General features: G+C 53.8%; 2 protein-coding genes across 2 annotated transcripts in view; one reads left to right on the top strand and one right to left on the bottom strand.

The window, feature by feature from the left end:
- Window positions 1-766: 766 nt before the first annotated feature.
- ZC3H4 (zinc finger CCCH-type containing 4) lies at window positions 767-30865 on the bottom strand. The gene is given in 15 exon segments (XM_074937920.1): window positions 767-5707; window positions 6731-6982; window positions 7287-7678; window positions 8598-8959; window positions 9371-9480; window positions 10688-10799; window positions 11236-11349; window positions 12494-12639; window positions 12786-12882; window positions 13037-13179; window positions 14630-14852; window positions 15686-15796; window positions 16961-17186; window positions 30709-30754; window positions 30757-30865. Coding segments are annotated over 15 exon segments (3948 nt in total). The 3' UTR covers window positions 767-4202.
- A 1778-nt stretch (window positions 30866-32643) lies between these two features.
- SAE1 (SUMO1 activating enzyme subunit 1) overlaps window positions 32644-55978 on the top strand; it is a 26378-nt gene continuing 3043 nt past the window's right edge. The window contains 8 exon segments of the mRNA XM_074937003.1: window positions 32644-32781; window positions 39698-39761; window positions 39763-39810; window positions 46274-46449; window positions 47805-47945; window positions 48595-48694; window positions 52156-52261; window positions 55384-55528. Of these exon segments, the coding sequence (XP_074793104.1) occupies window positions 32675-32781; window positions 39698-39761; window positions 39763-39810; window positions 46274-46449; window positions 47805-47945; window positions 48595-48694; window positions 52156-52261; window positions 55384-55528 (887 nt within the window). The 5' untranslated portion in view covers window positions 32644-32674.

The raw sequence follows: 55978 nt of genomic DNA, 5'->3' as shown, positions 1-55978 counted from the left end.
AACTGCCACCATCCCTTAAGTACTACCGGGGCTTGCCCTCATGTGGTCTCAGCATCTATTGGTGCTAGACAGCCACGCTTAAGGAAGAGGAAGGACAGGCTAGGGTGCTGGACTGGGGCTCAGGACACCTGGGTTCAATTCTTGACTCTGCCACAGATGTCAAGTCACTGAATCCAACTGGTGTGGCAATTCCCCGATAATGGGGAGATGATACCTCAGAGGGGGAGTGTGAAGATAAAGTGCCCGGCTGTGAGGTGCTCAGGGCAGAGAGACACATAAGTGCTTGGACAGACAGCAAAGCCACCTTCTCTTAGCACCTCTTTCCTGAGAACACAATCAACCCCTTTAACCCTGCCATTATTTCTCTACCGTCAGCACTCCGATATTCACAGCCAGGATTATTGCTGTTCTCCAAACAATGTTACATGCCTGAATAGGATTGGATTAAAAATGAACTGGAAACATGCCTGCAAAGTGCGTGTCCTCCCACCCCATCTGTTAAACACAGAAACAGTGAGCGGGTTTAAACTCTCTCCCCCATTCTTCAGACCGTAGAACAGTTCTGCCCAAAAGAGTGCTGCAACGAGAAGAGACGGGATTTTTTAACTCCCCTATGAAAATGAAGGGTTACAACTACTTTGTTGCTATAATTTGTAAAGAGCTATCAGGAAACACGTATGTAGTTAACTCACGCGTGAACCAAATGAACCAGAAACCTTTAAAATAACTGCATCCTTTAATGGCAGTAATACAATTACAGAGGATTAAAGAGCTCACAGGAGAAATATAGATGACATTTTTGGAAGACAAATGTGCAATAAAAAAAGGGAAAAAAAACACAAAGCCATGCAACGAAACAGTCATTGTAAAAACCCCAAGACAGTATATACATATTTGCATCAACAGCTTCAATTCTGAAATAGTATTTACAGCTTATTACAATCTCAGTTAGAGCATTATTTTTTTTTCTCGTAAAGCTCTGGCAGATGGAAAAATACGAATGGATTAACAACGGGTGACTATATTCCACAAGAGCTTCACTCCTCTTCATATTCTGGATTGGGTTTAATAGGTTTTTTTTTATGTACGTTACAAATGTTTAGGGTTATGGTACAAACGCCACTGAATTCACATCTCTCTCACTAAAAGCAATCTCACATGGAGGAACAGGACACAAATGATTGATTTCACTTCTCTCTCTTTTGTTATAGTGATACCAGCCAAACTCCAAAGCCATAAGTCCATGTCACACTTCACTGCAGGTTAAGAGCTGAGGCTATACCAAGAGAAGGCATGAGGTAAACCACTTCAACAGTGCGCTAACTACTACACACACAGATGCCACACTGATTCATTGAAAACCAGTAAACAATTTCAGGGAGAGATGCAAGCAGAAATTTTAATAGATTAGATCTCCATTGGACATCCACATATCAAACAGATGGGCACAATCCATCGGCATCTGAGTTTCCTGGAATCCAGCTGGTTTGAGAGACATTGTTTAGAGTAAGTTTGATATAACCTTTTGCCTCAAATTAAAGTGGGGTGCAGGAAGAAGTAAAACACATAGCATCCAAAGGGAAGAAGACAAGTAAATTAACACCAAACATAAACACAACAAAACTTCAGAGTCCAGACTGGGTTTTGTTAATTGAAGAGAGTTAATTTTGGCATTATTAATGTTAATCTCACATGCACCAAAACCAAAGAACACCCATTATCTGTAGAACTGTTTCAAAACAAATTATATGCTTACAGCAAAACTGAGTGGGTTTTTAAGCAGCTGTTCCACTGTTGGACAATTCATCCTAAACCAGATTCAATGACGGTAGCCAGCGTACTGAGAAATGTTTTTCCTCTCACACTACTCCTTATGCAAACACCAGCCCGATGACAAGCCACTGTGACATGATGCAGTGGATGAATTCTCAAACCAGACAGGTACAGCCACTTGGGAAATATTCTGCAATAAAACAGGAACCTCTCTTGGTGAAGGTGGGTCAGCTGGGATAGCCTGGCACCAGATCCCCATCTAAGCTGGTGTAGCACTCCCTGGTGCGAGGCTCTGGGGAGGGAGAGTTACGACACGCACACTGTGCCTTTAAAACACTCACCAGCACCAAGTATTTGGTCTCTCTGATAAAAGTTCTGGCTTGTGCCTCCACCAGAAGAAAGCGCTGTACTCAGTTCACACGCCACAGACATTTTTCTAATCGTACCACAGACATTGAGCTGGCTGGAAGCGTCAAGAAGAATACACCTGGCTCAGCCATGGTCATAAAACTGTGTTTAAAATTTAACTTAGTCTCCATTATTTCACAGGAGTTGATACTGCGTGTTGGTCATGTACATTGTACAGATCCATGTCTTAACATATGGCTAAAAAGGTGCGAGCATTTTAGCTTTTCCTTGCTGCAGTTTATGCTGTAAAGACACTTTGCATAAAATGTCTTTATCTTCCAATACTTGCGAGCATGTTTGCTACAGGCTTTGCCAGCCAAATACTTCTGAGTGTGGGGTACTATCAATATTCCTGTGACAAATGGTGGAATCCAGTTAGCTCCACAGTGATACCGCTATCAAAAAACCAAGAAGTCGGGAGTAGGGGACACCGTGACATCGAGTAACCACAGAGGCTACCAAGGGGAACGTGGGAAGGAGAAAAAAAAAGGTTTAACACATTTTCATCGTCAGAGGCAAAAGGAATTTTGCCTTTCTGTGCGCAGCGTATTCTAGATTGAGAACAATCTGGGCCTGTGAGATCAGCGGTTTTGACCTATACAAAGAGGCAGCCTCACAAAGATCTAGCACGTCTACGACAAGTGCGGGGCTGAGGGATGATCAGGAAAACGTAAGCTACAGACTCGTCTGTTGGAAAGGTTTATAAACCTGTTACCCCCTTTACTCACTGAAACAGCCTGTAGCAAGAACACTGAGCCACAGAAAGGAGTCACCCCAGATCTTCCTTCCCTCAACAACCATCTTCATAATCACAGATTCTACAGTATCCCGTTCATCTTTTGAAAAACTTGATTATCTGCCACTCATGTCCCTTCCCCTGTAGCTGCTTTTCCCTGCACACACTGAAAGCACAGTTCATTGTACTCAACACTTCCATCTACACATTTGTTTCTAAACACACAATGAATCAGAAAAAGTACTCAGCACCTAACATCACTTTGCTATCTTTTCTGAAGAACAGCCTCTCTTTCTTAGGGTGGCACTATAGGACAAAACTCGGCCTCCTGAAACGCACGGCATGCAGAGTTCACCCGTCCCATCTGGATGGAGATGGGTTTTACCCCTGGTGGGGTGGGGTGGGGTGGGGATTGTCTACTGAAAATCTTAGAACACAGATTTGTGTTTATGGAAAAACCATCCATATGCAAAATGCATACAAGTGAAATCTGATTGAGATTAATAATTTAATTTCAATAATACACCCTGTTTTTGGTAGACTGCACAACTTTTTGGGATGCAAATACTCCATGGCCATCCACGGACGGCCTTGAGAACGCGAGTCCTGTTACAACCCAGCTGGGTCTTACAATCAAACCACCTCCAGAAAATGGCATAAAATATTTACTTAAAACAAAAGCAAACAAACCCCCCACAATTACAAAAATAATCCCACATGGTTATGTTTCCATGGTAATTCTGTTCATTGTACTAGAATTTTAAAAAAGACTATGATACAAATACTTTAGTTAGTTACAGTTCAGAAGTGAACACATTCTACTCATCTGCATGGTTTACAGCTTTAATCTGCTAAGCAACACGTATGAACCACGTTTCTCTGCCATCCAGTCTGTCACTACCCTTGTCCTGAATGTAGTACAGGGGACTTGCTCAGCTACTGCAAAGAGAGAGGACAAAAGGGTGGGGTGACAGATCGGCCACAGCTTCCCAAGGAGATTTCAGACAATTCATTATTTTCCAAGAATGATTTCAACTGCATTTTGAAAGAAAGCTCTAAAACAAACGATTGGGGTAGTCAAAGAAAATGCTGGTTATTACTGCACAAGGATACTTTGATTATTAATTTAAAATGCACCTTTGAGACTATATGTTACAGCACTGACCAGAACCAAAACGATTTATATACATGTCATATGGCTAAAGTGAGCACTAATGGAATAAAAAACGCTACCAACACTGTGCGCTGCAATTCAATCCACGGACGCAAGGTCAGTCCTTTAATACTACTGGCAGAATGGTGAAGCTGTGGGATCAAAGCCCTTAAAAACATCTTTCAGAGACCCAGCATCCTGCTGCTCACTGTCCTGGGCAGGGCTGTTGCCTGCAAAGGGGCTGCCTGACCCAGGCTTTGTGGTCTGCTTAACCATGCCATAGACGGAGGGCACAGGGAGGTTATGAACCCCTGGCTGAGGTGCAGTCTCCTGGGTGGGCGTGGAGGAGGCGGCGGGGGCGGTGGAGGAGGCGGCGGCCTTGGGACGCGGCCTGTTATAGCTATTGTATCTGTCTGTTGCAAGATCAGCGCCTGCCTTCTCGGCCTCGGGCTGATCCAACGCAGACCTGCGCACAAACAGAGGCTCCTTGGCCTTGTTAGTGCTCTTGCTGGCCTCTGGGCCTTTCAGCGATGCATTCCCTTCGCTGGGAGACTCTGCGGCTTTGCCACCTGAACTCGGAGTCCTGGGGTCATACAGGCTAATCCCACTGAGCACGCTGCTTTGGCTACTCCCTTTGCTTAGTCCTCCAGCTGTCAGCAGCCTGGGGTCGTAGGGAGCAATGGTGGGAGCTGTCTCGCTGCTGGGCGTGGTAGCAGCTGTTGGCTGAGCTGGCTCTGCAGGTTTAGTGGCTCTGGCAGCTGCTGGCTCTGCTGGTTTCTGTAACCTGGGATCAGCTGGTGCTTTGCGCATCCGAGGGTCACTCGGTTTATCGCTCTGCCCGGGCCCTGGACTGCCAGACGCATTCACAGTCTTTAATATTCTTGACAACAGCTCGAAGTCAGGGATGTTGGTGCCAGAACTGGTGGCAGGCTCTGCTTGGGCTGCTGCTCCTCGCTGTCTGGGGTCAGAAAGGCCTGTATTTTGGGGCCTGTTGAGTCGCGGGTCAAGGGCAGGTAATGACTGGAGAGCAGCTGGGACAGGAACAAATTCTTGCTTTGGGACAGGCAGTGGAATCAGATCCTCTGGGCTCCACAGGACCATTCGGGCAAAGTTTGGCTTGTTTAGGATCACATCTTTCTTTATGTGGCTGAACTGCTGCAGCTGAGACCTGGGGTCTCGCAGAGCGTGGGCTGGCAGTGCGTCTAAGGGGATACTGACCGGTTTGTCCCTTAGTGCTCTTTCCCCTTCTTCCTCCTCAGGAACCAAGGCAGCCTTCTGACTGGCAGCAGTGTTGGAATGAGGAGCATCCGGTTTCAGGGCAGGCGTGGGAATGTGTCTTGCTAGTCTTGGGTCAGTGGGCCCTGCGTCCCCAATGCTAGATGGACCACAAGTATCGGCATTTCGAGACAACCTGGGATCCCGCAGCACACGTGGATCCGCAGGCCGACTGCTCCCTGCTGGCTGGGCCTTCTGCAGGCGAGGGTCACTCACACCTGGGCCGATGCTGCCACTGATTTCTCCATGGGATGCCTGGGCATGAGGCCTGCTTGAACTTTGCTGCCTTAGGGTTTTCAGTATGGAAGTGACGCTACTTCCACCGTCATCCTCGTCACTGGAATACCAGTTGCCAGGATCACCTGGGAATGAGGAGAAGAGAGTAAGCAAATACCACAGTGTGCACAGCTACAGCTAACCGCAGGGTAACTGGTTCTGTTAGGGTCTGCAGCAACCGGTCTCACACGAACAAGCAGCTCCCTCAACCCCTTGGCAGGTCACGATGCTGCAATGCTAGAAAGGGGGATCCACAAACATTTAGCAGGCACCCAACCTCACCAAACTACATTAGCTTTGCTGGATCTTTCAGCCAGCTGCTCTTATTTCTGTATCATACTCTTGCCATTCTTCCTCTCACCTATTTCATCCTTCCTGAGCACCTTCATCCTCGGTGCTCACCCCAGGCCCTCCTTACGAAGGGAGTTTCTGAATCAGTGCTTGGAAGATTTTTTGGCAAAAGACCCGAGTGCACATTCTTCAGAAACCTCCAGTGCCCTTCACTACAAAACCAAGATGGCCATCTGCAGAGAATATCTCCCCAGCTCCAACGCGGAGGCCCACGCTGGCACCAGGCACTGTCTGTTGAGATCACAATCTCTATAGCTCCTCTTTTTGTTTTAAGATTTGTCATTTGTAAAATAAAAGCACAAACCCCACCGCCAGCCTGAGCTGTCAGGTATGTTCAAAGAGGAGCTGGGGATGGAAGGGTTGGAATGCAGAATGACATTCCCACAGGGCTGCTAATTTGGAAAACAGGGAGGATGTCTGCCCCCCAAGACATCTTAGCCCTGACAGGGAGGGGCTGGGCAAAGACAGATCTGGGATAGCATTCTCATCCCTGTCACTGACAGACCTGCAAGCGTAGGAATGTTGCAAACACAGCATGGAAATGCAGATGTGCCAGTGCTCACAGCCCACATGGAGGGGGAAGGCAGCAACCAACTCCAGACAACCAGAAATGGTGCCACTGGACTCTGGGAGGAAACAGGCCAAGGCCTCCTAAGCCAGGACAGCATGTTAGTCTGGTGTGGGACCCCTGGTGGGTAGGGTGCAGGGGCATCCTTCACAGACATATCTTTGAACAAGTCTGGTACTCTGCCACTTGCCTTCCTCATTCTCCCGCTCCTGCTTACTGCTCTCGGCCAGTCTTCGAGCCCTCTCCTCCTCTTCCTGCTGCTTCTGCTGGATCCTCAGGTACAGGGCTCTCTGGGCAGATGGCAGGAAGTCAGGGATGTTGGCTGATGGTTTGTGTAACCCTGGAGCCCCTCCTTCACACAAGGAATCGGGTTCCAAGGATTGGTCAGGGAAAAGGTGCTCTGCCAGAGGCTCGTCCATATCCTCGTAATTCCCATAGTCCTCTGCATAGAAGGAACAGGGCAAACATTCACAATCACAGGACACTGAAGTTATTTCTCATACAGCTGAATATAGCAGCTGATTCTCAAGAAAGTAGTAAAGAGAGACTTATGCCCATGAAACCAGCCAATGTTTGAGTCTCGTCTGGTGCAAGTTCTGCCCAGCCACCCAGAGCAGCACGTTAAGTGCTCACAGGCAGCTAAAAGAGACCAGGCCAACATGGCATCTCCAGCCCTCCCTGCATCAGACCAACTCCTGTCATGGTAAACAGAGACAACCCAAGGACAGCTAGTAAGAGGAACATACCTGGGTCACCCATCAAGCCAGAGTCCATGTCCAGGCCCCCCTCTTGCTGTTGGTAGAAATTATCGTAGAAGCTTTGTGCAGGTGGGCCAGGGGGCATCATTCCGGAGTGTGGAGAATCGTCCGGGCCATATGGCATCATTGGGGGCCTGGGACCCATTGGAGGCCCAGGATTCATCCCTGGGCCCATAGGCATATCTGGGTGCATGTCGGGGTGCATATCTGGATGCATGTCTGGGTGCATGTCAGGGTGCATGTCGGGATGCATGTCGGGATGCATATCCGGGTGCATGTCAGGATGCATATCTGGGTGCATATCCGGGTGCATGGGTCCTGGCATAGGCCCAGGTGGTCCACCAGGCCCAGGGAAGCGGGGAGGTGGTGGAACTGGGTGCCTGGAAGAGAACAGAGGGAAATTTAACTTTTAAAATGCAAACTTGAGATAAGTCACATTTCCCTACAAAGAGCAGGGCTTGCAGCAGGGTCCCCATCAGAACTGGAAGGACAGGCACAGTGCTGCAGGGATGCCTGTTCAGGCTCCCTGCAGGAACGGACCATGTTGTTTTAATGCACCCACCACAAGAGCTGCCAGAAAAGCATCATTTCCACACAAAAGGTGCCTATTCCACATCTCTCCACTCCAGCAGCCAGCTCTTTACTGTCGAGTTTCAGGAGCAGCAGGACTGTGTCCTCAGCCCTTCTGTACACTGCTATGAAATGGCAGCAGGATGTTGAATTCACACAGTGCACCCCCCTCCTGCCTAGACCACCATGCCATGGCACAGAGGTCTCTCTGAGCAAGGAAGACAGGCTAACCTTGTAGCAAACCAGATGTCAGGAGCAGAACCTTGGCTGGCCTATTTCCGAGCCTACTCCATAGAGAGAGAACAGGAAATACAGAATGTTCTGATTACACTGTCTCCGTGACTGCTGTAAGGGGTCAGTAGCGTTCTGCGTGCAGTGAAGCAACACACAGGTTCCTATTCACCCTGTACTGTGTCTAAAGGATCCACAGAAATTCTGAGATGCATATAGGGAGAATTTTACTACTATGCCAATAACACAAAGAAATTCCATGTATTAACTACATTAAACAACAACTAGGCTACAAGTGGGAACATTCTGCTTGTGACTGAGAGAGGCTGTGGATGAATTTCATCCTGTAAAACTACTTTAAGATCCTCAGAGAGAAGGGTATGAATAATGACCTATCAATGGCATACATAACCCCCCCCTTCCTATTCCTGACTCTCCCACTGAGCGTTATTTCTCTTAACGCATCCATAAGTAGTTGGAAGGGAGGGTCATGCTTACCGCACGCCTAGTTTCTCTGCCAGCTGCCCAGTGGGCCGCACCACAATCTCAAACAGAGATGGGATTTTCTTATACATGTCCTGCTGCTGCTGAAGCTGCTGTGGTGAGAGAGGCTCGTGCGGCGGAGGTGGCAGCTGGGGTGGCCCTGGCGGTGGAAGGGGGGGCGGTGGAGGAGGTGGCGGTCCTCCAGGAATTGGCCTGCCGTTGGGAGATGTTGGAGCTGGCGGTCCAGGAGGACGAGGGGGTGTGGGCAGCAGGCCCACTCCGGGTGGAGGTTTCGGTAATGGATTGATGCCCTGTTTCTTTAGCTCTTCAACTTCCTTCTCATCTTCTGCACCTGCTTCTGCATCATCAGCCAGCATCTGAGGGAGAGAGAGAAATGAGAGGCAGTTAAAAGCAACGCCCTGAACAGCCCATGTTGGTATGAGTTTGCCACGTCTCAGCACGGCCGCTCAGACCATGGCCTGGGCCCGTGTTTCTCCAGCGCTGAGGCTGCATATGAGAGTCTGCCAGCACGGGCTTGTCTCCTACGGTACATTAAACAGTGTTCTAGCAAGCTGAAAGTGTCCCAAAGCATGGGGCTTCTGCTCTGCAGAGTCAGACCAGGCTCCCTGCACTTCCCTTTTCAGAATTCAATCTCAGGACTCCAAATGACACCCTTGTTACCCCATCTTACAAACTCCTCTCTCCTTGCTGTGAAAGTTTCGCATGGGCAGCAAAATCAGCCAAGGAAAGCCACTCCGAAAAGAACCCACATTACAATTCCCTTTTACCTTGTCCAGCAGCTCCCGCGTTTCGTCTGTGAGCGGCTCATGGGAAAACATACAGTCGTCCCCATTGATACAATTCCCAGTGGTGTGGAACAGTTTACAAGGAAAGTCTCGTACGAAGTGTTAAGGAAAATAAAACTCCTTTGAGTAATTAATAAAAAATCTGTCAGTGGGCAGACAGGTTATTTTTAACAGTGCTCCACCAATGGCTCTGATGTGGTACATTCTTACTAAGCATGTGAAATCTCTGTAGTCCCGACACAGAAAATAAAACACAACTGTCCCACACCCCACATTTTTCTTTTCTAAAACTCCTGCAAACCCACCTGCTCTGTGCAGCTCTGCGGCCTGAAGACCCCTTCCCTTGTGCTTACTCCATACTGTACTGTTCGCAAGCTGAGCCCACCTTCACCAACATGAAGCCACTCTTGTCCCTGCAGCTGTCATACACTGTTAAAAGCCTACACATCTTAAGGAAACAGCTAGTCCTAGCCTCCCTCCCCCCGGGGAAACATTAGTGCAGATCTTCATCATGAGACCCTTCCCTTCCTTTTTGACATGCTCTGGTGAGCAGTGAAATAATGAAGATGCCATCACTGGCCTCTGAGTCAGCACCCACTGAAATGAATGGGGCTGTTCACACCTCAGCATCCAGGCTCTCTGCTGGCTCAGGCAGGCATAAGTTACACTCAGGATAGTCTCTCCCCCAGTTCCTCCCCGTTTCAGGCTCTCTGCAAACTTAGGTAGACGTCTCTGCATCAGTTAACTCAGATCACAATTTCAGAGTAACAGCCGTGTTAGTCTGTATTTGTAAAAAGAAAAAAGAAAAGGAGTACTTGTGGCACCTTAGAGACTAACCAGTTTATTTGAGCATGAGCTTTCGTGAGCTACAGCTCACTTCATCCGATGAAGTGAGCTGTAGCTCACGAAAGCTCATGCTCAAATAAACTGGTTAGTCTCTAAGGTGCCACAAGTACTCCTTTTCTTTTTTCTTTTTTCAGATCACAATGTGAAGGGTTTGTCTGCAATTCTAACAGCTAGAGACCGACTTTTTTTAAACCGAAAGCTGAGACTGAAGAACAAATGAGAAGTATGTCTCTACCTTCAGCTAGCCCCTCACGGCCCCCTCCCATAGGCCGGTGCACTCCACATTCTGGGAATCGATATCATACAGGCACTTGTCTGTAGATCGTAAGCCACTTGGTGCAGGGTCCTACTCTTCTGGCCCATTTTCCCTGTTGCACAGGGCCGCACACGACTGACTTAAAGCCACTGATCTCCGTGGTGACTGGGAACACAGTGAACAAGAGGAAAGGATATCATGCATGTAAGGGCAATTCTCTGCCCTCGCACAGTAACCAGTGATGTAAAACTTGCACAGTTCCCGTTTCTTTGGTAGTTCGATGTCATGGCTGAAATTGCAATGCTCCCCCTGTATAGAAAAAGTACAACACCCCCACTGTTAATGAAACAATAAAAGCATACACAGTAACAGGGGGAAGCAAACACCTATAAGGCACTTGTTATGGAACTGATTCTCTGCGGGGGTTCTGGCCCTGAAATCCTTGAAAACTGGGCTCTGTGGCCCACGGTTATCCTGTGTTTTTAAAATCGGAGAATCAGGAAGTAGAAAGTAAAACAAGTGTTTGTTTCAGATTGGTGTTTGCACACTTGATTTTCCTTACAGTCGGTGTAACTCTCCTAGCACTCAGCACGTTATCACTTTCAACGTATATTCTAGACTCTATGTTCTTTAATGCAAGGACCACATATGTCTCAGTCCATATCTTGTACAGACCTGGATGCATTTTAGGTACTACTGAAATGCTTAACAGTAAAGTCAAGGCCACCATTAATTATCTCCTTACCCAGGTACACCTGCCTTCCACAAAGTATTTGCAGATAACTTTTCCTTTTTTATCCGACTGCTGATGGGGTTTATCATGGTCATTCCGCCTGTAATTTCCACCACTTCCTCCGTCCTGCAGGAATTGTAAGGGTGTAGTTAACAAGCACGAAGAGGCAAATCCTAGCCATGGAAAGAAATTAACCATCTTCCTACAATATGCATTTCAAAGTGCACATGAAGGTCTTGCAGGAAGGCAGCATAAGACTTGCAGCCTGACCAACTGTAGCTAGATGGAGGGACAGATTTCAACTTGGTTTTTCAGTCAACCCATCAGAATCCGAAAAATCCATCCTGCCTAGAAAAGGGATTATTGCCATGAAGCCTGGGCCAGTCCCACTTTTACACTGCTGGGAAATACACAAAGATGAAGTCTAGACTTTGGGTTCATTTCAAGGTATTTCAGAGATCATCTTTTTTGGTGGGTGGGGAATGGGGGTCATTTTCTGATTGTAAGGTCAGTGCATACACTTGGTGACATGAACTCCAATAAGGGCTCCCCTGAGATGCCTCCCTCCTTTTAGCATTACTTGGTGCCAGTCGAACAGTGCCTGAGAGCACTACTCATCCCAGACAAAAACAGGCAGAGGAGCCCCTTGAAAGAAGGGAGAAAATCAATGCCCGAGGTTCAAAAATTGGGCTGCTTGGAAGCTTGACTGCCAAGCTCAGGAGTACGTGACCGATCGCCAGTCTCCTGCCACTGAAGTGCAGCTAGGATGAGAAAAGTGGTTAGATAAAAGGAGCCCAGCCTCTTGGCAGATCCGCTCTCTGTGCCGGTCCAGTGTCACTTTACTGAGCAAGACCAATAGTTACTGGCTTTACCCCTGGAGGCCCTGCCGAGCCAAACCCGGTGGGAAAAGGAGCTGGGGTATGCTCTGCTCTGCATTATCAGAACTGTTAATTATTTCCCAAGTTCTGTACTCCAATGGGGTTGCAGAAGCCCGAGGTCTGAATCTTTACTCTCAGCGATGATGAATGAGATAGAAGGAGGTCAACTTGTGGCTCTGAGCCTAAGGCAGTATGCAGCACTGGCGGGCAGAGAGCCCTGGGCAGGCTCAGAAAGTCCAACTTCAGTCCCAAATTTCAGAGTTCAATACATGCAAGTGAAATTATTTCTGGGGAAGCCTGTCTGGTATGTTGAAGAGAAACCCCATGGGCACCTTTCCACAGATGACCCAAGTGCAGCAAGACCCCAACGGAGACAAGGCAGATCTGCTTACCCCCATGTCCTCATCATAGTAATCGTCATCCTCGTTCATTCCGCCACCTTTCCCCATTCCACTTCTGCTCCCGCCTCTTCCTCTTCCCCTGCCCATCCCCTTGCTTCCTCTCCCTCTGGGGCCACGGCCACGCCCCCGATTTAAACCTGCAATAGAGCAAAACAACATCATTATTTATACTCCCCCCAATCAAACCTGACCATTATGATACCACAGGCTGGCTCTACTCTTCGGACTGCGCAGAGCCCCCAAGCACCATCTAATTCACTCTGCTCTGGGCTCAGTCATGTACCTCGCCCTCTGCCCTCTTTGCTCCTCCGGTACTGGTTCAACTCTTTTGAATAGTCGTCGTACTCCTCGTCACCCATTGGCTCTTCATTGTCACCATACTGCAATTCAGAAAGAACAGAGCAGTCAGTGCACCGGACTCTTGGCCCAAAACTAATGCTCACCCCACCGCTTCTAATTCCAGAAAAGAATGTTCTCCCACTTAACGCTCCCCATCTCTGGGGGACTCAGATACAGCTCAGAAACGGGCCTTACTTCCATTTCTTCTTCATACATTTCCTCCTCCTCTTCCGGATGTTCACCTCTCCCTCTCCCACGGCCTCCTCGGCCCATGCCTCGCCCTCTCATTCCACCTCTGCCTCCACGCCCTCGGTATCCTCGGCCTCGGCCTCGACTGCCTGTAGAGCGAGCAAACAAGCGTCAGTCTGCTACCGCAGTACTCGAACACTCCGACAGCCGTGTGGCACCACGCCGGATGACCGGCTGTCTTTGGAGCAGGTATCAAGTCAGTTCACAGGAGTAACATGGTTGTCTCTCACTTACAGAGGACAATCAGATCAGATTATGACAGCAAACGATCTCTGAGTCACTGCTTGTGAGACCAATGAGTTTGCGAGGGTGTGCTGGGGCTCTTTAAGCCTATTAATACAACATAGTGTCATTTTCCTAAGGAACACAAACGTAAGTGCATACCTAACTGACAGGAAAGCCAATGGCATTCCAGTAAGGGTTATCCGTCACATTTAAATAGTGAAGAATATGGCAAAGACAATACATGCCGGGTACAATATCTGTACTATGGTTCTGTTTCAGGCTCTATGAACCTGTAACCAGAATCTATCCATTTGTGGTACTTACCTGCCCCCCATTACCACAATATCTGAGTGCATCACAATCTCTAATGTATTTATCCTCACCACACCACTATGAGGGAGGGCAGGGCCACTCTCCCCACTTTACAGACAGGAAAACAGAGCTACAGAGAGACACAGTAACCTGCCCCAGGTCCCACAAGAGGTCTATGGAAGAGCAGAGAAAAGAGCAGGGAACTGAACTCAGATCCTCCGAGACCCAGGTTATCACCTCTACCACTCAGCGATCCTTCTAACAGAATGTATATATACACATATATATTACACACCCGCTTAGTAAAGACATTAAAACACTGGCCTCCTCCTTGTAAGAGCAGGTTCTGTGTATTTTAGACTTTTCATAGAATAAGTCTTGGTGCTATTTGGTTTTAAGTGGGTTAATGCTTTTTAAAATTCTGAAGCAATTACTTTTAAAGTGGCTAAGATGTAAACATTTTAAAGTAGCCGTTGTGAATGCAGGGCAATTACCGCACATAAAGTTTCATCCTTCATGCAGGATTACCGACATGGTACGCTTCAGAGTTTACTCTGAATACACTTTAGCAGGATGAAATCTGACTTGCCACGTTATCCTGGCTTTGTTTTCTTTGCACATAAAGGACACACACTGTTTTTTAACCTCACCTGTATTTTTAAATCTATCTAGATATAAGAGAAAGAATGTGCCTTTAAATATAAAGCTACAAAACTGGGATCTGACCTTTGCCCTCGCAGAATAAAAGATGTAAAGAAATGGACGTCTCTGGGTCTCGCTGTGCAGCACTAATGAGTTATTCGGCCCTGCCACTGCAACTGCAGCAGACCTCTGTCGTACCAGGGGCTCAGAGCAGGCACAGCAGTCCATCTGCATGCCGCCAACTACAAGATCAGAGCCTTACGTGGTGACTGATCATCAGCCTTAATAAGCCAAGAGTTGTAACATGTTGATTAGAAAAGCTTGTTGGCCTCGGAAGCGTGTTGGCAAAGGCAGCCATACCTCGCCCCCGATGTGTCCCCTCCTTAGCTCTCCGGTACTGGTTCAGCTCTTTTGTGAAGTCGTCATACTCTTCTTTCCCCATGTCTTCATCTTCATCCCCCTCGTATTCGCCATAGGGCTCATTCTCGTAATCCTCATACATGCTGTAATTCTTGCTCTCCATTTTGGAGTAGCTCTTCTTTGGCAAGGGGGCACTGTGAGAGGACTGATACTGCTGGTGAGACTGAGAAAAGTAGACAGACAGGAAGGGGTAACAATGAAGCAATGATCAATTTGAAACAGTAGGGTGATGGCTGATGCACAGCAGGTCCCTGGAGCATGCCCTCTTTCCAGACTTGCCAAGGAACTGTGGAAGTAGAGCGGCCTTTATCCCCAAACCTGCAAAGCCACAGCCCCCTCATGGTTTCATTTAATACCTATCATTCATCCCTTCCCTGGCAGCTTTCTCCCAGGGACTCCAGAACTCTGTAGAGACAGACAAGCTCTTCATCAAGTTTGTATATACAGAGTGCGGTTAGAAAGGGTGTAACAGACCCATCATACAGAACTAGAAGGAGACACTGAAAGGTGCACTCAAGTCACCTTCCTTCTCCCAGCCACTACTCTACAGGATTAAAGCTGGGGAATAGGCAGCTCCTTGAAGAGGGAATCACCAGCATTCTTCAGGGTCCCCTCTGGAGTCAGAGGCCCATGGCCTCTGAAAGAAAACCACGCCTGCTTCAGGCCCAGTTCCCAGGGTAACTGCATGCGGCACCTGCAGTTATCTGCTCATTTCCCTCTGCTCTTCCCTGTCTCTTTGTTGGGAAGTGGCTGTTTCAGGTCGACAAGAGAAGGCCAAAGGGGACATCTGATGTAATGATTCAATTTTTAAAAGAAACGGAAAAAAATGAAAGATGGAAGGGGCTCAGCACCTGGAGCAAAGCCAGGAGCCCATAAGAGTGGCCTTCAGCCCCTGCGTGCAGCGAGACAGGTCTCTGTATGCAAAGCCTGCAACATTTCCAACACAGTGCTGGAGAGAGCAGCTTTCTCCACAACTGGTTGATCGCGGGTACTTACAAGAGGGTAAGGAGGGCTGTATTCCCGGTACTTTCTGTGCCCCTTCTCACTGGGGCTGAAATCGGAGTCCTCACTGTAGTCAGAGAAGTCTTCACTGGAAGATGCATGGCGCTGCAAGGAATGGCGAACATATTGTATGATTTTAGTACAGCGGCTCTTGCGCTCTAAGCTTGAATTGCAACTCTGTGGCCAGGCATCTGGACTGCCACACACAATATAAACGAGTCTTTCTTAAGGTAACTCAGATTCTGGCTTGCAAAAATCTTGACAGTGTTCCTTGAATTGACCATTTATGATGCAAAAGACTTCTAGTGTATTTCAAACGTCACTGTAGATTCTGTCCGAATTGGGAACGTTTCCAGTTTGTTTAATTGGTTTCCAATGAAAGCAATTCATATTACACCGTCTGTTAGCTTGAGGGTCTCATAAACATCTTTGACTTTACAAGCCAGACATTCTAATTTACCATATACTAGTCTTCTTGCAAGCACAGGTGTTCACAAAAAAGAGATTTAGTTTACCAAATGAAACTGTTTTTCCTTTCCATTCCACCCACAGATATATGCAAACACAGAAAAAGAAAAGAGATTCCTTACTAGGGTATCTTCTACCTCCCCACCGTTTCTTTACTTGTTACCTCCTGCTGGGTTACGTCTAATTTAAACAGTAAGCTCATATTTCCTTGTAGGTGAGGTACAAGGCACCACATGGTGCCATAATGATGGGCTACATCCATATGGCAAGGCCTAAGGCAGGGAGATTCTGCCTAGGACACTATAGCTAATATGTTCTCTACAACAGTGGTTCTCAACCAGGGGTCTGGGGCCCCCTGAGGGGCCACGAGCAGGTTTCAGGGGGTCTGTCAAGCAGGGCCAGCATCAGACTCACTGGGACCCTGGGCAGAAAGCCGAAGCCCCACTGCATGGGGCTGAAACCCGAGGCCCTGAGCCCCTGGGCTGAAGCCAAAGCCTGAGCAGCTTAGCTTAATGGGGCTCCCTGTGGCATGGGGCCCCAAGCAACAGCCCTGTTTGCAACCCCCTAACGCTGGCCCTGATGTTTATATGCAGATGGGCTGTGGAGGTTTTATAGTTTTCGGGGGGGGGGGGGGGGCTCAGAAAGAAAAAGGGTGAGAACCCCTGCTCTACAAGGTAGGTATGTAAAGGCAGCCATTGGAATCACTGACTCTGTATGTGAACCATGCTGTGGTCTTGGAGGAGTGGAGTTGGGATCCCTATTACCATACCTGGCAGGACTAAGATATGTTTGTTTACTCACTTTGTGCTTGGATTTCCTTTTCTTTTTTGCTCTTCTTTTCTCTTTTTCTCTCTCTCGCTCTTTCCTCCTCTTGCGCTTCATCCGCCGATGAGCCTTTTCCTCATCCGAGTCACTTTTGTGCTTCTCTCCCTTCTCTTTCCGGCCCCTCTCATGCGACTCAGAAGCATTTTGGGGCTCCTCTCCCCCATCGTCCTCCAGCTCGCCTTCTTCCAGCTCCCCATCCTCCCTGCAGAGCAAACATCCACACTGGCATTTTACTCCTCACAAAATCACTCAAGGCACTTAAGCCAGCTGGACATCTTGGGGCTTCCTAAATCTAAAGGTAACACTAGTCCCATATACCTTGGTTTGAGACATCTGTAACAGTTGACTTTGTTATCATCTGTGTCACTGGAACATACAAACAGAGCCTATTCAACTCTCTCTCACGCTCACACACACACACGCCTCAGACCAGAAGTTCCCATCTATGCACATTTTTAAAAAATGAAAGCCTATACAATAATTCTACTGAACAACATACGACAGCAGAGACTGCAAAATTACAGCTTCAAATCTTTGAGAACATTATCACAAATTCCACCAGCCTTTGAATTAAAGTCAACATACAACAAACCATGTGGTCCTACGAAGATAAAAATAAAACAAATCATCACAGAAACCCCATTATTCCTGTTGTCTATCCTAATTATTATATGAAATCCGGCAAATCATGTACTGAAGAAGCATCTAGCTCCTCTTCCAGGGGTTTTAAACAGGCAACTTCTTATCTAAAAAGCATCTCTGTGTGTAAATTTAAATAAATAAATAAAACATTGGTTTAATCTATAATTATCTGGACTTTTCCTTGGAAAGAATAGCTGTTTGAGCCCTCATTTCCAAGTGAGAATGCTGCCTTAAGAAAATTTAATTTGTCTCTTAATTTTGGATTGGTAAGACAAATCTGGAAACACATGCACTGCTGCTTCCTGATCTTTAGACCACATTAGGGTTCACACATAACTACGGTTATCATGAGATGAGATAAAACAAATCAAGATCGGAAATGTCCTCAGAGAATTTTCCAGTCACATTCAGTTTAAGAATTACTGGGGTTTGGTTAAGGGAAGCTTTCTCCAAGCTCAAAATAAATCAAATTTACAAATCAAGTAAGGGTGCAAGCAGTACTTGAATTCTTTTTTTATACTGCTCACTCCTTCCCGAATCCTACAAATTCTCATGTTCTTAATCTTGTTCTAATTTCCCATCTCTTCTATGCTCTGACCAAAGTAGTACATACTTATCACTGTTCAAGTCTTTATTTAAAATGATGATTTTGAGTATGATGAATGGATGAAATTTTATCCCTGAGTTTGGAGAACAGGATGTATATGGCACCAATTTAAGGGTAACCCTTTCCTCAATGCCTTAGTAGCAAGCAGTACCGCAGTGAAGGGAAACTTCAGAGGGAGTGTCCCCTTGTTGGCAATTCTATATGGGGTACAGGGCATAGGGGCAATGCTCTCCCTCAAGATGCAAACACCTTCAGACCTCAAATAGCTATCATCATGTCTGCTTTCACAGGGATCTTTCTACGTTGTCTTCATTATTTACTTGGCAGAAGTGCCCAAGATTAGCTCGGAGCTGTGCAGACATCTTGGAAGGCACTATCCCTACCCCAGCGAGCGTACAGTCTAAAACTCATTACAAGATCCCCCCCCTCCTTTTTTGTTAAAAGCAACGCACAACAATAATGGTGACGTGACTGCTATTCAGTAGCAAGAATTCAAACAGAAACAGCATTTAGGACATTAATCTTTGGCCCCGTTAAAAAACATCTCCTATTAATTTCACTGCTGTTGAAATATGCTAAAAGGGACAGCCCTAGAAACTGAAACCATGGCTTTAGCTGCAGGACAGATACAGCACCGATGGTGCAAAGTTCCACTCTCTACACTGCCCCCTGCTAATGTGTCTCACCCCTTCCACGGGGAGACACTGAGCTCTGGGAAAGAAGGGACTTCAGTCATTCAACCTCCCTGCTGAGACTGCAACCAAGGGGCCCAGTCTGTTTGTGGTTTTGGGGAATGATTTATCTGGATTTTACAAATGGTAAAAGGGCATCCCCCCAACCCCCTCCAGGACTCTGGATGACCTTGGCAATCTCTGCATTACATAAATGAACAGAGTAATCAATACCACCAAATTACATCAAACAACACACTGATCATGTAAATAGAAATTAATCGACCCCCATGCCAGAGTCCCATGTCAGCACAAGCCCTGCCCAACCCCAATCTCCCTGCAAGGCCAGGGAGGACAGACAATAGGGTGACCATACTTCCCAAAGGGAAAATGGGACACTGCACAGGACTGGCCTGAGCCCTCTCCCCACCCCAGCACCAGCTGGCCTGAGTGCTCCTCACTCACACAGGGATAGCCCAAGTCCCCTCCCTACCCCGCCCCCCCATGAGGCTGGGGTCGCTGGTACCCCTGTCTACCCTCCCTCCATCCCCCCACGCGAGGCTGGGGTTGCTGGAACCCTGCCTGCCCCCTGCACAAGCCGTACCCCCCTGCAAGGGGCTGATATCTCCACTCTTTCCCTCGCATGTTCCTCCGCACAGCACGCCGCTTGTTGGACAGAAGTGGGCATCTGTCCAGTTTGCTCTTGCCAACTGATCAAGTCGGCAAAAGCAAACGGGACAAATGCCCACTTTTGCCAAAAAACTCGGGACGGCCGGGACAAGGCTTAAAAAAGGGACTGTTCTGGCCAAACGGGACGTATGGTCACCCTAACAGACAGGCACTGTAATACACCGGTAGGTTAATAGGGACCTGGGGAGGATGTGAGTTTCAAAGGCCAAGGGCCTTAATAAAAAACATTCCACCAACAAATCCCTCTAGCCTATTCTGATGGGACTCCAGCTCAGGTGCCTCTGTTGACTGCAGCTATGATAGTGTCATGGGACAGAGGCATCTCTTAGACAGGGAGATCCCAGACTATCTACAGCCGTATAAGTCAAAACCAACATCTTAAAATCAATCCAGAATTCAACATGCAGCTAGGGCAGGTCATGCATCACAGGTCTAATGTTCTCAGTGGTAGCTGATGACAGAACAAGGAGTAATGGTCTCAAGTTGCAGTGGGGGAGGTTTAGGTTGGATATTAGGAAAAACTTTTTCACTAGGAGGGTGGTGAAGCACTGGAATGCGTTACTTAGGGAGGTGGTGCAATCTCCTTCCTTTGAGGTTTTTAAGATCAGGCGTGACAAAGCCCTGGCTGGGATGATTTAGTTGGGGATTGGGCCTGCTTTGAGCAGGGGGTTGGACTAGATGACCTCCTGAGGTCCCTTCCAACCCTGATGTTCTAGGATTCTATGATTCTATGAAATAAACACTGATTAACAAGCAAGCCGACAAATTCTGCACCATCTGCAGCTTCCACATAGATTTAAGAAGCATCCGCATGTAGAGCGCATGGAGGAATCTAATTTCAAAGGCAGAGATGACAGTGGCAGAGTCTGCATATGAAAGGAACGGGCACAACTTCCTAGCTGCCAGTAGATGGAAAAAGGCCAAAGCGGCTGTAGTAACTACCTGCTCTTCTAGCAGCAGGTAGGAATCTCATTAGACACTGCCGTCCCAGGTCAGGAACCAGGTCAACCACAGACAGGCGCACACCTTGAGTGAACAGAAATAATCCCTGCCATCTCCTCTGGTAAACTCACCAATCCAACCAACATCACCACAGTCTTATCTGGGTTGAGCCTCAGACAGCTAGCCCTCAGTCACACCCCAATATCTCCCAGACAGTGAGCAATGCAGTTAACACTTCTGAAGTTATTTTGAACGGACTAAAGTCCTGCAACTCATTACACAGACAGCTGAACAGACATTAGAAGACAACATTTGGTCATCATCCGCTTGGATTGGATGGAAACCAGCTCTAGCCCCTTAGAGATCAAAGGTTTCAGAGTAGCAGCCATGTTAGTCTGTATTCGCAAAAAGAAAAGGAGTACTTGTGGCACCTTTTAGAGATCAAACACTCTGGATCCCACCATTGCCAATTTCCCTGAGCCATCCATTCCCACTTTAATCCAAAATTCCAAACCTGTTTTGGTTTGTATTTGCAACATATTAATAACAGATTTGTTCAATCCAAGATCAGGCTTGCTGCAGGACTACCTGTTCCTGCAAGCATGTGGAATTTTGAAAGGCAAGCACCAGCTGAATAAACTTCAACTAGTCACTGAAGTACAGTGCCCATCCGGGGTTCATGTTCATGGTCCACACATCCAAATGGCACAAAGGTAGAAACCAACATGAGAGTGCTTGGAGCAATATCTGGTGAATTCAGACCCTATACACATTTCTGACAGAGAATCAAATAATAAATGTATAAAGCCAATGAGAAAAAAAATAGGTAAAACAACTCCAATTTCCCCTTCCAGCAGCCATCTCCCTTTGTCCCCACAACAATTACCTCAGATACTCCAGAATCTCAAAACAATGGCTCAGTACAATACCTGGTGCCTGACAACCCTTTCTCCATCCCCCAGCAAATTACGCTTTGCTACTAGTTAAAAACAAAAGCCCCTCTAAGATCACCAAATCTCAGCAAGTTATGATTTCCAAGGAAACACTTCCAAAGTCTAACGCACACATGACAAATCGAAAACACACGAGAAACTAGGAGTACACATAACATGAAAGATTTTCCTCCCTTTAGAGCAGCCAGAGAGAAGGCAAGAATCCCTGAGTTCTAACATTATATGTGCCTGGGGAGTGGCTAGTCGGCTTTCATCTTCCCGGGTAGCACTGAGAAGGCACTATAGGTTAGGATCAGGCAGGAGAATCCTCCATGACTGATCCCTGCAATCACAGGGCACCCAGGACACTGGTGCATCTGACTCCTTCTAGAAAATAGGAAAATCAACCCTGGATTAGATGAACCAACGGTTTTAATGGGATTGGAGCCGGTTTAAAATGGCAGCTTCACAAAGGAAAGAAATAGTGTTTAAACATTCATACCAGCCTCCCAGAAACAACAGAAACCGCATTATTTCAGACATTTACAAGCAGATGGAAGAACGATGTAGAAACAAAAGTACAATCAGGAATAATCGTGCAGTCTGGCCACAAAGGACTGGGCTTCAAGAGACTCAGGGTATAGCTACACTGGAAATGTTACAGTGGCACAGCTGCACCATTGTCGTGTAGACCCTTACTAAAGTGCCGCAGTGAATCCATCTTGTCAACAGGCGGTAGCTAGACTGACAGAATTCTTCCATCAACCTAGCAGTGTCCAGCGTGTAGCTGGGTACAGTACCGAGGAGAAAAGAAAAGCTCACACTATGCTGTGAGAGAAAACAAGCTGGGCAGGCTATTTACAGTATTCATATTCTCCTATGGCCACTGCTGATGAGCCAGTATTTTAAAGGACTGCTGTGGTATGGTAAATTCATTCAGCCATGTATGTTTCGGCATGCATGCTACCATCCAAGGGGAAAAAAGGCTACTCCCATTAGCATCGCTCTGCTTAAATCAGCATTACCTTCCCCGAAGCACCTGCCAATTGGGCATTGCAAGGTTGCTCTTAATTTCCTATCTTCCCTGTTGGCTTTAAACAGGAACAAGTGCTCTCATCAATATCATGTTGCAATCACCCTAATTGCAATTCCCAGCAGTAAGAACAATTGGCATTTTTGTTGAGTAAAGTACACAGTTCTTCAGCTCTGCTTTGAACTACTCTGGCCTATGTACATTTTGGAGAAAAGAATTTATCAGCCTGCTCCATCATGGCATATGTGAACAACAAACGTCATGAAGAACAAGAGGACAATCTGGAAGTAAGTGTAAAAGCCTGTGGCTACTGCGAGCCAATTTGTGAACCAGTTGCTAGGACTCCAAACAGAACTAATTCTGGTGATACAAGTTACTTCGTCATTGTACAAATCTTCAACAGAATAAGAGAAAGTCTAATAAAGCACTTTTATACAGATGTTTAGATATCAAGCAAAATCTTGGGCGAAATGGCACAGCGTAGCACCCACCATGGGGCAAGGAGCCATACATTCCTGAATTCCTTAACTCAGGTTCTGCCACTGACTCATTTTAGTAGCGTTGGTCCCATTATTTAATCTTTTAACCTCTATTTCCCAGTCTGTAAAATGGAGATTATAATACCTACCTCAGAGAGAGCATGTGAGGGTTAATTCATAAGTGTTTGGGAAAGTGCTTTGAGGTCTTTGGACAGAAGGACTCTAGAGGGCTTAACATTATTTCACCATTAACTTTGGTTTTGGGTTTTCACACAAACAAAATAGAAAGTAACACCAGAATATGAAATCTGGCAATTTATAGCGGCATCTGAAAGTTAGGATGAGTAAAACTATGAATTAAAAAGTGTGACTAAAAACGATTATAAAGTGACAAGGCTGTGCCAATTTCATAAGCTAGCTCACCATTTACATTCACTGTGGTTATACAGTAAAGAAGCCAAGTTGGTAAAGTGGTTAACGTATTTGTAGAGAAGAATGCTGACTGTGGGAAAATCCTTAGCTAAGTGTGTACCCATCTTGTGGCCTTCCTAAAGCCCCCTCACATTTTTTCTATCAAGGGCCGTCTCCAGTACAGAGCACGCTGCTACCTTAACAGAATGCTGAGCTTTATCTATAGCACTACATCTATGACATCACAATCCTAGTAATGACCTAAACACAGCCCTTATGAACCAGCTGCCACCTCAAGCAGACATGGTGTCATAAAGGTGAACTCTCTCATATGACAGCAGCAGAGAAAACAAAATTATTATTCACACCAGCATAAATCCGAAAAAAATTGGGAAAAGTGTCGCCTTTTGGAAAACAATTTCTAGTTTTCTGATTTCTTCTTTTTTAACCATTATATATTGTAATCAATTCTAAAATGGGACACCAGTTGTTTAGAAAGATTTTTTTAAATCACAGAAATAAGTAGCAAAAATAATACATGGTTTTTATGTAAAAATTGAAAATTTGGTGTATGCTCAAGGTCTTTCACTACCACATATTGTTAGAAATTACAGAAATTAGAATGTCACAGTTATCCAAACTATTTCAGAACTTTGAGTGACATTTTTTGTGATGAACTGAAGGTAAACAGGTGTTCAGCCACACAAGGTGTGTTTGTATATATGCACATATGGAATGTTAAATCATCCATTGGGATTATGGGGATTAAAGTGCAAAATGCAATATTATGCACAAAAGAGAGTTAAGAAAGAATTTTGCTCAGAATAATCTTGCACTTGTGAGTTACTAAATATTATTTTTTTGCTCTCTGTTTTCTTTTAACAATAACTTCTGTTTCATGTGAATACAGGAAACAACAACATGTTTTATGTAATAAGAGCATTTCTACTATGCAAATGTGTCTATTAAAACAATTCATGTACTTTTTAAAAATAATTCAAAATGGCTTAGAAAAATTAAGGGCTAAATATTTACAAAGTTCCATTTCATATAACTAAACAATACTTGGTTGAACTATGAAAAACTCATATGAAACTGACAAATTATGAAAACATTTTGCACATAACTGACAGCTGTAACTGAGATAATTTACTAGTTATGCTAAAGGTTTTATAATTATTTTCCTCATCACAGCTACAAAAGTTGGTCCAGAATAACATGCTCTCCCTCATCTGCCAATTTCATATGGAAACAAATGGTTTTACTATCTATGGAAGCTGGAAATGGAAGAGAAGGAAGTTTGTCTGACCCAAGGGAAAGAAAAATTTCCTCTATAAACCAACCTGTTACAAAACTTGGGAGTATCTTATTTACAGTTATAAAAAACAGCTTTATCCAAAGTGTTGATCACAGGGGAGGAGAGTTAGGATGGTGATTAATATCTGGGCTGCCAGACTACTGCAGAAAACCTTCCTTTTTACAACAGTTATTTGCACAACAGGTGCAGTTGAGCATGAAATCCCACGTACAGTGCGATCTGTTTTAGCGGAGTGGATCCACAGACTACAAAACCTGAACGTTAACATACAAAGAAAAATGGCTGCAAGGTAACTGAGGTCAGCATAGAAGAATGCAAAAAATGTGGCAAAAATGCATCTTTTCAAAGCAATAGAAGGGGTAGGCTCTATTAGAAAATGAACCACAAACACAGGTTAACAGGAAGTTTACTGGACTGAAAAGTCTGCAAGATCTAATCTCACAATCATGAAATATTAACTTCTAATCTTGCGTGAATTTAAGCCAAATATATGAAACCCTAGCTAGACTGTATAGCACATTTCCCTATCCTTGGGACAAATGTCTTTCTTCAACCTCAAGAAAGGTATGATCAGGAGGGTTTAAGATGAATTTTGTTTTCTATTAATAATCTGATATTTTTACAGCACATTCCATATGTGGAGGAAAAAAACTACACAACAAAATCAGCAAAAAGAAGAATGAACGCTGAAAACTAGTAAGAAAGCCATTAAACAAGCTGAACATGTAGGGAATGGAGAAAACTTCATGTGGGAGTGGGAAGAGACTATACTAGTTGAGAGCAAGTTTCCAGTCATGCCGTGGTGCACCCCTAGCATCCTTCTGAACAAGATTTAAACGGCTTTTTTCCAGTTTTGCGGTATGTACAGCAGGGTGGAGATCTTGTGTTGTTTTACGGTGCGTTGTGGCTCTTTTTAATGTAGGCAGTGGTACACTGTCTTAGGTTACTACCTGAGTTCTGTAAAGGCCGTCAAAGGCCTGGATGGACGGGAGATCTCTAAGTTAAAGATGGGATTTTCAAAGGAACCTTTCAAAGAGAATTACGTGCCTATCTCAATAGGATTTGGAGTCCTACCTCCCTTGATACAAATATTGCTTAATTCACTAAAACCCCGAGAGACTCGGTACAATCCTGAAGTAAAAACGGAACTGGCCAGAACTTGACTCTTCTCTGCTCCTTCAGAGTGTTGCCATCTTGGATTTTCACCTCAAGATGGTAACAGCGTGAATAAGGTCAACTGAGAAACCAGGAGAATATTCACTTTGCAAACTGGTGTGGCCTCAAGAATGCAGTGTACTTTGTTGCCTACAGAATCATTCAGGTTGGAGCAGAAATTCCATCCCAAGTTTCTCAGCCTTTCTGCACGCTACATTCCATTCAATGCCTTTCTTCAACTTGGGACATTAACTGTGGGTTCTCCACAGGGAGTTCTATGAGACATTCCTCTCAACCCAAGGTAAAACACTGATGTCATTCCTGCACTGGGGTCTCGCTCACTGCCTCTCAGTTTGTAACTAAGTTACAAACTGCTGCTTTTCTTTTCTATTTTGAAGGGACTTTTATACTGGGGGAAACTTTCACATATGGCTTTAAAACCATAATCCAGCTCTCACTTGGCATGTTTTTGCCCCAATTGCTAACTACTGAAGTCATTTGAGTTTAGACAGTTGGCTCCTTCCCACCCCTGTTACTAGATCCCGCAGTGAAGTAATAATGTTGTTTTGATATTCTAGACATTGCTACAGCACTAGACTGATGTCACAAACCCAGGAGTATAACAAGGCTATTGAAAAGGCTATTCTGGGGTTTGGGATTTGCTTTAATCACTTCTCAACCAGTGCCATAAAGTACTGCTAGACCAAAGGACCAACACTTTGTTTGCAAGGGCTGGTATCTTCTGAAGCAGCAGTTGAGAAATAAAATACCATATACCCAAGCTTTCAACTTTCCAAAGAGGTACACGCTTCACTTCTAGTCCCAGCAGGATTCCAGGTGAAAAGACTAAATCATTCCGAATACCATCTTGCTTCATCTATCTGCACTTCAATTCTCACCTGACATTATTAGTGGCTAATTCAAGAACTGCTAAAACTAGAAATCTTTGCCTTAAACTATCTGAAAGTAACCAAGTAATACAAAATATTAACAAACATTTAGGCATGTGTTGAATTTACTATGAAAAGCAATTCCATTGATTTGCATGGGCCTACTCATGGCAGTAAAGTTAAACCCATGCCTATACGTTTTCATGACTGGGGCCTGAGTCTTGAGTGCTGGATTATGGTCATGACAGAACTGAAAATGCAGGATTGTAATCAGAAGAAAACATTAAAAGATTGAGTGTCACTTCATTTACTAACATTTAAAAAAACTCCAAAACTTGAATGTTCATTTCGTGAAATCTCTCAACAATTCCACAAAACTTTGCAGTTTAAGATTCTACTGCTTCTGATTTTACAACAATTCCTATTTCCATGAAGAAGTGGCACTACATTAGCTCAATAAAGTGGAAATTAGTATAAGATTCTCCTCCACCAAATATCTAGTTTCTCAGCTGCATTTGGCTATTCTAGTTCCCAATGACAGTTGATACAGAAACTGCTGATGACATCAGTCAATAGTAGATTAAGACTCAAAAAGCCTTTCAGATTTTGCTTGGAAAATGATCTACTATGGAGGTATAAAAATTAACTTTTATTTAAATTTTGTGGAACAACTGACAGGTTTAACATGAAGATGTTATTTAAAAAAATATGGCTTTAACAAATTAGGAGAAATCCATACTGTCAGGTCCCATACCTCATAAACTGCCAGGGCTAGAAACACCTTAGCCAGGTACGTAAACATTTTCCAGCTCTGACCCTGGCCCATTGATCAAAGAGACATTTCAATCCCTATGACTTCATAGCAAAAGTAAGCTGCCAGAGGTAGGATGTTAGGGAGAAAGGTCCCATTATAAAATAAATCTAAAATAATAGTAAAAGGAATAATACAAGTAAATTGCATTTTTGACACCTCCTCCCGCACCAGTTTTACTCAATTGTGAAAGTCCCATTCACAATGCACCAACATTTGCAACAAAAATCCTCCACTAGTCTTCGACAATGGATTAGGAGTGTTTGTGCTGTTTTATAATGGACGTTTTCTAACAAATGTATAGAAGTTTCTAATTAGTTTTTTTGCAGTGGAAGAAGAGTAAACAAGAGGGAAATGAAACAACACAATTCCACATAAATATACTTGTGCGTGCTTTTAAGAAACTAATTTTGACTTTTCCACATAAGAAAAACGTAAACTGGATGGAATACGAATACTCCAGGACAATATGTGTGTTTTTGTTCAATATGAAGGACAGAAGGAATGACTGAAGGTTTTTTTTAGCGGGGGAGGTGCGGGGGCAGTATACTGTACACTGAGGGGGATACATGAGCTAATTTATTTCATGTAAGTATTGTGAGGAACAAACTTATATGAACTTTTCATTATAATACGTTGGATAAACAAAGGGATCATGGAAACACAGGCCGAAGAGAAACTAGGACATTGTAAAACAGATTCCTATAAACGATGTGCTTATACTGTACAACACTACTTGTCCTGCTTAAACTTCTCCAGGTATCAACTATAACACCGTAAAAGGCAGTTGGGGCAGGGGGAGAGAATGTGTGATGACATTTGGGAAACAGTGATTTCTTTTGCCACAATTTTTTTTGCACACTTGTGAGTTGGTCACCAAATATTTTTAACAGGACAGTCTGCCTGCTTTCAACATAATGGAATGAGGATGGAGTTTGCAAACAAAGTAATGGATCCACATCCTGTTTCTAGATGGAATCAAGGGGTTTGAGCTAGATGACCTTTCACTCTGGTACCCGTGCCGTTTAAACGTCACGGCAGACCTATTTTTGGAGAAAACTGTGTGCTTTTGTGACATTTTTTAGTTCACATCTGCGGGGTGCATGAATCTAAAAGTCAAGTCAACACAATGGGGCAGAATCCCACTTGGTTTGTATACATACTGTATTAACTTATTCCTTACATGAAATGTATAAAATGATGGTCTCCGGACTTTTTTTTTGGTGGTGGGGAAAAGAAAGGAAAACGTATAATTGAATTATTCAATAAAAGAGAATACTTACCACCCCAACCCCTGCATCACATGAAATACAGAACTCCTTAGAGAGGAAGGCACACTAACACAAACAAGCAGCTCTCTGTACTACACAACTGCCTTCAAAGGGGAGTAGGAAGGGGAGCATCTCTCTCTCTCTCACAAACGTACATGATTAAGCTGTTTATTTTTGTGCACTGCATTCAATAATCTCTGGCTCTACCTTTCCAAATGACAGCAAGTGCTAATACTAACAAAGGGAACAGTTGCACTTATGTTTCTTTGGCAGGGGAAAGGTGCTTCACATACATCTCTGAGGATAAAAGGAGAGAGGGTTTTCCTGGGGGACTATAAACCTTTCAGTACCTTGATAGACTGGGATCACTTGAGATTCCAGCTGTGGAAGAGAGTCTCTCTATATACAGGGGGTAGGGGGAGGGGAAACAAGGGGCTCAACACATCCCATACCACTACACGCTCCTCGTTACACCCCATTATGCCTTTCTGCCCACACTGCACTCCCTAAAGCCCCCATGTGGCCTGCAGGGGTCCATGAAGCCACTGAGAACAAAGGGGACATTAATGAGGCCAATACTGCCCAGCTGGGCTATGGGGTCCATGACCTCATTAAGGAGTCCATAAAGCCTTCCCTTAACCCCCCCAAAAGCTGGAAGACCAGAAGAGCCCCCTCAGCCCCCCTTCAGAGCCTCTCACTCCCCTCTAGTGCCAGCAGCTCAGCTCCCTGCCAAGCCCCCACAGCTACCCCCCCCCAACATAACCACTTCCCTACTGCTGCCTCCCCCAGCCCCTAACTCTGCACCCCTCCGCTAATCTCTGGCCTGACCCCCACCTCTGGTTAGTTCCTCCCTTCCTCTGTGACCCCCCCCCCATCCCTGATGCTCCCTCCACAGGATCCTGCTACCAGACCCTGACCCCCAGGTTCCCCCTTTTCCTATGACCCCTGATGCTGCCACTAGGGCTGCCTCATATACAACCCCCCCTCTCCCCCAGGTTAATGCCCCTGGCTGATCTCAGGCCCTGACCCCCAGGTTCCCCCTTTTCCTATGACCAATGATGCTCCCCCCAGGGCTGCCCCATATACACCCCCCCCCAGGTTAATGCCCCTGGCTGATCTCAGGTCCTGACCCCCAGGTTCCCCCTTTTCCTATGACCAATGATGCTCCCCCCAGGGCTGCCCCATATACACCCCCCCCAGGTTAATGCCCCTGGCTGATCTCAGGTCCTGACCCCCAGGTTCCCCCTTTTCCTATGACCCCTGAAGGTCTCCCCAGGGCTGCCCCATATACAACCCCCCCCAGGTTAATGTCCCTGGCTGATCTCAGGCCCTGACCCCCAGGTTCCCCCTTTTCCTATGACCAATGATACTCCCCCAGGGCTGCCCCATATACAACCCCCCCAGGTTAACGTCCCTGGTTGATCTCAGGCCCTGACCCCCAGGTTCCCCCTTTGCCTATGACCCCTGATACTCCCCCCAAGGCTGCCCCATATACAACCCGCCCCCCCCACGTTAACGTCCCTGGCTGATCTCAGGCCCTGACCCCCAGGTTCCCCCCCCCGAGGGCCCCACCCCCCTAGGCAGGTCCCGGGCACCCCCTGCTTCTGGCGCCCCCCCCGCCTGATCTGAGCCTCACCCCCACCGCCCCCCCGGCGCCCTGCCCCGGGGCTCTCTCCCCTCCCCGGCCGCCGCCCCCCGGGCGCCCCCCGGCTCAGGCCCTGCCCCCGTCTCCCGGGCGGGCGCCGCCGGCGGCCCGCGGGGGGCCCCCGGCTCCGCGCCCCCCGCGGCGGCCCAGCCCCCCCAAACCTGGTCCGGCGGGCCGGGCGGACCCGCGGACGGGCAGAGGCGCTCGGGGAGAGGCGGTTACGGGACCTTTCGTCCGGGCCGTGGTGGTGGAGTTGTGGCGGCGGCCGGGGAGGCCGCAGCTGCCGCTGTCGTGGTGGCGGCAGGACGGAGATGGGGGGGCGGAGTGCGGGCTGGGGGGGGAGGCGGCGGCGGCGGGGGGGGCACTCGGGCTCTCCACGGCCATAGGGGGGCACACGGGGCACAGTCACTGTACGGGGGGGCTCACTCGGCGCGGCCCCGCGCTCCGCGGCCAGGCCCACAAAATGGCGCCCGCCGGGCACGCAGCCGCGCCGAGCCAGCGCCCCGCGCGACCGGCGGAAGCGGCCGGAGGCTGCCGAAGGGGAGCCGAGCGGCCGGCGGAAGGAGCCGGAGGCTGCCGAAGGGGAGCCGAGCGGCCGGCGGAAGCGGCCGAGCCCGAGCGGGCGGCGCCGGAGATGCCCGAACGGGGAGCCGGGTAAAGGGAGCGGCTGCGAGGGGGAACTGACTCCCGCGGGGGTGGGGTGCGACTTGTTCAGCCCCACCCCCACGGTACCTGGTACTCCCCCCTGAACCCCCCCCATCTCTGGGTCACCGCCCCCCCATGCACCTGGTGCCCCCCTGCTGAGCTCCCTCCTCTGCACCCCCCCATCTGTGGGTCACTGACCCCCCATGCACCTGGGCCCCCCTGCTGAGCTCCCTCCTCTGCCCCCCCATGCACCTGGGCCCCCCTGCTGAGCTCCCTCCTCTGCCCCCCCCCCCGGCCTCCTGAGCTCGCCCCGGTCCCCCTCCCGCCGGGCGGCGCTGCCAGCAGGCAGGCCCGGAGGCCAAGCAGGAGCCTGGGGCAGGGTATTGTTCAGCAGAGGATGGGCAACCACGGGCGCTATGTCAGACGGCGGGTCCCCGGAGGTCCCTGGACCCTGCCCGGGGTGACCCTCGGGACTGACTCCAGCCTGACGCACTGGGTGCCCCGAAATACGTGTGCTAGGGACACCAGCCTCCCCTGCCCCGGGTCCGGACAGGAAGGGGGGGCCGCTCCACCTGCGGGGGAGCTCGTCTCCCGGGGAAGGGCTGCCCGGGCATCGGGCATGCGACGTGCTCACGCGGGGGGCAGGGGTGACTTAAGGGGCTCTCCTATGGGGGTAGCGGGGGGCATAGTCCCGGGGGTCAGAGCAGGGGGGCTGCCCTGTGCGCTCACTCCGGGGGGCGGGGTCAGGGCCTAGGGGGCGGGGCTGCCCCGTGCGCTGGGTCCGGGGGGCGGGGTCAGGGCTGGGGGGCGGGCTGCCCCGTGCGCTGGGTCCGGGGGGGCGGGGTCAGGGCCGGGGGAGGGGCTGCCCCGTGCGCGGGGTCCGGGGGGCGGGGTCAGGGCTGGGGGCGGGGCCGCCCTGTGCGCGGGGGGCGGGGTCAGGGCTGGGGGGCGGGGCTGCCCCGTGCGCGGGTCCGGGGGGCGGGGTCAGGGCCTAGGGGGCGGGGCTGCCCCGTGCGCTCAGTCCGGGGGGCGGGGTCAGGGCCGGGGGAGGGGCTGTCCCGTGCGCGGGGTCCGGGGGGCGGGGTCACGGCTGGGCGGCGGGGCCGCCCCGTGCGCGGGGGGCGGGGTCAGGACTGGGGGCGGGGCTGCCCCGTGCGCGGGGTCCGGGGGCGGGGTCAGGGCCGGGGGAGGGGCTGCCCCGTGCGCTGGGTCCGGGGGGCGGGGTCAGGGCCTAGGGGGCGGGGCTGCCCCGTGCGCTCAGTCCGGGGGCGGGGTCAGAGCCAGGGGAGGGGCTGCCCCGTGCGCTCAGTCCGGGGGGCGGGGTCAGAGCCAGGGGAGGGGCTGCCCCGTGCGCTCAGTCCGGGGGGCGTGGTCAGAGCCAGGGGGAGGGGCTGCCCTCTGCGCTCAGTGCGGGGGCGGGGTCGGGGCCGGGGGGCCGCCCCGTGCGCTCAGTCCGGGCGGGGCGGGGCGGGGCGGGGCGCGCGGCCCCTCTCACGTGGCGGGGGGCGGGCGCCGGAGTCACGTGGCCGGGCGCGCGGCGGCGGCGGGATGGTGGAGCAGGAGGGCGGCGGCGGCGGCTCGGGCGGCATCAGCGAGGAGGAGGCGGCGCAGTACGACCGGCAGATCCGGCTGTGGGGGCTGGAGGCGCAGCGCCGGTAGGGCCGGGGCGGGGATGGGGGGAGGGGTCAGAGTGATGGGGAGGGGAGCAGTGGGGTGGGGGGCGCTGCAGGGGGCGGGGGCGAGGAGGGAGGGGGATGGGGAAGGGTCAGTATGATGGAGTTGGGGGGATGGGGAGCAGTGGGGTGGGGGGCGCTGCAGGGGGCGGGGGCGAGGAGGGAGGGGTGGGGAAGGGTCAGTACTATGGAGTTGGGGGATGGGGAGCAGTGGGGTGGGGGCGCTGCAGGGGGCGGGGCGAGGAGGGAGGGGTGGGGAAGGGTCAGTACTATGGAGTTGGGGGGATGGGGAGCAGTGGGGTGGGGGGCGCTGCAGGGGGCGGGGGAGGGAGGGGTTGGGGAAGGGTCAGTACGATGGAGTTGGGGGGATGGGGAGCAGTGGGGTGGGGGCGCTGCAGGGGGTAGGGAGGGAGGGGGTGGGGAAGGGTCAGTACTATGGAGTTGGGGGGATGGGGAGCAGTGGGGTGGGGGCGCTGCAGGGGGCGGGAAGGGTCAGTACGATGGAGTTGGGGGGATGGGGAGCAGTGGGGTGGGGTCGCTGCAGGGGGTGGGGAGGGAGGGGGATGGGAAAGGGTCAGTACGATGGAGTTGGGGGGATGGGGAGCGGGCGGGGGGAATGGGGAGCAGTGGGGTGGGGGGCGCTGCAGAGAGCGGGGGCGAGGAGAGAGGGGGATGGGGAAGGGTCAGTACAATGGAGTTGGGGGATGGGGAGCAGTGGGGTGGGGGGCGCTGCAGTGGGCGGGGAGGGAGGGGGGTTGGGGAAGGGTCAGTACGATGGAGTTGGGGGGATGGGGAGCAGTGGGGTGGGGGGCGCTGCAGGAAGCGGGGGCGAGGAGAGAGGGGGTGGGGAAGGGTCAGTACGATGGAGTTGGGGGGATGGGGAGCGGGCGGGGGGAATGGGGAGCAGTGGGGTGGGGGCGCTGCAGGGGGCGGGGGTGGGGAGGGAGGGGGTGGGGAAGGGTCAGTACGATGGAGTTGGGGGGATGGGGAGCAGTGGGGTGGGGGGCGCTGCAGGGGGCGGGGGCGAGGAGGGAGGGGGATGGGGAAGGGTCAGTATGATGGAGTTGGGGGGATGGGGAGCAGTGGGGTGGGGGCGCTGCAGGAAGCGGGGGGCGGGGAGGGAGGGGTGGGGAAGGGTCAGTACGATGGAGTTGGGGGGATGGGAGCAGTGGGGTGGGGGGCGCTGCAGGGGGCGGGGGCGAGGAGGGAGGGGGATGGGGAAGGGTCAGTATGATGGAGTTGGGGGGATGGGGAGCAGTGGGGTGGGGGCGCTGCAGGAAGCGGGGGCGGGGAGGGAGGGGGTGGGGAAGGGTCAGTACGATGGAGTTGGGGGAATGGGGAGCAGTGGGGTGGGGGGCGCTGCAGGAAGCGGGAGCGAGGAGGGAGGGGTTGGGGAAGGGTCAGTACTATGGAGTTGGGGGGATGGGGAGCAGTGGGGTGGGGGGCGCTGCTGCAGGGACGGGGGCGGGGAGGGAGGGGCTGGGGAAGGGTCAGTACGATGGAGTTGGGGGGATGGGGAGCAGTGGGGTGGGGCGCTGCAGGGGGTAGGGAGGGAGGGGGTGGGGAAGGGTCAGTACTATGGAGTTGGGGGATGGGGAGCAGTGGGGTGGGGGGCGCTGCAGGGGGCGGGAAGGGGTCAGTACGATGGAGTTGGGGGGATGGGGAGCAGTGGGGTGGGGTCGCTGCAGGGGGTGGGGAGGGGAGGGGGATGGGAAAGGGTCAGTACGATGGAGTTGGGGGGATGGGGAGCGGGCGGGGGGAATGGGGAGCAGTGGGGGTGGGGGGCGCTGCAGAGAGCGGGGGCGAGGAGAGAGGGGGATGGGGAAGGGTCAGTACATGGAGTTGGGGGGATGGGGAGCAGTGGGGTGGGGGCGCTGCAGTGGGCGGGGAGGGAGGGGGTTGGGGAAGGGGTCAGTACGATGGAGTTGGGGGGATGGGGAGCAGTGGGGTGGGGGGCGCTGCAGGAAGCGGGGGCGAGGGAGAGAGGGGGTGGGGAAGGGTCAGTACGATGGAGTTGGGGGGATGGGGAGCGGGCGGGGGGAATGGGGAGCAGTGGGGTGGGGGCGCTGCAGGGGGCGGGGGTGGGGAGGGAGGGGGTGGGGAAGGGTCAGTACGATGGAGTTGGGGGATGGGGAGCAGTGGGGTGGGGGGCGCTGCAGGGGGCGGGGGCGAGGAGGGAGGGGGATGGGGAAGGGTCAGTATGATGGAGTTGGGGGGATGGGGAGCAGTGGGTGGGGGCGCTGCAGGAAGCGGGGGCGGGGGAGGGAGGGGGTGGGGAAGGGTCAGTACGATGGAGTTGGGGGGATGGGGAGCAGTGGGGTGGGGGGCGCTGCAGGGGGCGGGGGCGAGGAGGGAGGGGGATGGGGAAGGGTCAGTATGATGGAGTTGGGGGGATGGGGAGCAGTGGGGTGGGGGCCGCTGCAGGAAGCGGGGGCGGGGGAGGGAGGGGGTGGGGAAGGGTCAGTACGATGGAGTTGGGGGGAATGGGGAGCAGTGGGGTGGGGGGCGCTGCAGGAAGCGGGAGCGAGGAGGGAGGGGGTTGGGGGAAGGGTCAGTACTATGGAGTTGGGGGGATGGGGAGCAGTGGGGTGGGGGGCGCTGCAGGGGACGGGGGCGGGGGAGGGAGGGGCTGGGGAAGGGTCAGTACGATGGAGTTGGGGGGATGGGGAGCAGTGGGGGTGGGGGCGCCTGCAGGGGGTAGGGAGGGGGTTGGGGAAGGGTCAGTACGATGGAGTTGGGGGGATGGGGAGCGGGCGGGGGGAATGGGGAGCAGTGGGGTGGGGGGCGCTGCAGAGAGCGGGGGCGAGGAGAGAGGGGGATGGGGAAGGGTCAGTACAATGGAGTTGGGGGGATGGGGAGCAGTGGGGTGGGGGGCGCTGCAGTGGGCGGGGAGGGAGGGGGTTGGGGAAGGGTCAGTACGATGGAGTTGGGGGGATGGGGAGCAGTGGGGTGGGGGGCGCTGCAGGAAGCGGGGGCGGGGAGAGAGGGGGTGGGGAAGGGTCAGTACGATGGAGTTGGGGGGATGGGGAGCGGGCGGGGGGAATGGGGAGCAGTGGGGTGGGGGCGCTGCAGGAAGCGGGGGCGGGGAGGGAGGGGGATGGGGAAGGGTCAGTACGATGGAGTTGGGGGGATGGGGAGCAGTGGGGTGGGGGGCGCTGCAGGGGGCGGGGGCGAGGAGGGAGGGGGATGGGGAAGGTTCAGTACGATGGAGTTGGGGGGATGGGGAGCAGTGGGGTGGGGGGCGCTGCAGGGGACGGGAGCGAGGGGGAGGGGGTTGGGGAAGGGTCAGTACGATGGAGTTGGGGGGATGGGGAGCAGTGGGGTGGGGGCGCTGCAGGAAGCGGGGGCGAGGAGGGAGGGGGTTGGGGAAGGGTCAGTACGATGGAGTTGGGGGGATGGGGAGCGGGCGGGGGGATGGGGAGCAGTGGGGTGGGGGCGCTGCAGGAAGCGGGGGTGAGGAGAGAGGGGGATGGGGAAGGGTCAGTACGATGGAGTGTGGGGGGATGGGGAGCAGGCGGGGGGAATGGGGAGCAGTGGGGTGGGGGGCGCTACAGGGGACGGGGGCGAGGAGAGAGGGGGATGGGGAAGGGTCAGTACGATGGAGTTGGGGGGTTGGGGAGCGGGCGGGGGGAATGGGGAGCAGTGGGGTGGGGGCGCTGCAGGGGGCGGGGGTGGGGAGGGAGGGGGTGGGGAAGGGTCAGTACGATGGAGTTGGGGGGATGGGGAGCAGTGGGGTGGGGGGCGCTGCAGGGGGCGGGGGCGAGGAGGGAGGGGGATGGGGAAGGGTCAGTATGATGGAGTTGGGGGGATGGGGAGCAGTGGGGTGGGGGCGCTGCAGGAAGCGGGGGCGGGGAGGGAGGGGGTGGGAAGGGTCAGTACGATGGAGTTGGGGGGATGGGGAGCAGTGGGGTGGGGGCGCTGCAGGGGGGCGGGGGCGAGGAGGGAGGGGGATGGGGAAGGGTCAGTATGATGGAGTGGGGGGATGGGGAGCAGTGGGGTGGGGGCGCTGCAGGAAGCGGGGGGCGGGGAGGGAGGGGGTGGGGAAGGGTCAGTACGATGGAGTTGGGGGGATGGGGAGCGGGCGGGGGAATGGGGAGCAGTGGGGTGGGGGGCGCTGCAGGAAGCGGGAGCGAGGAGGGAGGGGGTTGGGGAAGGGTCAGTACTATGGAGTTGGGGGGATGGGGAGCAGTGGGGTGGGGGGCGCTGCAGGGGACGGGGGCGGGGAGGGAGGGGGTGGGGAAGGGGTCAGTACGATGGAGTTGGGGGGATGGGGAGCAGTGGGGTGGGGGCGCTGCAGGGGGTAGGGAGGGGGTTGGGGAAGGGTCAGTACGATGGAGTTGGGGGGATGGGGAGCGGGCGGGGGGAATGGGGAGCAGTGGGGTGGGGGGCGCTGCAGAGAGCGGGGGCGAGGAGAGAGGGGGATGGGGAAGGGTCAGTACAATGGAGTTGGGGGGATGGGGAGCAGTGGGGTGGGGGGCGCTGCAGTGGGCGGGGAGGGAGGGGGTTGGGGAAGGGTCAGTACGATGGAGTTGGGGGGATGGGGAGCAGTGGGGTGGGGGCGCTGCAGAGAGCGGGGAGAGAGGGGGTGGGGAAGGGTCAGTACGATGGAGTTGGGGGGATGGGGAGCAGTGGGATGGGGGCGCTGCAGGAAGCGGGGGCGAGGAGGGAGGGGGATGGGGAAGGGTCAGTACGATGGAGTTGGGGGGATGGGGAGCGGGCGGGGGGAATGGGGAGCAGTGGGGTGCGGGGCGCTGCAGGAAGCAGGGGCGAGGAGGGAGGGGGTTGGGGAAGGGTCAGTACGATGGAGTTGGGGGGATGGGGAGCGGGCGGGGGGAATGGGGAGCAGTGGGGTGGGGGGCGCGGCGGGGGCGAGGAGGGAGGGGGATGGGGAAGGGTCAGTATGATGGAGTTGGGGGGATGGGGAGCAGTGGGGTGGGGGCGCTGCAGGAAGCGGGGGCGGGGAGGGAGGGGGTGGGGAAGGGTCAGTACGATGGAGTTGGGGGGATGGGGAGCAGTGGGGTGGGGGGCGCTGCAGGGGGCGGGGGCGAGGAGGGAGGGGGATGGGGAAGGGTCAGTATGATGGAGTTGGGGGGATGGGGAGCAGTGGGGTGGGGGCGCTGCAGGAAGCGGGGGGCGGGGAGGGAGGGGGTGGGGAAGGGTCAGTACGATGGAGTTGGGGGGATGGGGAGCGGGCGGGGGGAATGGGGAGCAGTGGGGTGGGGGGCGCTGCAGGAAGCGGGAGCGAGGAGGGAGGGGGTTGGGGAAGGGTCAGTACTATGGAGTTGGGGGGATGGGGAGCAGGTGGGGTGGGGGCGCTGCAGGGGACGGGGGCGGGGAGGGAGGGGGTGGGGAAGGGTCAGTACGATGGAGTTGGGGGGATGGGGAGCAGTGGGGTGGGGTCGCTGCAGGGGTGGGGAGGGAGGGGGTTGGGGAAGGGTCAGTACGATGGAGTTGGGGGGATGGGGAGCGGGCGGGGGGAATGGGGAGCAGTGGGGTGGGGGGCGCTGCAGAGAGCGGGGCGAGGAGAGAGGGGGATGGGGAAGGGTCAGTACAATGGAGTTGGGGGGATGGGGAGCAGTGGGGTGGGGGGCGCTGCAGGGGGCGGGGGCGAGGAGGGAGGGGGATGGGGAAGGGTCAGTACGATGGAGTTGGGGGGATGGGGAGCAGTGGGGTGGGGGCGCTGCAGAGAGCGGGGAGAGAGGGGTGGGGAAGGGTCAGTACGATGGAGTTGGGGGGATGGGGAGCGGGCGGGGGGAATGGGGAGCAGTGGGGTGGGGGGCGCTGCAGGAAGCAGGGGCGAGGAGGGAGGGGGTTGGGGAAGGGTCAGTACGATGGAGTTGGGGGATGGGGAGCGGGCGGGGGAATGGGGAGCTGTGGGGTGGGGGCGCTGCAGGAAGCAGGGGCGAGGAGGGAGGGGGTTGGGGAAGGGTCAGTACGATGGAGTTGGGGGGATGGGGAGCGGGCGGGGGGAATGGGCAGCAGTGGGGTGGGGGGCGCTGCAGGAAGCAGGGGCGAGGAGGGAGGGGGTTGGGGAAGGGTCAGTACGATGGAGTTGGGGGGATGGGGAGCGGGCGGGGGGATGGGGAGCAGTGGGGTGGGGGGCGCTGCAGGAAGCGGGGGCGAGGAGGGAGGGGGATGGGGAAGGGTCAGTACGATGGAGTTGGGGGGATGGGGAGCGGGCGGGGGGGATGGGGAGCAGTGGGGTGGGGGGTGCTGCAGGAAGCGGGGGCGAGGAGGGAGGGGGATGGGGAAGGGTCAGTACGATGGGAGTTGGGGGGATGGGGAGCGGGCGGGGGGAATGGGGAGCAGTGGGGTGGGGGGCGCTGCAGGAAGCGGGGGCGAGGAGGGAGGGGGGCAGCGCTGTGTTAAACGTAAACCACTGAAGGAAGAAAGGGAAGGCAGGTTTTTGTGCTGCATGGGAACGTTTCCAAGCTGTGTTCGTCAATGGTCTGTTGTCAACGTTGGAACGAACCGTCACGTTTTGTTCAGCCTTGGGAACAACCTCCCTTCCCACGGCGTTCGCCTCTCAAGGCTCTCCTGCCGTTCAGGGCCTTCCTAACCCTGGCTGTGCCACGGCCTGGGCAGCAACTCCTCTGCCCCCTTCGCTGCGTCCCCGCTCCGTGGCCTGGCCCTGTGACCCCAGAGCCCACTTCACGTAGCAGGGTTGGGGGTGGCTCGCAGATCCTCGGTTGGGCCTCCCTTGCCTGGAGGACGCCCCTGTCGATTGGGGCAGCGCCCGCTGCCTTTCCTCGCGTCGTTGGCCCTGTGAGATGCTGGTTATCCGTGGGTGCTTCTCTCCTTGCCATCCTGTGGCTGGGAACGCAGAGCTGTTCTCCTCGCCCGCCGAGTCTCAGCTGGTGCCGTCCATCGTTAACACTGCCCATACATCTTGTTGCAGGCTGCGAGCGTCCCGGGTGCTGCTGGTTGGCATGAAGGGCCTGGGAGCAGAAGTGGCGAAGAACCCTCATCTTGGCAGGCGTCAAAGGCCTGACCATGCTCGACCATCAGCAGGTAGGAGCTCTTGGCTTGTTTCCTCTGGGATTTCTGAGCACACAGGTCCCTGCAGACTGCCCCGCCCCCGAGGCACGGCCATGCTGGAGCAAGCGGAGGGGGAGGGCTTGGTTCTCAGGGGTCCTTACGGCAGGCTCGTTGCAGGTTGGGACAAGAAGTTCCGGTCTGGGTGCTTCTCTGACCCCCATCATGGAGTCTCTTAGTGCCTCTCAAACACACAGGGATTCTATCCCCACCCACCCCTGTATGCGCCTGGATCTCTGTTTGGGGAGCCACGGGGCAGAGATAAGTGACCTCCCCAAGGTCACACAGGAAGTGCGTGGCGGGCCTGGGAATTGAACCAAGGTCTCCCTGTCCAGCACCCGATTCCCTGGCCCTCCCTCTCAAACTGTCCCTTGGAAACCCTGCTGCTTGCCCAGCTGGGGCCATGCTTCCTTGTCGCTGCATCATGCTGGCATCCTCCCAGGTTTGTTACCACTTGGGGGCATAGCCTTTGCCAGGTGGCTCTCTCTGACCTGGTCCCTGTAGTCCTTATCAGTGCTCTGAGGTGTGTAAGGTATGGAACAGGGCAGTTCTGGAAGTGCTGATAGTCTAGGGGCTTGCCACTTCTGCTTTAGCTGGGATGGAAGGTGGGTCATGGTAAGTAAGTGCCTCAGTTGAGTATTTCCATTCCTTGCCCCTCACCCCCGGTGTGCAGCACCCTGAGGAGCTGACTTTCCTTCTGGGGCTGTGTCACGGAGTCCCCGGGCGATGCTCTGGAACTGCTCCCCATGAAGCGAGGCAGGACTCTGGGGAGTCTCCTTTCTGTGAGCAGCCTGACTTCAGGACACACAGCTCTCACAGCTTCCCCCTTCCTGGGTCTGACCTCGGAGCATTCAGCATCCTCTGCCCCTCCATGCACTTCCCACAGCGAGTCCGCCCAGGCGGGCTCCTGGGGAAGCCAGAGGGTCCTGCACCCCAACTTCGCAGTCAGACGGGACTCTCAGCCAGCCAGTAAAACAGAAGGTTTATTAGACGACAGGAACATGGTCTAACACAGAGCTTGCAGGTGAAGAGAACGGGACCCCTCAGCTGGGTGCATTTTGGGGGGCAGTGAGCCAGACAACCACGTCTACCCTTCACTCCATGTCCCAGCCAGCCCCAAACTGAAACTATCACCAGCCCCTCCTCCTCTGGGCTTTCCCAGGCCAGGAAGTCACCTGATCCTTTGTTCTCCAACCCTTTAGCTCTCACCTTGTAGGGGGGAAGGGCCCAGGCCATCAGTTGCCAGGAAACAGGGTGTTGGCCATTGTCTGTGTCCAGACCCCTGCACACACCTGCTCTCTAGGGCTCTGCAAGGATCATACACCCTTACCCCACCACCTAGAGACTTAAGAATTGCCTAGGGGAAACTGAGGCACCCCCACACTATTCAGAGGAAACATTAAGAACAGTCCCACTTCGTCACATCTCTCCCCCCTTCGAGATCGAACTGAGTGGGGTCACTTTAGCCGGTGACCTGGGGAAGTTCGAAGCCGCCAACATTCCCAGGGATGCCCCAGCATCTCTCCCATTCCTTGGTCGGAGTTACACCAGGCCCTTCCAGTTTCACGCCCTCCCTTAGGTCGGGGGGATGGTCGATAGCACTTGCAGGCCGCATGTGGGAAGGTTTATGCGGCCCGTGCCCTTTGGCCACCCCAAAACCCCAGGGGGTCAAACTGGGATTGGGTCTTCTCCCCAACAAGCTGGCCAAACACAGCCACTTGGTTATAGGACTGTTTAACTTTCTTAACAGCTTTCACTCCATCTGAGACCTTCTCAAAGCTATCCACACTGGGTCTTTCAACAGGAAAGTCAGTGGATCCATTCACAACAGAAAATTTCTGGCTGTTAGGAACTGAAACTTTCTTGATTAATGACAGGTTTCAGAGTAACAGCCGTGTTAGTCTGTATTCGCAAAAAGAAAAGGAGTACTTGTGGCACCGTAGAGACTAACCAATTTATTTGAGCATGAGCTTTCGTGCGAAAGCTCATGCTCAAATAAATTGGTTAAATTGGTTAGTCTCTACGGTGCCACAAGTACTCCTTTTCTTTTTTCTGGATTAAATCACTTTCACACCTTTCAGTTGCAGTAAACTGCTTGCAAAGACTCCATGAGGATTCCTTTCCCTAGGGCTTTTCTATGCAACAATTCACCCCTCACAGAAATTCTGTTCTTAACCTCTTTCCCTAGGGCTTGCTCTAGAGGAACACTTTCCTGAGCAACAACAGACTCTTTCTGGGTCTCCCTTACATCCAGAATCACCTCTGGCCCATCCGGCGGATTCCTACACAATCCCCTTTCAGGCAAACTGACAGACTTCCTAGATAAAAGGCTAGAAGCATTCTCCTTCCCTTTGCCACACACAAGTGCAGGAATCTTTTCCTTCTTGCTACAGGTTTCCACACCCTCAGTAGGTAACACAATCACATCACCTTCATGCTCTCCTTGTGCCCTGGCTAGGATCTCACCCTGATCAGACAGAGTTGCGACACCCTTTCCCAACCACACACTAGCAACAGGCAAAATACAAGCACCAGAATTGTCTGGTCTCTGGGATTTTACATAGACACTAACTGGATGCAACCTAGTTACAGGGCCATTCTCCCGAGCAGACACAAACTTAGGACCCTTCCCTTCCTGGGCTTTAGCTGAATCCAGAGCCAACTCTGAGACAACTGCACGACCCTCAACCATCACAGGCTGAAAGGCCCCTTCTGTCTGCTCCACAGACAAAGAAGAGCCGGACACACTTTCTCCTTTCCCAGACACACAGCTTGGGATCTCGTTCCCCTTGTCCCAGCACACAAGGCTGGTCACAGACAAGTGCTTGGAGACCAGGGTAGCTCCCTCCATAGGCAAGTCAATACCTCTGACAGACACAGGCACGTTTCCTTCCCTGTCACACTTCTCCACCCAGGTAACAGGTAAGGTCCAGGGACACTCATCTTCCACTCTCCTGGCCTTCCCACCCTGCTGACTAGACACAGCCATCAGCTCACAAGGCTGCCTAGGCTCATCCAAACTTTCCTTCCCAGGCACTTAGCCACTCCCAACAGATCCCCTGCCCTGCCTGTGTCTCCCCCCCGCCCCCCTCAGCTGGGGTCTCAGCTCTCACTGTGCTCAGCTCAGTGGCCTTGCTGTCCCAGTGGGGGTAGGCAGCGAGCTCGCTGCTTTCCTCACTGCATCAGAGCCAGTGTGAGCCCCCTGAGCCCTCTCTCCGGTGTGCAAGGGGGCAGGGAGCATCTCTCTGTCTCACCCAGCCCCAGGGGTCTGGTTACAGGCAGGCAGGTAGCCTGAGCCTAGCAGCTCCTCCCCGCTGCCACCCAGGTCATCTGCATTTTCACTGACCGTTTCCCTCTCCGCCGATTGGTTCCCTGGATTCAAATTCAAACCCTTGGCAGTTACAGGAGCAGGGCCTGGATCCTGCCCCAAAGAGACAGTCGCCCCACAACAGGGTCTCGCAGCTGGTATCCTGGAGAACCCCAATGGCCAGCCAGCCCCACCCCTCCTGGGTCTGCACAGGGATCTGGGCCATAGGCAGGGCGAGGGGCTTCATCCCTGGGACCCTCACCCAGTCCCTCAGCATCTGAGGCTGCACCACCCAGGGCCTGACAACAGTTCTCTCTGTCCCAGGATCTCGCCGTCCCAGGATCTCGCCACCCCAGGAATGTCTCCCCATTGACCATCACCTTCCGCTCCCACTGGAGGTCCGAGGGGCCTGACCCCAGGAAACTCCACACAGACATATAGGTTGGGGTCAGGAGGGGGAGCGTGTTCACCTCCCCACCCCTCTGGCTGACGGAGTCTATGGCCTCGGGACCCAGCAAGGGAGCTAGACACCGGGGCTTTTCCGCAGGGTCCCCCTGGTTCAAATCTCCAGCCTGCTCAAAGGCAGTGAGGTGGGCATCCACATCCCCCCCTTCTTAACCAGGGGCAGCAATTTAGTCTCGAGGTTCCCTGCAGAACTGGCCCCCCGGGGTCTATCCCCACTCACCCCTGGGGGGTCCCCTAGGCCTCTCTGCTCCCCCACCGCCAGTTCATGCTGCTGCTGCTTCTGCAGCTCTTTCTCGGGCTCTCGCTGTCTCTCACAGTCCTCTTGCTCTCTCAGACTCAGCTCCAATCCTGTCCGTCTCCGATCCCCCGATGGGAAACCCGATCATGAAGACCCTCGTCTGGTCGGGGACAGGAGTCTTGGGGATGCCTGGCTCCCACTCCAGCTGCTCCCAGATCCTGCCATAGCCCCATTTGGGGGTCAGGAATCTGTTCCTTAGAGCGGTCATCCTCCTCCAGCTGCACGATGAACTGCGCTTTGGTGAACTTTCCAATGCTCAACCCTTCCTTTCTGCACAGGGTTACAATGTCCTTCTTAAGGAGATGGTGACAGGCCATCACTCTGCTCTTCCCAAGTTGTTGTGGACTCACAGGCCTGTGTGCTCTCAACTCCCCACGGTTTCCAGGGAGAACCCCTCGTGTGCCAGCCCTTCTCGAGGTCACCACCTTTTTGCCAGGGTCAAGCTGCAGATGCCTCCGCCCCTGGGACCGCTCGCTGCAATCAATCCCCAGGGGACCCTGTTACTGCAAAAGTCCTTCTCTCTGGTCACACACTCCCAGGGGTTAACCGCCCCCTGAAACGGTCTCTCCTGAATCTTTAGCACGCCAGGTCCCCATCAATCCCCCTTCGTTTTACTGGTCTCCAGTCACTTACTGCAGGAAGTGCCATCCACGAGGTGCAGTAGATCCCGCCTCGGCCACCAGTTGTCACGGAGTCCCTGGGTGATGCTCTGGAACTGCTCCCTACGAAGCCAGGCAGGACTCTGGGGAAGTCTCCTTTCTGTGAGCAGCCTGTCTGCAGGACACAAAGCTCACACAGCTTCCACCTTCCTGAGTCTGACCTCGGAGCATTCAGTATCCTCTGCCCCTCCGTGCGCTTCCCACAGCGAGTCTGCTCAGGCGGGGTCCTGGGGAAGCCAGAGCGTCCTGCCCCCCAACTCCGCAGTCAGACGGGACTCTCAGCCAGCCAGTAAAACAGAGGTTTATTAGACAACAGGAACATGGTCTAACACAGAGACCATGTAGGTGCAGAGAACAGGACCATTTTGGGGGGCAACGAGCCAGACAACCACGTCTATACTTCACTCCATTTCCCCAGCCAGCCCCAAACTGAAACTTCCTCCAGCCCCTCCTCCTCTGGGCTTTGTCCCTTTCCGGGGGCCAGGAGGTCACCGGATTCCTTTGTTCTCCAACCCTTTAGCTCTCACCTTGCAGGGGGTAAGGACCCAGGCCATCAGTTGCCAGGAAACAGGGTGTCGGCCATTCTCTGTGTCCAGATCCCTGCACACACCTGCTCTCTAGGGCTCTGCAAGGATCATACACCCTTACCCCACCCCCTAGATACTTAAGAACTGCCTAGGGGAAACTGAGGCACCCCCACAATATTCAGAGGAAACATTAAGAACAGTCCCACTTCATCACAGGCATGAGCTCGCTGAGGGGACAGGCCCCGTTGTTCTCACCTAGAGCTGCCCACTTTAGAAGATGTGCCAGTCTTTAAGCACCCCAGGTTCACGGAGGTGGCTGCCGTGCTGCCACCTGCCCTCTACGACAGGCTGGCAAACAGAGACCAGGGCGCCCCGCATGGTGTGTCGAGAACACAAACGGGCAGCATGGCCTGGTGGCTAAGGGAGCACTCGCCCGCAGCGGTGAAGTCGGCACCGAGACGTGCCTGCAGGGCAGGCGGAGAACACAGTCTGTGAGTTCGGCGAGGCCAAGGCTGAGTTCTCTCTGCCCCGGCATGTCTGGTCTGAGTAGCAGCCGGCGTCCTCCGTTGCTGTGCCTTGCTTTGCTTGCAATTCCTGGTGCAGGCGCTAGGCCGCGGTGCTGGGCCGTGCAGTGCGGCTGTGACTTCACATCGGGCACCAGGTGGAGCTCTTGGCTTTAGAGCCGCTCGCTGGCTAAGGCACAGAGCGCAAGAGGAAGGTGAGTGGAGGGGGAGCAGCTGCATCGGGGAAGCTTCCCCTTGTACCTGCTGCATGTGCCCGAGGGGGCTGTCTTGGAGGGCATGGCAGTGGGTCTGAGCCGCTCTGAGCACAGCCGGGGTTCCCTGGTGTCACTGGGGGCTCTGACTGGTAGGATGCGACACCCCCAGCTCTTGCTGTTCGGCAGCTCCCGCTCAGGCTGGCTGGATTTGTACCATTTAACCCCCAAACCAGCCCCTTCCTTCATGCCTCATAACTGTCACTCTTCTCCCTAGTGGCTTTGGATGAGTGTTTTAGTTCCTGCCTGACAAGAACTGTGCCCTGCCAGTGGGGAAGCTGGCCCCTTGCAGGCCCGTGTCTCCTGTGTTCCCACTTGTGTAAATGGCCCGTGGTGATACTGCCTCTCGGGGTCCTGCCACTTGCCAACCGTTCAGAGATGGGTTGGGTTTGTTTCCCCCTGCCCCAGGTATCGCAGGAGGACACGAGAGCTCAGTTCCTGATTCCCGTGGGCTCGCTGGGCCGCAACAGAGCCGAAGCCTCTTTGGAACGGGCTCAGAACCTCAACCCCATGGTAGACGTAAAAGCTGACCCGGAGAATATCGAAAACAAAGCCGAAGATTTCTTTACTCAGTTTGATGCTGTAAGTGGAAGGTGGGGTGCGTGTGGGGAGGGGGCATTGGGCAGAGGTGTCCTTGGGTGGTTAATTGAAGTTGGTATAAAAACAGATGCAGTTAAACTACTATGAATCCCTGTGTAGATGCTTTTCACTCGCTCTAAAGCTGGTTATGTCAGTTTAGCTTACACCTGTATGTTTCCAGGCAGAAGCTAAACCAACAGACCAGGTTTAAACCGATTTAAGCACAACCCTGCAGGGATTCACACCCGTTTAACTAAACTGGTTTAAACCATTATCTTTAATTAACCTGATGCACCTTTGTGTGTAGCCACGGCTGTGAGTTGGCATGGATGGGGGAGGATCTTTATACCATTTGTTTCCTGTTTGTATATGCTCTGTTTTGGATGGGTTTACTTCATTTTCTGGCTCCCCTGGGCTGGCATCTTGTGGGGCCATTGAGTTTCCAGCACTGCAGGAAAATTTTCAGGGAAAAAAAATCCTGAAAATGCAAACCTGTTACCATCACACAGTTAAGGATCATGACTGGGGCTGCTTTAGTCGATTTTCCTGATTTTATATTATTTCCTTCCAAAAAACCACCCCAAAACAGTAAAATCCATTCCTGCCCGACCTAACTTTTGGGCATAAGCTAATGGGGAGTGTCCCTTTAAATCTGTGTCACCTGGCTTCTACAGAATGACTGGGTTGGTCTGTGGGTGCTTTGCTGAAGGGTTGTCACTATGCGTCTGGTTTGGCAAGCTGAATATCTGTTTGTAAATAGCATCTGCTTCTGTTCTGGCCTGTCTCTAGTCTGCAAAGCTGGAAGATGGGCAGGAGGGAATAAGGCCTTACTTATCCAGGAGACTTGACCGGAGTGGCTATTATGGCACACGCCGGACGCTAGCTACTCTGGGATGTGTCTCCACGCAGGGAGTGACTCTGGAGTAGCCATGCTGGTCCATTGCCCTGTGTGGACACGCCCTGTGTTTAAATTAAATGAAAAGTGTCTGTGTTTGGCTTTGTTGCCTGGAGCAAGCTGGGCTCTGCCACCTCTCAACTCCTTATCCTCCCTGGAGAGGAGCCTGTTGGAATTAGCAGCCGTCACAACGTAGTGCCCTGCTGCCAGGAGGGATAATTGATAGTAGCTGCATGTAAAGCACTGTTCTTTGTCTCGCTGTGAGTGGAGGGCTGCCCTGCCCAAGACCCCTGCCATTGCCCAGGAGGGGCGGGGGTTCACTCCCTCCTAGGGAACAGGGCCTGTTTATCTAACCCTGGTCTCAGAAGGGGGGCGGGGGGCGGAGGTTTGTAAATGTGCAGGTTCTGCTGCTCCTGTCCGTGTCGGGGCCGGGGGGGAGTGACTGGTGCTTCTGCCTCCTCCCAGGTGCCTGACCTGCTGCTCCCGCTGCGTCCTGGTGAGGGTCGATCAGATCTGCCACAAAAGTGGCATCAAGTTCTTCACCGGGGACATCTTTGGCTACTATGGCTACATGTTCGCCAACCTGGGGGCGCACGAGTTCGTGGAGTAAGTCTGGCTTTGCGGGAGGAGAGCGGCCATCCCCCGAACACCCCCACGCTCGGGGGGTGCACTGAGACCTGCGGTGCTAGCACAAGCCTGTTGGCAAAGCCCCAGGCAGCACCTGGTATGTGCAGAACGGAGCAGCCCAGGAAACCACAGGCCGCGGCGTGCAGCTGGCAGCTCCGCGTGCTGGGCTCTTACCCTTGTTGGCCATCGTTCCATTTTTGGGAAGTCACTGTGAAGGCCTAACAGGCAGGGGAAGCTAAGTTACCAAAGGGGGCGGTCTGTGTGCTGGGAGGTGGGGGGAGATGCGCTGTAAATGGGTGTAATTGTGGCCATGATGTTTTGAGAGACAGTTCAGGCATGGAGGCTCTTCTGTGAGCCAGTGGGATTCTCTTGCACAGATCATCCGCTTCAGGGCGGATGGGTTTTGCCCCATAGCAGCCTTTCTTCCCCTCAGCACACAGCTGTGTGCGGAAGCCCCCTGCCGACAGGCTCGGCCTGTGTTAAAGCTGAGACCTAGTGTACTGTGTCCAGGACTCGGAGGTGCTGGGCCTGCCGTCTTTCTCATGAGAACGTGAAAAATGATGGGTTCCAGTTCTGGCCTCCCTCAGCCAGGGACTGCGGTAGTAAATCTCTCCCTGTCTCTCTGCAGAGAGAAGACCAAGGTCACCAAAGCCAGCCAGGGAGTGGAAGATGGGCCCGACACCAAAAAAGTCAAGCTCGATTCAACAGAGACAACCATGGTGAAAAAGGTGCGTGACAGTGCCCCTGTCAGCCACCAAAGAGCACCCATGTTACGGGGAAACGTCAAGTCTACGTCTAGGTAGATTCCCCCCCCCCCCCCCCCCCCGCAGCAGAGGCGCTGGGTCTGTCTGGTGGCTTGTGGTACACAGGATGCAGTTGTTAAGACAGCAGCTTCAGGGTGTGCATGGTGAGCCATGGGTGGGATGATTGCTGCGTTGGGAAGGCATTATGGAGTTCCTGGCTTTGCTTCTGTCTGTTGCTGGTGAGCCATGTGGCCTGGGTCTGCACCCCTGCCTCATTTAACTGTGTGAGCTCAATGTCATGAGAACATAAGTGTCTTCCTCTCCCTTTGAAATGAGGGGCTGTGATGGCAGGTTACCTATCCCAGCTTGACAGCGCGTTGTCTGTAATGGGGTTTGGATGATGGACCTGTTGTTTGCAGGAACATTTCTTTGTCCTGAGGTCTCTGTGGTCATTCAGAACTCTGGTCCTTTCTTTATAACCAGAGCCTAGATCCTCTGGGGGTTTCTGAATGGAGCCCTAAGAGTTATCCCATGGTAACGTAAGGTAGCCCCAGTTGGCCAGAGCCAAGGGTGGAAGCCATGGGTAATGTCAGTACAGATGATCTTGGGAGGTTTTGAGTGAGTGAAGGAAGTGTAAGGTGCCATGTTACCCTGGTGGCTGCAGAGTTTTCATCCCCATGAGAATCTCCTTGAATGGCTCCGAGCCAGAAACTTGCTGTGGAATTTCCCAGCTGTGTGTTGGTGTTCGCTCTGTCAGGCTGGGCTATTGAGGATCCAGCCTCGGTATGCAATAAATGAGTCTCCCTGGCCTTGGCTCAGGTCAGCGGCTGTGCACGTTGAATGGCAGGGGTCCCTAAGCTGGTTCTGTCAAAAATTCAGCTTCTGGACCCAGCCTTCTGTGACTAGCTTGTTGGATGAGTTAGGCTCCATCTACTCCCCCCCGCTTCGGGTGGGGAGGGGTTTTTACCAATATACTTGCTACGGGAACAGCCCCTAGCATGGACACCGCTGTACTGTGATAGGTCGTTCCCCTTCCTGTCTGGGAACAGCTGTGCAGGTGGAAGGCAGCATTATCCTGGTATTGCTGTGCCCTGCTGTAACTAGACCGGTACACCTTGGGTGTGTAGCCAAGCCCTCCGCTCCCCCCCCCCCCCCCCAAACGCCAGGGCCAGAAGCTGCCGCGTTGCCTCTGTCAGCTGATTCCTAAGCCCCTGTGTAAGCGGGAGGGTGGCTGGGGGGTGAAGGGAGACGGGAGAGGGCAGAGGCTTTCACGTTTAAAAGCCTCGGGCCTGGCCATTGTTAGGGTCTCGCAGCTGGAAGTGGAAATCCCCCGGCTTTATCTGGCTATGAGGAGAATGCGAGCAGCTTAATGGCCTTTTGTGTCCTTTCTCTCGGCTTGTCAATCAGGGGGCGTTTAGTGCACTTCGCCCCAAGCTGGGCCAGATCGGAAGATATGGGAGTATTCCCCGGATGCCGCTGCTAGCCAGCTGTCCTCCTCCCCCGATCGGGGCTGGGATTCCGATCCATGTCAGCTCAGGTTTAGTATGCAGCAGATTCCTATAGAGAGTTTCCAGCATGCCGATGCCTGGGACAAGTCCCCTCCGGGGAATATGGATCTAAAGGCCTGGGGGCAAACACAGTGCTTCCTGTGCCTTCTCTCGTGGCTTCGCTGCAAATTCCCGAGCCCGCGGCGCCGTGGTGCGCTGGCAGCAGCCTGGTGGGTTACTGCGGGGGCAGCTTCCCCAAGTGACAGAACGCAGCGAGCGGTGTTTAGCACTGCTTGTCGAGGCAAGGCCTCCGCTCTCGTTTGGTGGCTCGTCTGTCCTCAGCGTTTCTTGTGACCTGGCTGGGGTTGCTTTGGGGGTCATGTGCCCTCCGGTGGAGCAGAGATGGGGTCACCTCGCAGTCACTCCACCGCCCGTTTCTTTCCCCTGCTGCAAGTCTGAATGCAGCCAGGGCCTGGGAGGGTGGCAATCTGCAGTGCTGTGCTCTGCCGCTGGGGTGCCAGAGAAACGGGAGCTTCTTGGCATCACGTTTCCTTTGTGTAACCAGACGTGCTGCACAGGGAGGCTCAAGGCAGCTTGTACGTGTGTTCTCCTGCAGTTAGGCAAAAGCAGAGATGGGGGGGGAATCAAGTGTTGGAACCAGTGTCCTGTGGGCGTGGTGGCCCTTTCAGCCCATACACCAAGACTGGGCTTCTGCCTGGAAGATCCTCCCTAACTCAGCCAGATGTTCTGGGTGGGACGCAGGAGCTGTTCTCCTGACAATTAATCCGACCGCCTGAGGCAGATGCTTTCTGGGACACTAGTGGCCTGAGCCCTGGTTCTCTGCTCCCCATTTATACTCTGCATCCGGGAGCTGAGCGCAGTGGGTGGGATTTTCCAGAGCTCTTAGCACTGGCCAAACCCTGAGGACAGGGAGTTTGTCCAGTGATTCTAGCGGGAGAGCCCTCTGCAAAGCGCTCTGAGCACAGACTGTTGTTAACACTCTACTCCCAAGTCTCAGATTGAAACCTCCCCCTTGTCCCAACTCTACTTGTCCCAGTCCCTGGGCTCTGTGGGCTACTGGGCGGGGGTGGTACATTGCAGCATTGTGCTGAGGATTGAGAGCCGCAGGGAGAGACTGCCCAGGAGGCTCCCCTGCAAGTGACTCATGGCGTTCCCAGGGTCAGAGCTAATTCCTTGACAGCATCCCTCCTCCAGGCTAGGCCATGTATTCAATCCAGCTGTGGGTAGCGGTGGTGGTTCCTGCTGTGCTCAGCGCTGCGTGTAGCCCCCGGCGCTCCTCTGGACCGCTTCCCTTGCGGGGCTGCTGTCTGCATCGCAGGTGCGCGTGCATGAGACCGGCAAGCTGTTCTGGCTGGGGCAGATTGCGCTCTGCAGCTGGCAGGAGTTAAATGTTTGAATTTCTGAGACCCCGAGAAGTCTCTAGCCAGATTCCCGTCCGGCTGTGTTCCTGCTCTCTGGAACCAGGGCAAGAGAGTGCCCCTGAGCGGGGCTCTTAGAATACCCCGCCCCAGGTGAATCCCGGACGAGCGTGCAGAGTTTGGGAATCAGGGAGTGATGGTGATCGGCAGAAGCCCCTGCAGACTTTACCCACTTAACCCCTTCATAACTCTTCCCCATCTCTTGCCCCTACAGCAGGCTTTGGACCAGGCACTCGGCTCCGTCCGCTGGGTGGCTAGCTCACTTCTGCCTCCACAGCCTGATCTTGTGTCGGTCCCTGGCCACCTCACACTGAGTCGAGGGCTGGCGTCACTGGGCCCGTGGCTAGTCTTGCGGGCCGGCCTGCGGCCCGGTCACTGAGCCCAGGGCTGGCGTCGCTGGGCCGGCCTGCAGTCTGGTCACTGAGCCCAGTGTTCGTTCCCTGCTCGTTCCGCTCTCCGTAGGCAGGACTCTCCCCCCCCCCCCCCCCCAGCCCCTCTCACGCTGGCTTTCCCATTGCAGCGGGTGGTTTTCTGCCAGCTGAAGGAGGCGCTGGCAGTCGACTGGAGCAGCGAGAAGGCGAAGGCAGCCCTGAAGCGCACCGCCCCGGACTACTTCCTGCTCCAGGGTAAGGGATGCCTGGGAGGCCTTGTGCTCGCACCCTCCCAAGGAGGGGTGGGGTTGGGGAGCAGGCTGCTTCCCCACTCTGTGACTCAGCTTCCCCATCCTTGCCGGGAGGAGGCCACAGGCCCAGTTCCCACGGGGTGCGTAGTTGGGGTAGGCTCTGAGGCTTTATCCTCCCACACATGCACCCCAGTGTTGGCTGGGCTGGCGTGAGCCACGCACTGTGCCTGGCTCTCTGAATGCTGTGCTCTCTTCCTGGGGAGACGGCTGTTCCCCCAGAGAGCGGCTCCTGTCCTGCTCTTGGCTTGCTCAGGCATCTGCACTCAGCTGGGAGTGGGGTCTGCTCGTCTCTGCCCAGCGCAGGCCTGGCCAGCGTGCTGTCAGCGCCAGAGTCTGCCGAGGGAGCGCCAGGCCCCGCTCAGCCGAGCAAGCACGCGGCACTTCCTGTGGCAGGAGCTGGCTTTGATTTGTTGGCTTTGAGGTTAATGCAAGTTTACCATAACAGCAGTGAGCTAAAAATACTTGGGCGAGTGTGGAAACAGCCGCGCTCCCCAGAGCGGAAGCGCCCTGCCAGCTAGGAGGGACCGGCCCGGCCCCAGCGTGTGGTTTGCCCGCTGCCCTCTCCCTCCAGCGCGCCGCGCTCAGGCGCCGGTGCCCACACGGGCTGCAATCTCGGTGAAGCCACAGCCCCAGGCGGGGTTTTCCAGTGACGTGAGCCAGCGCTGGCTCCCAGATTAATAGCCTACACCACTTCTGCCCCAGAGGCGGGGCTGTGAGCTCCTGCCCACGCCTGGCAGCGCCCGCCTCCCCGCACAGCAGGGGGTCCAGAGGGTAAAGACAGGGCTAACGCTCGTTGGGGCTCACTGCAGGCATCGGACACGCCTGCCGCTCCTGGCTGCCTCAGAGGTATCCAGGCCTCCCATCCCCTCCCAGCTGCCTGGCTAGGATTCCTCCTGCTGAGTCAGGCTCTGGGGGAGGAGGTGTTGGCGTTGCAGGGCTCCAAGCCTTGTGCTGTCCCCCACGCTGGCCTGTTCCCTCCAGAGCTGCATTGGCGGCTGCTGTGGCCGGAGAGCCAGCGCTGCCTGCCTGCCCGATGCTGGGCGATCGGCTCTGGCTGCCCCTGCGTCTGGGAGGGGACTTGACCCGCCCGTCGCTGGAGACTGTTTTCCCGCTGGCTGTCGGGCAGCACTCGGCGTCTGACTGGCGCTGCTCGCCCGTGTTCAGTCCCCAGCCGTGCGGGGCTTTCCCCGGCCATGGGAGGCAAAACACCTTAAACAACAGGAGAACGTGGCTGTCAATTGGCAAATCGTCCCTGGGGCTCGCAGGCAGGGGTAGGACAGGAATGGATTCAAAGCCCCCCTTTGACATGAACGCCGTCTTCGTATTCCTTTGTTCTGGCAGCGCCCGGGGCCCGGACGGAGAGCGGGGCTCCATGGGGCCGGGGCCTGCACAGACAGAGTGTGAGTGAAAGTCCCTGCCCCAGAGAGCTTGATCTGAACCCACAAGGGAGACACAGGGGAGGGATTGAGGCACTGAGAGGGGCAGTGACCAAGGTTAGCTAGCAGGTCAGTGGCAGAATGAGAATAGACTCCTGGATCCCTCAGCTCCAGTCCCATCACACTGCCTGGTACACGTTGGTGCCTCTGAATTGGCCTAGGTATTCAGCAGTCGCAGGAGCTGTTCCCGCCTCTGCCAGGGCACTGGCTCCCAGTGAGGGTTAGTGGTGGCCGAGGTCCCTGTTCCTGGCTCTGCCGGGGTGCTGGCTCCTCGTGAGGGGTTGGTGGCTGGGGTCCCTGTTCCCGGTTGTGCTGGGACGCTGGCTCCTCGTGAGGGGTTGGTGGTGGCCGGGCGCTGGCTCGCTGTCGGGGTTTCCTTCTCTGCTGGCCTGTAGCGGGCTGCAAAGTGCTGACGCTCCCAAAAGATGAGTTAAAATCGCTGCTCCTGTTTGCTTTACCGTAAGTCATTGCAGACACGCTGGGCCTCTTGGCTGCTTTCCCAGCAGCCCCCAGGACCCTGTCAGATGTGGCAGGGGAGGTAGCCGCCCGGTGCCAGCCTGCCCCCTCGTTAGCGCCCGGGCAGACGGCATGGATGGCAGGCAGGCAGCCCAGATAAACACCAGGCCCAGCTGCTGCCTGTGTTCTCTGCCCTTCCTGGATCTGCCGACGTGATCTGTGCTGGGCTGGGAGTCGCTCCCCTGGCTCCGGGAAGATGGATGGCAGGGCCTAGACTGACCCTTCGTCTCTATCGCCCGATGAGCCAGCAGCTCAAAAGAAACGAGCAGACCTAAGGGCTTTGGCCTGTGGGGTGGCTGGAACCGCAACAAGCCAGGCCAGGGTCTGGGTGGGGAGAGAACCAGCCTTCAGACCTGGCGGTGGCAGTGATCGTGCCGCTCCGGCACCGCTGTGCTAGGAGGGGGTTGGGCGGGGAGCTCGGCTGCTGAAGGGTTTTGTTCCAGGGCGGTGCTGGAGCCGCAGCTTTGCCCAGCTCAATCAGAGCCCGCCCAGCTGGCAGCGCTGCCTCCCCAAAGCACTGCGTAGCCTGGGGGACCCCGGCACCGGCCTGAGAGCGAGCATATCCCTGTTCTACAGACGGGGCGTCCAGCGATGTGCTTGGGTCACTAGGCCTGGCCTCTCGCCATGTCTCCCCTGAGTTATTCTTTGCCGTCGGTACATTGGCAGTGCTCCGTGCCAGCTGAGATCAGGGCACCGTGTGCCCAGCATGACACAGGCAGACAATCCTCTCTTGCCTTCCAAACAGGTCTGATGAGGAAGGTGTGCTGGGAATAGATCCTAGCCCTCCTGAACCCCAGGCCAGTGCTCTGTCCACTGGTCCAGGCTACCTCCACCTGGCATGAACCGTGTGCATGTGCATCTCTGACCCAGGCACGGGGCGGCTGTGCCAATGCCCTCGGGCGCGCACAGGGTCTGTAGCAGGGAATTTTCCTGCAAGTGGAGCCGTGTTCTCTGGATTCTCCCATTAGCACTTTTCTTGGCCCCCGGCGCAGTAAAGGTCTCCCCAGGCAGAAGCCCAGTGAGGAATCTCGTTGGATATCGGAGAGGGTAACTAGCACGCCCCCAGGGATTGGGATTGTGACCTCCCCTCTTCTTCCCCCCCCCCCCCCTCCAGTGCTGCTGAAATTCCGGACGGATAAAGGGAGGGACCCATTGCCGGAGAGCTGTGCCGAAGACTCGGAGCTGCTGCTGCAGATCCGAAATGAGGTGCTGGACTCCCTGGGTGTCAGTGCAGACCTGCTGCCCGACGACTTCATCAGGTGCGCTGGTTTGGCTGCAGTCCAGTGTCGGGGCTGGGATCGGGACTCTAGGCCTGGTGCCAAGCATGCGGTTCAGTCACATCCTCACAGGAGAGTACCTTCCCTTAGCCAGGTACCATTGTCCGCCCTGGGTGCTCCTCACTGCCCACATGTAAACCCAAGCAAAGCGGGTCCCAAAGGAAGTGCCTGTCCAATGGGCCCGTCTGCCAGACAAACACACACCCCCGTGTGTCCCGGCTACATCCCTTGGGGGCTGCCCATCATGGGGCACGGGAGCTTGCATGTGCCCACAGGTACTAGACTGAAAACTTGACTTTGTGAAGCACCTGGGGCCTGTGTCCGTGGCTTGTGAATAGCCCCCTGGCTCCATAGGGTATCTTGGTGTGTCTCTTCCGTGGGTGCAGGGATTTCTGGGGGGTGGAACTGCCTTTCCTGTACCAGCTCTGCTGG

This window comes from Natator depressus, chromosome 23, assembly GCF_965152275.1.
Source record: "Natator depressus isolate rNatDep1 chromosome 23, rNatDep2.hap1, whole genome shotgun sequence".
NCBI lineage: Eukaryota > Metazoa > Chordata > Testudines > Cheloniidae > Natator > Natator depressus.
The sequence above is the reverse complement of the archived record's forward strand: the minus strand, read 5'-3'. Positions and strand labels throughout refer to the sequence as shown.